At 40.9% G+C, this 72089-nt stretch overlaps 3 protein-coding genes across 3 annotated transcripts; 2 read left to right on the plus strand and 1 right to left on the minus strand.

Moving 5' to 3' along the window:
• Positions 1–12658: 12658 nt before the first annotated feature.
• On the minus strand, positions 12659–14307 carry LOC128715471 (retinal dehydrogenase 2-like). The gene is made up of 3 exons (XM_053810375.1): positions 14272–14307; positions 13387–14167; positions 12659–13311 (listed from the first exon to the last, which is right to left on the minus strand). The coding sequence occupies exons 1-3, from the start codon at positions 14305–14307 to the stop codon at positions 12659–12661; spliced, it is 1470 nt and encodes a 489-aa protein (XP_053666350.1).
• Positions 14308–16575: 2268 nt separating this feature from the next.
• Positions 16576–17750, plus strand: LOC128711876 (trans-1,2-dihydrobenzene-1,2-diol dehydrogenase-like). Its single transcript, XM_053806763.1, has 3 exons — positions 16576–16780; positions 16849–17390; positions 17481–17750. Exons 1-3 carry the CDS (start codon positions 16576–16578, stop codon positions 17748–17750), a joined length of 1017 nt encoding a protein of 338 aa, XP_053662738.1.
• Positions 17751–61275: 43525 nt separating this feature from the next.
• On the plus strand, positions 61276–62089 carry LOC128713659 (microsomal glutathione S-transferase 1-like). The gene is made up of 3 exons (XM_053808521.1): positions 61276–61401; positions 61518–61594; positions 61849–62089. Exons 1-3 carry the CDS (start codon positions 61276–61278, stop codon positions 62087–62089), a joined length of 444 nt encoding a protein of 147 aa, XP_053664496.1.
• The last annotated feature ends 10000 nt before the right edge of the window (positions 62090–72089 follow it).

The following is a 72089-nucleotide window of genomic DNA, read 5'->3' on the forward strand; positions in this document are numbered from 1 at the left end:
CGTAAAAAACAAATTCTTTCTGGAGAAACATCACCGTACTGCACATCCTAACCGACTGCCACGGCTCCTCCAACCGTCGACTAAACTGCCAACTTGACACACACATCACAGACATCTTATCGCCGAATTCCACTAATCAACGCAAACTCATCAAATTTCTCCGCATCAGTAACATGCACAAAGAAATATAACCATCCATAGCCATTTAGACCAGGGGTCTCCAAACTTTTCAGGCCGCGGGCCGCATTGGTTGAAACTATACTAGCGTGAGGGCCACTTATACATTACAGGTTACACATTAGATAGGATATAGCGAATCCAACTTACTGAATCACATAAACAGACTCGTCACAGTTGCACTCGTCAGATTCTATCTATTGCCAAACCCTGTATCTTCCGGATAATTTAGAGAGATGTTGCGCTCGAGATGATTTTTATTTCACAATTTCTACTATTAAATATTGCTAACTATTGCAGTAATTAAATTGAACAGTTAAGAAATATTACAACTTTCTCAAAATAGACATTACAATGGTAATATTAGCAATAGCGTCGCGGGCCGCACTGGAGACTCTCGAGGGCCGTAGTTTGGAGACCCCTGATTTAGACCACCATCACCTACGGTAAGGAGGCGAATGAAGCTGTCCAACTCCAAGTCTCTCGGTCGGCTCGGTGACATGATGGCAGTGGCGAAGGTCTGCACACGATCGGACCTAACCAAAATCCCATCTGGACCAAATCCCCGTAAGCAGGACTGATTATCCCGATTACAAAAATAATGTCAAAAAAATAATGTCAAAGAATAATGTAAATAATGTCAAAGAAAGCCAAAAATGGCAGGCCTAGACCTCTTGAGGTTGTTGTGCCAATGAAAAAGAAGATCCATCTCTTGATGTTTATCAGATATGCTACATTAGGGTTATTATGCGATAAAGTTTCAACGATTCTTTTAATACAATTTATTACATTACAAAATTTACCATTCCGAATAGGCGTTAACAAACATACACAAATAATTGGTTGAATAGAAGAGTGTGATATTCGTGATGCTAAAATTTATAACTCTGACACATTTGAACGTCATATTTAATGATCTACCATCGCATGTGGTATATAGTGTTTGGGTGTGGTAGTGTATGCTTTCGTTTTACTCATGCCATAAGAAATGCCATTTCCTTATTAATTTGCATAAGTTATACCATATGGGTGTACATGCAGCACTCCAACACCTTGGTACGATCTGCTCGTTGCAGTTATTGTGTTTATTGTTTGATACGGGTTCAGTTCGAACAATCCCGTTGCGGTGGGTTGTTACGTTGTAACAAACAGCTGTCGGATGCAGCAAGCAGCGCAGCCATCAAATCTCGCTTTCAATCTCTTAAACCACTCACTTACAACCTTTACATTTACAACTCATCGATGTGGTTTTTGGCATCCTCCCTGATGGTGTTGTACCGAAGCTCCGCATTCCGTTCTACTCCCCGGCTGAGATACAAACGTGTGGACGTGTAAGCGTTTCCACTTGCTTCCAAATCAGACACTCTTAGGCAGCATAATACTGCATACAATTCCCAATCAACACGTAACGATCTATGTAGACGCATCGATTCAGATTGAATAAAAAGCCTACGGTACATTTGCAAATCTCTTCCCATAGTGATGATTCCCCGTTGGAAGACCCCTCTTCATTTCGTATTTGTTCTCGATGCACATGCCATTGGATTGGATAAACGGCATTAGCATAGGTCCTCGCCACCTTCATCTTTACTGTGCGTCCTAGAAAAGTTAAAATCAATTAAGGAGATTTGTTCATCGGTCGAAAACAAACTAGATCAAACGGAAACGAGGTGGGAGACTTAAGAGTAAAGAGAGTATAATTGGGGAAATGTGTTTTGAATGCGTAATCAATTTCATAGATCGATGCTAAATGCGTTGGAAATGCTCTTGATGAATGTGGATTCACAGGAGGATCAATGGGTAGAACGAAATGTAAATACACAATATAGTTCAATATTTGAAGAAGCCCGATAGGCTAAGTATTATTAAATTAGGCTTCAATATGTGTGTAGAAAACGTCACGTTTATCCTATCATGCTAACAAGCGCAATAGCTTAGTATAAAAATGAGAATTCGTGGAATTAATATTACCAGGGATTGAACTAAGCCTCTACACCAACAAGCCCAACGTCTTTCGACTTATTGCAACATAGAAATTGATATTTAATTGAGTTTTGAGGGTAAATAATATTGAAAGCTTTGTTTCACATATGTACACAAAGTAAATGAAAGATCATTCAAGAAGGTAAACTTACAAAATAATTCTCAGATTGAATTTATTCTTTGATTGTTAGACATTTTCCCTTGGATATAATGTGTACCGATCAGCAGAAGCACATTTTACTGTACTTGCAACCTGAGACGCATTTCCATTACGAAAACAAAGCTATCCAACCATACGACATCCGTCCCAGCTATCAACGTCAACGTACCGGGTTAACGCTTTTCCGATTGACATGATGAAGCCAATCATCCGATCTTGTCGGCCTGCTGGCGACACATTTCGAAAAATGGGCGGATTTTCACCCATTGCTCTCAGATCTTTTTTAATACTGCACTACTCACATTCTACCTCTAATGTTAGTGGGATGTAGAACAAAAGGTACATTAAAATAAAATAAGCGTGTAGTATAGAATGACATGTCAAACCACCAGGTTTGTGTCCGTGTACCATCTGCCTTCGGAATAATTAGTTGAAAAAAATCTTTCCCTTCCACGTTCAAATTGAAACAAAACTTTGGGTACTTTGGGCCGCGAGGATTCAATTTCGTAGAACCGATGAGGTGCGTCGAGAGAAGTTTTCAAAAAAACACAACGTTCCATTTTTGGGGTTACCAATGTGTTTTCGCGAAAAGGTTTTTTATGCCGTGATCGTTGTTTTCTAGTCAAATAGTTACTGTGCGCGAAAAAGTGACATTCACACACTTGTTTAGCTCGTTTCGTAATATTGTAGCTATGACAAGTATAACTGTAAAACATTTAAACATGTAAAACATAAACACTACCTCGCGGAATTGAGGGGGGGGGGTCCGATACGGGTGTTTTTTTCGTTAGAACGGCATGGCCGTATCGACTTATTTTACCACGTAGCTGGTTAGTCAGTCCTTGCTACGGGGGATTGGCCCGGATGGGATTTTGGTCCGGTCCTTTCGTGTGAAAACCGCCGCTACCATCAAACCGGCCCGGTGGTTAAGGTAGCCATCAAACCGGCCCCAAGACAGGTTAAGGTAGAAATTGAACAAACAGGAAACGGTATTACCGAACTGCAGATATAAGAGGGTCTCTGCGACCTGGCGAAGTTCGGCTTGTTGGAATTAATAGAGATTACGTAAACACGGGAAGGGATAGAAGGACGCAAACAAGGGAAGGAATATACAAAGGAATGGAGGAGAGTATATTAGGTACATCGGTATGACTTAACAGGAGAGTGGAATAAAGGAGGATTGAATATGGGAGCGGTTGGACTTCTAAAGAGTTCTGATCAAGCTGTCGATACCTAGACTCATACTGAAGCAGAGGAGAGAATAGTGAAACGATGGATTTACTTACAGAACGATTGCTGCACTCGCTCAATACGAGAAATGTGAGTCTTCGCATAAGGCTTCGCACCAGAGCACTGAACAATACTCTAGAATCGATCTGACCAGCGTGCAGTAAAAGGATTGATTATCAAAGAGTGTAAGGTCACCACCATCGATTAGTTGTAGGCGGTGGTTCTCAAAATTCAAGGAATTCGGAAGAAATTCTCATACAGTTCTTGTTTGACGCCAGTTTTTGCACGATAGGACCGGTCGAATATGTGTGTCCATTGTGTGTAGTAAATGACATTAAATTGAATGTAAAATAACGTATTTCGCATTACTTTACGATATTTTAATATCATCTATTTTTGTTTTCCAACGTTGGAGAACTTCGATGTCCTAAGTATCTTAGTCCTTATTTCAGAGCACAAGAATGTATACAATTTTATAGAAAACATTTTTTTCTAACTCTGTGACTTACGCTAGATCCCTGTGTTGACTAATCATGGCATTTTAATGTGCGCTGGTAGACCACATAATTTGGAGAGAAATTCTAATTGCCTTTGCTTACGGGGGGAAAAGTCTAGGAAAAGAATAGCTGCACTGTGCATTCCTCGAGCTGTAAATGGTTACAGAAATTTCTATCTTACCATTGCCCACCTGCTCCAACAGATAATCCAGGGATGGTAGAATGCGACAACTAAAACGAATCGGTAGTTGACAACTCGTACTCGATTGCTAATGTTGTAGCTTTCACGAGCAATGGCTTAATTCGAACAAGTTTAGCCAATTTGCAACTGTGACTGTCTGGAAGCACTAAAGCGTTTTGGAGAATTCACCCAATAAGGCTTTTTGTAACGGTGTATGATCTCACTTATCGTTTGGAATGCGATTTAACTTTGGCTTCAGTTGCCTTCACTGTTGCACCAACATAGTTTACAAAACAGCTTCAATTCTTGGTGTCCAGAACCGCCTGTAGAACGGTTCACTTCAGACAGGAAATTGTGTGCAGAGAAAACAAAAAAAAGTGCACACTTTCCTAAGCTTAAGGCTCTTGGGTGGTTTTGCCGAAAGGGTGTACGTGTAAGGTAAATAGAAAAAAATCTCGACTATCCGCTTCACCATTTGGTGTTGGTTGCGTTCAAGCAGTCGTTTGAATCCTGACATCAGCTTAGTTTGGCTTAAGGCATCAAGGCTTCCTAGTGTGCCGAATGCGGTTACCACAAACCGCTAGAGCAGCTGAACGAATGGCCAAGAACTTTAATTGAACAGTAAAAGTTTCGCAGCAAATGAACGGAATGTTGTGATTTTAATTTCCTTCCTTCTTCGCTCTCATGAAACGAATGCAACAGAACAAAGTGCAAATGTGGATGCCAGAAAGCATCCATAAGCCAAGTTTATAGAGTATGTCGTTGGCTCGTCTGGTACAACAATTTTTCTGGGGTGAGAATGTCAGTTTTAAAAGCATACCCGTAGATGGTTTTACTATCATGTCGGTTGGGGGATTGGATTTAGCTTTTTTTTTGCAGTTCCCAACACTTATCACAAGTGAGGAGATATGTCTCATGGGAATAGTTTCGTCGTGATAAAACTCGTTAGATGTGTGCTTAGAGAGAGGTTTAAGGGAAAGGCTTGTACTTTGAGTTTAAAGACGATTGAACTAAAAAGACATTGACAGGTACGGTAGATTGTTAGGTAGGTCCCCTGTACGGATGTGGGTTCTACCTTGGGGTTAGAGTGTAGAAAGGATTCATTTTTGAACTTTCTGGCATCAGCTTTTGTAGGTAGATAGTAGTTTTCAACGGTTTGGCTCGATTGGTTCAGCATTGTTCCAAACAAAGTGTATGGAACAAAATAAGACCACATGGAGCCGAATCATGGGAAATTTTTTACGCCTGAGACTGTTTGAAAAGATTTTGCAAAACTTTAAGCCTGTCCACGTCTTTAGCTTCTCGTTACGGTGTTTTGGAAAATCGGTACGTTTTGTTCAAGATAATTATTGCACTTTATGTAAATCTGCAGATATCTAAAGAGTGCAAAGACATGATATACTAAAACTGCATTGAGTTTTTTGTACTAGCTATAAGATTCATTTGAAAAACATCAGATATGAGTTCGAGTATGGAAAGTTGATGTATAGCATGTACCGTGGTATAATCTCACATCTTTATGTTTATATATTTGTAATAATTACTCATAGTGATAAGCTGAAAATAAGAGCTCTATTTTCCTGAACTCATACACATAAAATGTCCAAATAATAAACATAAAGTAAAACAAACACATTTTGACATGCAATTATTTCTATTGATGTAAATTAGCAAACTTTGGACATCTTGTCTGAAAAGACAGGTTGATTTTGTTATCAACTTTCTTCTTTTCTAAAGAATGTCTCAGGTACACTAGTTGAGCAAAAGATCACTATGGGCGTGGCAGAAAGGAGTGTTTGGAATGCTTCAATCAAAACCCTTCGATACCTGCCTGTTCGTAGCATTGGAATGTCAATGCTAAAATCAGCTGAATACCCCTCATCCTGCCCTGGAGCATATCGTCCAAGGGTTTCTTGTCGGTAGCATAGCGTACAATTATGGAAGCACGTTTTTCTCGAAACTTTCAAATTCCTACACAAAAACGGATGGTAAAGAGGATGATTGCAGCAAAATCGTTTATGCTTTGGTGCACATTGGAATGTTATCCTCTAACTAGGCCGCCCTCAAATGACTTAGTTCTGAGACCGTCAGCTGCCAAACGGAATGAACGCCAACTCGTACCGAGCTGATGGGGAAAGCTTCAAATTGTCTGGGGTGGCTTCCGAAGAGGTTGAAAGGTGTTTCTATGGAAACGATCGTCACGATAAGCGGTGAACCTTTTTTGTGACGCCAACGGCTAGAACGTATAAAAACAAGTGCTGCACCGTTCCGAGAACTTGCTTACATTCTTCAACGTGGAGTCAACCAGGAATGTGTCGTTATTGACACGTTTTGAGATTGGAAATTCCACCCGCCCGTTTAAGAATGGATGGCAGGGACAGTTTTGCATGCTTGGCCTCGCAGGCCTAACGCGGTGAATTGGGTGCATGGAAAACTGTCAACAGAACCACGCTTTAGTTGGAGATTCGACTATCTTTTAACGGATTTGCTACGTTGCTGTCCAAGTTGTCGTTAGAGACAAACAAAGGCTGATGATAAAACGCTTAAAAACAGTTAAATGACAAGCATTCGGAGAGAATCTTTGAAAATTACAACGGATTTTTCAATGGAATGACAGAATAAAGGAACGCAATTGACAACAGGCTGACAAGTGTGGCTCAATGTAATTCCGGACTTCAGAAAATGTTCTGAAGTATTTCCGCTGAAAAATACTATTACTCAAAGAACAATTGAATTAATGTAAGGTATATTAGTTACAGAAAACTGAAATATATTTTAGCTTGTTTTTGAGGGCCAACCTTCGCTCGAATATAATAGTTCAATAGATCAATAGATGAATATCTATCGTTTTACAAGGAGATACAGAATATTTTTATCTTTAAAAAAATTACAATCACAACCATTTTTAACCCTAATAAATATTTACTCCATGATTGTATTGCGATAAGTAGATTAGTGAAATCATGTGCTAACTGTTACCGAACTATTTTCACAGAACCAGTTTTGCTGCCACTAGACAGGAACTTGAAAACTTCCGCTTAAGGATGACAATAATATTGATGTATCGTGTTTATATATAAGCACTCAACCAACGATCTTCTACTAACCAAACGTGCAACAGAACAGAATTGCTTTCTTTTTACAACATATAATATCTTTCACCTCTTCGCAACACATCGTGCCGCCCCATTAAGATGTCATTACAATATCACCAAAAAAACTCGTTTTAACAGCCTCGAATCAACATCATCCTTACAATCTGTGTGCTGGATTCATTGTTTCCCAACATTCCCAACCCCACGAGAAATAAGAGGACCTCCCACAGTGTTATTTAATTGTCCCGACAGACCTTATCGCTAAAGGCTCAATAAAAATGACATCAGTAACGGCGCGCGTCTAATTAGTGTCGCATTGTCGCGGTTGTTCCGTGTGTTTTGTGAACATTACCGCGGCTTTCGGGCACTCTTCCTCGGTCCACAGATGTTCGCGAAAAGGGGAATTGGAAGCACTTGAACGAACATTATTGCTGCACCCTTTCTCCTGGCTACCTTCACTAGGTACTTGCTTCTTGCCTGCTTGTTTGAGATGTAATAAAATTCCCATGGTTGGTTTCTTCCTCCTTCCACTGGCTTTATATATACATATATATTTCATGGCAGATTTGGTTAAGATGTCCCTTGGGCCCAAAAAATAATTCCAATAATGAAGTAAGCACCGGCGCTTTGAAAGGGCAAACTCTGCCAGAAGTAAAGAATGCTGCTAAAAATATCGGTGGGTTCGGTTTTCATGGATGCTTTATTAAAAATACCTTTCACTCACGTAATATCATATGGTGTTAAATAGATCGTAACGGATCGTAAATCCAGGCGTTGGAGTGTTAAAACAGCGTTAGAAGTAGAACAATTATTTTTAGGAAGGTTGTTTTGATGCCACAGCTTTGCAAGTACAGCATGAAATTAGGTGATTGTACTAAGACATAAGAGTAAATCCTCGTTAAGGCAATTGATTTATATCCCATAGGATATAACCTATAGGAAAACCTTTCCTAAAGGTTTTCTTTAAGCGTTATTACAAAACACATTTACAAAATAAAAGCTTTTGCGACATTGATTACTTCTTTAGAAAAAAATACAGTATTGTAGGCAAACTTTGACTTTTTGATAATTATTGTTTTTTATCGAAAAACTATTAATTTGCAACATGCATGCTCTCTGAAGAACTCCATAAATAAAGCACAGATTAAGTAAATAAATACTCACTTGCACGAACTTCGAAAGCTACAGCGTACGCTTCAATATTTCTAACCCCGGATTACAGTGACTACACCACAGGGAACGGAGGAATGCATCTTTACGCCACGCGAGGGAAAACATGATTTATACTCCCCCGAAGGAGCATCGCACGCAGCAATTCGCACCTTCGACGCTATGAGAAGTGGGAAAAGAGAATCAGTGTAGCGAGTTGCAAGCAGCACATTTGCATTATCGTACCGTTATGGTGCAGCACGTTGTAGTTCCCGAGCCGGTTCCCACGGTGGTTGCAAAGCGTGAATGCAAATGAAAGCGGGGACGATGTGCAAAGCTGTAATCGATGGAAAGGATGCGATGACTAAGTTCTGTTCTTGAATTTGTCCCGGCAGAATCCTTGCACCCTTCTGCTTACGTGGCAAACCGGAAATGCAAATAGGCAAACAACTCGGATCCGGATCAGGCTTTAGTCTTTATTCCTCCATCCGTGGGTAGTTGCGTAGTTACAGAACAGCGTGTGAGGTAGGCTTGGGGGAATAAATCTGCTCTACCCGAACGAACATCGATCGCTGGCTAGATGAGTGGACACTGTCGTAATCAAATAACTGACACCGCAGGCAAATCGGACTTTGTGTAAACGCCGATAACATTATGGAAATGGAAACTCTACTGCCCGATCTTGGCGAATATGATTAATGTCACTAGCGCGTGCAGAGTGTGGCGCACATTTGCATCTTCCGAAAACCTGTCGGGAGTACGCCTTTCACACACAACATGCACAATTTCTCGTCTTTCCTAAGCTACAGTACCTTCTGTTACTACGCAACTTGTCAACCTGTTGATAAAATATTGATTATTAGCTTATCAATCGTGACACCATCACTCATTATACGTCCTGAGCTGGTGTGGAATTGATTTATCGCACTACGATAGGAAAAGAATGTAAGAGAATCCAAAATTTTGGAATATCGCTGTAAATGTATTAATATTAATGAAAATAATCAACATGAAATGTGTTAAATGTTAAGTGTAATGTTATAGTTTCATCCAAGAAATTTTATTCGAATAATATCGAGTGACCAAATGCACCCAAGAGGAAAAATTTTCCATCAGAATATCGTTCCTCATTTCATTCCATCTGCGATGCGAAGACTCGTACTTCCGTCGCAACATATCACCACGTTCCGTACAGTACATCACTTGGACTCAGAATGGCTTATTTCAAAACTAACAAAACAAAATGAATCTGCAGCAAAAAAAAGCATCTTCAGTGAATCTTTGTGTCTGGTGGAGGAATAATTTAAAAATTATCAGATTTGCCCTGGTTGTATTTTGAAAATATGCAAATGCAAGCTTGCGTGCTGAAACCGGCTGAACCGAGAGTAAAAGGTAAGCGTTGAGCAAAGTTGAAAGCAAAATTGTGCATGGAAGATCACGCGGAGTGAATGGAAGACGATGCCGCGCAGATTGAAGAAGTGTCGAGAAACTGAATTAAGGAAAATAACGGATAATTTGATGCGATAGACGAAAAAGTGTGATTAAAGCGAAGCGTTTCTAGTTTTTGTCAATTTATTGTTTGCCCTCTTTCTTTTCAATGCTTTAGTCGTTTTCGCTGCTAGAAGATGCATATTTTACGAGACTAGCATGCAATGTCTCTTTTGCATTTTGTGAAATGCTTTCGCGTGTTCTAAACTAAACCACGAGTTTGAATGAATATAATGAAGCAATTTTAAAACTGACTGTCTTTTTTTCAGTAAAATGCTGAATAAAACATTACCACACACGTAGCCATAGGTTTGTGGAATAAAGTCATGAAAAATATATTTGATTTTGCGATAAACATCTTTTTCCCATTTCCACTCGAAGCCATGCCAAGAGGCGTTAAGCTTTTTGTATTTTCGGAAAGCCAATGCACTGCTTGTCAGCTGGTTATGGAGCATTTTTCGGAAGAACTTGTTCAATTGTATGTTTGTGAACGTGCCGGAACAAGTACCGAGCAGCACTGCGATCGTGTTCCCGTCATTCATACCGCACTCCATTCACAAAACTCGCTTTTTTGTGCCTATGCAAAAAAGGCTCTTTCTTCGAGAAGGAGCTAAAAATGTCTTACAAATGTATGCTCTACCCAAGTGGCTTCTTTACCCGGAATTCTTCGGCCGAGGATTGTTCGGAAGCTCATGACCGCGTTTCCAATGCTATCGCAGTTTGATAGAAATATGCTTTGAAGTAAAGTTCAAACGGTACAAAACTTGTTGTAAACCGTTGCAAAAGCTGCAGCTCTCTGCTCCACCATGGAATGATGCTCTTAGTTGATGTCGACTTTGACTTTGGATGCCTTTGCAACATTGGATTTCGATTTCTTCCTCGTCCAACTCAGACAGCGTTCTTGTAGTAAGATGGACAATGATGTGCTCCAATGGTATGATCATCATCACCATGTTGCCATTTTGGAGCTCAATTGAACACACTTCAGACGATTGATGCAAGTGGTTACCTACATTGCGAATGTCAAAGCGAACGATTACATAGAATTGGCGATTAGGTAAAAGGCAGTTACAATGTTGCAGCTGAATGCATCCGTAAATAGGCAATTGTTTGAAAGAGTTTCTGGCTCATACTAAAGCGAATGTAAGCGTAGCATGTGGGTCGGTTGTTTGAAAGTGCATTGAAGTTCGAAGAAATGTACAGTGAAGTATTCAAATTCTTACCAAACCCAAAATCAATCTTAAACTTGTGATTAAAGTATTTCTCCTCACCATTGTCAATGTCGCAAGGGTTTGTGCTTCACTCTGTAAAAATAGCATTACATTATTTAATCCCAAAGCAACGAATGCCACCAGCATTAAGCATTACATGCCCCATTGCGCTCCGAGCGTCACATGGTCTAATTTTCATGCATCACTGCAGCGTCAAGCTTTCAAGTCTTTGCGTTTTCTTTACACACTTCCTCTGTCTCGTTCTGTTCCGTTCACAGATCAGAGGCTCAACATCTTGCAAGGTGGATACGTTTTTCCAACCGTTTTGACGGTGAATAATTGGTTGGCATTAAGTTTTAATGCAAAGCACGTGGCAGGTGAAATCGCACACCGGAACCAAGGAAGGTAATTCGAGAAGTTGGATCCTTTGCCCCGAGCTCTGTCGGCTGGTAAGATGGTTTTATCCATGAAAAGGGTGCCTTCATTATCCATACCAGCTACGCTGTTCCTATGCATGGCTTTAATGTTTAACAGACGTAGCATATAGAAGCCGTATATACATTGCCAATTTTGATTTTAAACTAATGTTTTAAGTTTTGTTAGAAGTAAATCAATTTCTGATAGTTGGTTGAAATATGCTACTACGCTTACATTGAGTTTTATTTCAAACTTAATTTAAAAAAAATTACATATCACATTATATGATGCTATAATTTCTGATAATTCATCGTAATGTCATGGATAGTTGCATTTTATCTTTAAACCCTTAAAACAGTTTTTAATATGTCTAATATTACCAAACGGCTTAGAAAATAGTGCTAATGGATATTAACATGAAAGCCATAATCATTTCATTTATTCGTAGATCAATTGACTGGCTTTGCGATTAAAAGCTAGTCCCATTCAAACCCTCGATCTCCAAATTCAAACATATCTAAATTTATTCGGGGATTTCGTAAGATCAAACACATTTGAAGTGCTTTTTCAGCATACCTTAAGACAACACACACAACACAAAGTAAGCACGAAGTATAAAAAATGCTAGGAAAAAGAACACATTGCTTTCAAATGGAAATTGTGGATTTACGCGATACAATGTGCCCTGTGTTCTGGATAAGCGGAAAGAAAACATTCTGCTATTTGAAAAGCATCCATGTTATCAGCACCCCTTATCGAACAGCTGACGCTGGTAAATATTTCTCTCAACGACTCCACTGCCAGCTTGGAGATTTATCGCACCCGTCTTGAACCCGGCGAGTTGGTCTGTTGCCCAAAAAACATGACAAGGGCATGTTTTCGGTGGTACTTAACGGTTGTCTACCAATGACCATATCTTGATAAGAATTAAGCGCACACAAATAAAGGGACAAACGCTGGAGAAAATATAATGCAACAAAACGATGAAGATGTATTTGTTGGGAAATAAAACCGAACGGCGAAACAATCGTAAATCACGATAGCGGGAACAGGACAACAGACGGCCCTTTTTAAATTTTGGCCGGTAGACGAATGGAGACGGATTTTGTTTCTAGGTAACCTTCCAGCGAGTCTTTGCCCAGTTCCCGACCGATGCCCGACTGTTTGTAACCGCCAAACGGTGCCTGGTTCACTACGGCTAGGTAAGTGTTCACCCAAACTGAACCAGCTTCCACAGCATGGCTGAAGGTTAGGGCCTTGTTGATGTCATTCGTCACGATACCAGCGGCCAACCCGAACGAGGTGTTATTGGCTCGTTCAATCGCTTCATCCAACGTTTTGTACTTGATGATACTCTGAACCGGGCCGAAGATTTCCTCCTTAGCGATTGTCATATCGTCCGTGACATTGGAAAAAATCGTTGGTTCAATGAAGTAACCCTCGTTGCCAACCGTCTTGCCACCGGTAACCAGCTTAGCACCCTCCTTTTGACCCACCTCGATGTAGCCGAGAATCTTCTTGTACTGTGTGTCGTCGATCTGCGGTCCGTGCACGGTTCCTTCAGTGAAAGGGTTGCCAACCTTGCGAGCCTTAGCCAGTTCGCTCGCTTTCTGTACGAACTGATCATAAATGCTTTCGTGCACAAAAGTACGCGTAGCTGCAATACAACACTGTCCTTGGTTCTCAAATACTGCCATGTAAGCGATCATGGCAGCTTGATCCACTGTAAAGATAAGGATGGTATTGAACGAAGAAGTTTAAGAATTTCTACCACTAGTTACAGATTTAGCAAACCTACCGTTAGCATCTTCGCAGATAACGAGCGGACTCTTACCACCTAGCTCAAGGGACACTTTCTTCAGATTGCTGTTGGCAGCTGCGGCCATAATAATCTTTCCGACCTCAACCGAACCAGTAAAGGCCACCTTACGTATTTCCGGGTGGGAACTGATAGCACCACCGGCCGTTGGTCCGTAGCCTGGAACAACATTGACAACACCATCCGGGAAGCCAGCTTCCTTGGACAAAGCCGCCATGTACAGAGCAGTCAACGGTGTCTGTTCGGCCGGCTTCATTACGATCGTGCAGCCAGCAGCAAGAGCAGGACCCCACTTCCACGACAACATTGCTAATGGATAGTTCCACGGGATAATCTGTCCTACCACGCCCACAGGTTCTTTGCGTGTATAGGTGAAATGGGGTCCATCCGATGGGATCGTATCACCTCCGACTTTGTCGGCTAGGCCAGCGTAATAGCGGAATGTCTTAATCGAACCTTGTACATCGTACATTGCATTCGGGAAGGGTTTGCCATTGTCCAGAGACTCGAGCGAAGCAAGCACACTCGCGTCTCGTTCCATTAGGGTAGACAGTTTATACAGCAGAGCACCCCTAGCAGAAGCATCTAGCTGTCGCCAAGGTGATGTGCGTACGAATGCCGCCTTCGCAGCCTTCACTGCCAGCTCAACATCGGCCTTGTCGCCTTCAGCAATGTCAGCTAGCTTCTTTCCGGTTGATGGATTGACCGTCGGAAAGGTTTTTCCACTAACTGCATTCACGAACTGGTTGTTGATGAAGATCTAAAAACCAAGGAATCCCATTAGATGCCACGCCAATTTATCCAACCGTGCATTTCAATCATATCACTTTCAAAGTAGATAATGATTCGGACGATTGCACACACCTTATTGTATTTAATTTCCTGATTTGGATTCGCCATTATGAACAGCAAATGGTATGGAAAACAGCACCAAACAAAAGAACAAAAACACAATATCTACTCCACAGCAAGCTCAAGGTCAAATCTAGAGTTACAGCGCGGAGCAAACCAGTTCGACAGATGTCTGCGCGAAAATGATGACAAAAACCATCAACCGCGAGGTGTGTCTTTCTATTTTATACGCAACTCGCTCGATCTTAAACCGTGGTGTGCGTGTAATCTATCCGCGGTCAGAGATATGAACGCATGAACAAACATACACTCTCACTATCAACCTAACAGAGTGAATGTTGAATTTTACCGGCCGGCAGAATATGATGCTTGCGGTTCGAGATGACGCCATGAAGATCGCTGTTTGTGTTAGTACGATCAGCATTCGCTAATCAGCATTCGCTACAGTGCATTACTTGCGTTTTTGTACACAGTTTCCAGATGGTTCGTATCGTGCGATAGAGCATTATATTGCTAGAAGATTCAGTTTGGAATAAAAGTCACATATTAAATTGTATCACTTACAGGCAGCTAAATGTAAGGAAATAGTTGCATATTTATCGTGGTGCTTGTGATCTCTAGCGATACCTCTCAATTATCCATATAATGTCGATTGTCCTTCAGCGGTTCTGTGATAACATTACAGACTAACTTATAATTAATTGCGATATGCCATTAATGGCAACAGGTTTTCATTACATTGCATTAGTTTCGTTCGGTGTCACGCTATATATCAGAATGAGGGAGTGAGAGGATATCGACACCAGCTTGTTTTGAAATATTTTTATCCACAACCATTATCACCAAGCAGATGGGATACAAACAAAAAAGATACAAACAAAAATATACGTTATCATTTCACGGTGCACTCAGCAAATCCAAAGTGATAATGTAATAATCTTTCGGTCCCTATATTTGGTTTTGTGTTGGTGATGTTTTGTGTGCACATTGCTCTTGATTGCTTTATGGAAGTCATTGCGTTAAGGGCATTCCTTTATTTAGACGATTACACAGCTCTTCACCATGGTAACCAGAAGCAGAATGTAATCGATATCATGGCACTGTTTATTTGAATGATATCACTATAAACAAGGTCTGCTGCAATTCAAGTCACTGTAATAAATAATGTATTTAAAACATTCAACAGCGTGCAAAGAAATTTACATACATTATCACCCGAGTTCGTGTGGTGCGGCATTGAACATGTTAGGCAAGGCCGATTTTTGGTTAAAATTTACATAATAACAACATATTATAAACTTTAACACATTCTACAACATGTTATTTAAATATGCCAGTTGGTTATGCAGTAAAATATTGTGGATATTTTTATGAAGAATGGCACAGGATTGCCTTCCCGTTTAGACGAAAAGGTTGCTAATACACCTGCTAAGTAATGATTTGTTTGTGACCGACCTAATCTTAACAGTGTGTAATTCGGGTAGTCAATCCTTATTTTGAGATTCTATTCGTGAGTACAGCACTTGATCGGGTTCTTAGCTAGTTACAACGACATCAAATTTGTATTTAATTAATCTGAGTGACTCTAAAATTGTGTTCACTTCTAATACAAAAGCACATTGGACTTTTTATGTTATTAGTACAAACCGTTATCCTGGAACGAGAGTTACCAATTCCTATTCTCCACTATTCAATTAAGTGCAGGTCCGTATTGTATGACATAAGAAAAGGTATACAACTAGTGTAAATATTGCCATTGAAAAACAATTCGCACCCTCTTGCTGTTATTAAACAAATGGACTGGTAGCTGTAACACTTATATGACGTCATTTATCGGCACTTCATTGGCCTGGGGTGACCGTACGGGTCTTGTAATTTGCAAATGATAACGAATCTTCCGGAATACAGCATGGATGTGATGTTGTACAGCTGTATAATAAAGGAATTACATTTGCTGTTAAGTGTGGATTATTATGTAAATTTATTTCTAACACTCGTAACATCGTCTCATACATCATTATCCTCTTAGTGCCATCCTTTCTGTATTTATGTTATAGCTAATATGTATTCTTAGTTAAATTTATCATACATACATTTTTGTTCAACAGTGTACTTCAAGTCATCTGGTGTGTTTATTTTCAGACAAGTGGTGTTCTAACCTTGCACGGTATCAAAACCGTAAATAGTGCGATTCCGCAACGAACAGCAACCTTTATCAACTGAAGCTTGAAACTCTATCTGTGCAGTGACAATCGATACGTGACAGGTATAACACTAGTAGCCGCTCTGAAAACTGCTTTTTGCTAGAGGGACAAGATGGCACCACTCCGTTGGGGAATTGCAGGTGCCGGCAAGATTTCACACGATTTCACAAATGCTGTCGGAACGCTACCGGCAACGGACCATCAGGTAGTGGCAGTAGCTGCTCGAAAACTGCAGGATGCTGAAAAATTTGCGGCCCACCATGGCATCGGCACGGCACACGAAGGATATGAGGCGTTGGCGAAAAACCCAAACGTTGGTAGGTAGTACCGTTGATTTTCATCTCACTGACCATGGCTGTAAACGTTCGTGTGTGTCCATTTACAGATGTCGTTTACATTGGGGCGGTTAATAACGTACACTACGAGTTAGGACTGTTGATGCTCGAGCACGGAAAGCATGTGTTGTGCGAGAAGCCGCTCTGCCTGAATGAAGGCCAATCGAAGCAACTTGTCAAGCGAGCGGCTGAGCGGAATCTCTTCCTAATGGAAGGTATTTGGTCGCGGTTTTTCCCATTTTATCGACAGCTTCGCGAGCGTATTGCCCATGGAGATTTGGGCGATATTCGCGAAGTGGAGGTAGAGTTCGGATTTGTACTGTCCGACATCGATCGCTTGCGGCTGAAAAGTCTCGGAGGTGGTACCGTGCTGGATCTAGGTGTCTACACGATCCAGGTGTGCCTGTGGGCTTTTGATGGCAAAGCTCCCGAAAAAGTGGTGGCATCTGGTGTAACCAACGATGATGGTGTTGATGTGGAGGTAACCGCAGAATTGCACTTTCCTGGCGGCACAATTGGACGTATGACAACGAGTGCTTTGCGTCAGCTGAAGAATATCGCAATAGTGCGTGGCACTAAAGGCAGTGTAACGGCAAGTTAATGCAAGCATTTCAAAAGGCTTGAATGGTTGATATAAAAATACCTTACTCTGGTTTTGCTTTCTTTTTGCAAACTGTTACAGCTGCATGATTTCTGGTGTCCATTAAAGCTGACCGATGTGGATGGTACAACACGAGAAGATACGTTACCTATCGCTCGACATCCTTTCAACTTTATGAACAGTTGTGGGCTACGATACGAAGCAGAGGAAATAAGACAATGCATTGCCGCTGGTCGACTGCAATCGACGTCAGTATCACATGCAGATAGTTTGACGATTGCACATATTCAGGACGACATTCGCAAGCAGATTGGGGTGAGCTTCCCGGAAGATACCCAATTCGCTATATAGTGGTTCAAGCTTTGTAAAAAGTTAATCGGGAGAAAGGAGATAATGTGTAGTCCATGTAGTTGTGTATGTGTAACGTGTAGTTTAATTCTTGGCACATGTTTATGCAAATCATAATGATACATATTCAATGATTAATACAAAGTAGCTGCAAGTAAATTGTAAGTTGTGTAATACGCCTAAGTCTTACACGAATTGCTGATGAACCTACTTCCACCATTAGAAGCCATTCACATACGTTGTTTTTACCTATCAATGTGTAATAGTAAGTGGGCTTCCCCCTACGGATACTGATCACAATATTTAACGATCAAAATATTCACCTCAACACTACGAAGTTAATCTACATGATTGAGTAATTCATCAGTTACGAACTTTACGACTGGTTGTGTCTCATGAAGATAGTTATAATAGCGCAGAGTATTTAGGAAATTACCAAGTTTAATATTTGGTAGAAAATGCGCTTAAAGAATGTATATTTTTGCTGCGAATCGGTGACAACTATCGGTGTTTTATGGTTTCACCAAAAGTATACTTATAATTCTGAATGGACATTTAAATTTTAACGGAAAATCGATTGATTGAAAAAATATCATTTGTTAAAATTATTTCTGCAGTCCGTGTGCAAATAAGAAAAATTTTTCGTGCTGCTGTTTTATGTCGTAGATTGCTAGAATTTTCTAGTTTCTTCATGATTGAAATATCCTGCTGTAAAACAAGTGTGATTAACTAAATCACATTGATTATATTATAATTTTTGGTTATTGCGGTTATAGTTTTCTTTTGTTGGTAAAGCAATTGCTCATTTCTATATGAAAACCCATTTTTCAGGACGATCATATCAGTATATTAAACATAGGTATAATTTAAATAGCTATTTTCGAGCAAATGCGAAGGTTAAGTAAGCTGATTTATTTAATCATGTCATTGTCACGTTAATTGCCCTTTTGCACGGTTCACCTTTACGTGGGTTCGAACATATCTGCTACGAACGCTAGCGGTCGACCGGAGCAGCTCAAGATTGTTCAGTCGCAACCGTGTTCATGCAAATGACGCAAACAGCACTTGCTAGTGTCTGAATTCTCTCCTACCCGAATAACTAGCCGTTCGGCTTGGAGAAATCCGACCCTTCATACTGATCCTTAAAGGTGCAGAAAATGAAGACGTTCCGTTACGGTGTATCTCCGCATCGGTGTCTCTTCAAGCATGGGTTGGTGATTCGCGATGCTACCTTCGTTACCTTCGACACGCGAGGCTGAAAAGCGGGTTCTTGTCCAGAGGGTCGGTCGGTATGCACCTTCAATAGACGAGATTTCTAGGCAAAGGCATTGACCCAGCTCACCGAACCAGCGAACTAAGGATACTACCAAACCTCCCCTCTGCCCATCCATTGCCACCTTCTTGTTTTATCATGCATCTTGCCAATCAAGCACCTTAGTCTTGATGGAGAGCTTTCGGATTCGATGGCAGCCGAAAGGAACCCAAGATAAAGATATCGTTTACCGATCCTTGCGGAGCGAACCTTTATCTGCTAATGCCATAAATTTATCCTTAAGCACCTTTCCGTGCTGCGTACCTTGCCTCGGGGAGGGATTGCCACATTGCCCACCTTTCCGATTCAACTCTGCCGGCGGGAAGGTGCGTGGCACGTGTAACTCTTTCACCTCATACAAAATTAGATTGGAAATGATAGCCTTCCATTTAGCTTTTACTCAACGCCAGTAGTTTCATACAATAACAAGAAAACGGGCGCACTCAACACTGGTTGTTATGTCTGTGTTTTGGTGTAGACAGTGCATAGTGACAGGATAGTGGGAAGTACCAGTTGCGCGGCAAGAGATGGCATTCGGGAACGTTGTCTCGACCATACCAAGCTAATAGCCACCCGTACACTACAGACGGAAAGACCGGAAGTTGTTGGCGTTGGTCATCTTCGTTACAACCGAACGGTAAATTCAAGCAACCTGAACCACAAGCCACCAAACAGCGTTATTTCGTAGAATACGATCTCTGCTTTTTTGGTGAAATTGTGTCGTGCAAGATCTAAGAGAGTTACCAACCAAGATCGACTCATGGATCGACTAGAATGGTGAAGGTAGCCGGTGTGAAGGTAATATGAAATCTTGCTAATGAATGTTGATGATAATGGTAGGTGAAATGGACGACGGTAGTTGATGGGAGGCATAAGATCTGTACATCGCACACTAGGAACAGTAAGTTCTACACTTGATTGAAAAGTAAGACTTGGTAGACAAACAAAGAGGGCCGATAACTAATAGTTATGATGGAGTGTACATAGTTGCTTACCGTAAGGTAGCGTCGCTGGACATAAATCTTATCAGATTCGTTTTGTTGTAGTTAAATATACATTGTTGTGGTATTGTTTTAAGTAAAAAAAAAACAAAGTACTTAAATTTAGCTAAACAAAAATGGTTTATTTTATACAGGTTAAGCTCGAATAAAGTCGGTTTAGAAACCGGTAACCATTGGTCTATCAAGCATTTAGTCTAATATACTGAAGGGTCATCAAGGACTTTAAGGACAACAGAGATATTATTATCAGTTGTTAGGAGTAATTATTATCGAACCCCATAAGCATTTTCAAGCATTTCATCTTAAAACGTGAATTGTATTTCAATCTAAAATGAAAATGACTTAATTAAGTTACGATACAATTCAAACATGCCATTAAAAAATTAAACCAATGTCATTAAAAAATTGATAACAACAAGTTCACATCACAGTTTTAAATATTAAATTCATTCCGACTAACGTTACCGAAAAAAAATACAATAACAATAGTTATAGCTACATATGTTTCATCTGGAATGAAAATTTATTTCACAACAAGCAGCTTAAAGAAAACAGAAATATTTGAGCAAAATTTGAAGGTTGAACCCACAACACCTGTTGGCCAATCGTTCTCAAATGCGGTCACGAAAAAAGAACGCTGAGCGGTTCCTAATGAAACAATTTGGACAATGACATTAACAAACTTCCCACCTCATCATGTAGACGTGCTCGACTTAAACTTTACTGACGACGATTGGGCTGGGTTCTCTTGGCCGATTCCAAGGCATTTGTATGTATGTAGGGTGTGCCAAAATTTCGCATAAAAGTTTTCGCTCACGTGCATTTACTATTATTAGGTGTAGACCCTGGTAAGGGAACTAGCGGGAAGTAGTAGAGCATGTAGAAAAGAGACAAAATCGCTTGAGCGATCAGTCGCAATTGAAGGAAGAAAATCTGTACGCGAAAAAAAACACAAATGGTACACAAAGTAAGAAATGTTCACCTGCCACCATAAGCGCCGAGTTTCTGCTACGATTGGAGGCCAGAGAAAATCACACCATAAACGGGATGCGCAATGATAGCATTGCGGTGGGTCGCAAAAGAAATTTAACAAATTCAATTTCCGGCCTCACCAGTCAGGAGTGTTTGTGTAAAAGCTTTGCCGCTTCTCACTACGCAAGCCCTGATGGAAAACAATCCCACAGTTTACACAGTTCTCGACATAATGTTTTGCTTCCTTCTTACCTTTGCCACGATTCAGAAGGTAGTTAGTTTACTTCCTTCCGAGCAGAAGTGGTGCGAGAGATCATTGTTTGCCTCTGTCTTCGACTGCCACCCGTTGTGATGGTTCCGTAGGAAGATGTTCGGTTGCATTTGCCCTCGGTGTTGGGTTTAACTTTCGAGGAAAAAAACATTGGTTCGCGCAACCTCGTAAGTGGAAACGTAAGGCTCCGGCAAATCAGGTACCCGTTTTCCATCGTCCTACGGTGGAGAAAATAAAAGGTGGCAATGCTTTTAAATAAATTACTTCCACCGCCGTTCAAGGTGCGTATCGTTTCGCTCTCAGCAGAATGTTTGCGTCACTACATCAGAGGCTCAGTGCCAAGTGTTTCGTCGCAAGGATAGAAACTGTTGGGGGTGCATTAAAAAAACAAACAGAAGACATATCCCCGAAAAATGTTCTCCCCGAGAACGCACCTGAAGCGGTCTTGATTAAACGTAATTAATTTTATCGCAATGCAGATTGTTGTGGGGCCGTGGCCCGCCAACCTTGGAGCTTGTTGGCTGTTGCTACAACTAATCCAAGAAAAGTCATTTCCGGACCAGAAACTTAAACTACGCGTTTCTTGTTCTGGGTTCTAGGGACTGTCGGGGCCTTCAATTCGCTAATGGGTTTTTCCAAGCGAACTTCTCGTGCGCCTATCGGACCCAAGATGCACCGAGACATTTTCAATCAAATTAGAACGCATTCGAGTGCAATTATGTAGCATCGTTTTTGGGCTGTATATTCGGAGGGGAGGGGGGGGGGAGGGGTAAATGCCTTTTCCCTTTCCCCTTACTGCAGTGAACAGGCAAAGGAAAGTTTAATTCGAAATGAAACAAATCTGTTCCGGCAGTTGAGTTTTCATTAATTAGACACAAAAGAAATGGCCGTGTTCTGAGCTATCTGCAGGTAAATATTGCATAATAGTCTCATTACGAAGCTCTCACTGCTCAATTGGTAGCTTGAGGTGATCAATTGGTAGCTAATGGGTTAAGTGTTTGACGAAGAAATGCTATTCGTATCATTTAATTAGGCTGAGATTTACAAGCATTGCCCTAAACGAAAATTGGATCATTGTTATTTCCTGAGCTTTTGTGAAACACAACTGAAATACAACTGAGCGCTGAGTCCAAAAAATGTATTTTAATCAATTTACCATTTCCTTACTGTTATGATTTTTTTAAACCATTGCGCCTTTGTTCGATGGTTGGTACTGATGAAATGAATGAAAGAAAAACCCAGGAGACCAAATTGAGACGCCATATCGCCAACTCTTTAATGATCAAAGTTCAGCTGGACCGTGAACAGTGAAGTAATCGAAACTAATTGGCAGGTGGCGGTGCCATGTGCCACAAGACCGGAAGTTGCCATACTTAGTGGCCCTTTGTTTTTTACCAGCAGCGTTTTCGCGAGCTATTGCTTTCGAATGGTCTTATAAATTGTACATCCCCGTCACGTAGGACACGGTAGGAAACGGTGAAACTGTTGCCTAATTTGCCACTCCTAAATTAGTGACACTGTTATCGATGCGCTTGATTAGTGGAAACACACTGAACGTGAACCTTCCGTATCAAAGTTGACCAAAGCCACGGTGCTATTTTCCATCTAATACATACACACGTTTGATTATTTTTTAATGTGTCGCTAGAATTTGGTGGTGGAATTTCGATACACGGTGGCAAAATAATTAATATCAACATCGCTAATTTTGGATGCTCCCAAACCGTGTGACCCATGTTTCTGTAGTCCACCGAACGCCATTCGGCATGAAAGTCTACGTGGCCGCTACGTACAAAATGATCCAAAGCATGATGCTAGCCGTAAGTGCGGAGTGATTAAAATTCAATTGTCAGACAGACTGGCACAGAATCTCAATTTAATGTGGGCCTTTGAATCGATGGCATTTCTCGGTGCTGGTGTGAATTGATTCGGACCGCCGTTTCTACCGCAAGCAATATTTCTACCACTTGCGACTACTGCCGAATTGCGTCAAAGCAGACATTCCGACACAGCTCACGGCTGGAGCGAAACAAACAATAAATTTTCGTTTGCTAAAGCGGCAGAAAATGTTGAATTAATTCGTCTGCCACAAAAGCGTTAAGCATTAAATGAGAAACTCGGCCCGGGACCACACTTCGGTATGCAGATCAGCATAGACTCATTGACACTGCGTGCGCTTTTTGTTTTCGGTCAGCTGAGCCTAGCAGTCACGTGTATGTAGCGAGTATGGAACAGCGTGTTTATAGTGTTTAATGTATGAGCTATTTGCATTAAACTCACAGAAGCTTCAAATGAGTGCTTAAATTCTATTGTTTAGTAATTATTTCATTTCTTATTTGTGATTCACTCAAAGATTGGCATCTATGTGATTTATTTGAATCTATGTTAACACCGGCGTTGAAGTTAGCGGACATGAAACTGAGAAAATATTAATAAAAAAAAACACCTTAAGGTTTTGTATTTATAAATAGATGATACGAAAACCAATTTTTCTTGGTTTTCCCAACCACCGGGCAATGACGACGACCAGATCAAACTGTGAATTGCCGAGTTTCGTTCAATCACACAGCGCTAACTAATAAACCAATATTCTTAAACCTCACTTCGCTGTAGGATAAAACCTCAAACCACCACCCCACTCCCCCCCCCCCCCCCAACCCCTAAAGATAGTGGAATAATCAGAGTAACACTTCCACGAAAACACAAACCCACGGGCACCTTCCGCAAAATAGGCCTCGCATCAACATCATTGTACTATAATGTCAATAATGCGGAATTGTGTCCTGTGTTTGAGTGTTGCTCGTCCTGTATGAGGTCCTAGGACTTTGTTCGAGCAGCGCTGCACATTTTAGAGCTCGATTACATATTCATACGAATCATCCCGTTCGCGGATATATTCTCGAGGGTAATAAATCTAATCGAAATTCCTCGCACATGCTCCTCGGGCATCAAGCTGCTGAATGATGATTTATCGGTGCGAATGTGCGAGAAATGTGTATGTGCGTGAAAGTTAGTAATGTTTTGTGAGCTTCTGTGTTTCTATCAGATTCTGCAGTTGCTTGAAGGCTAGTTGAATTCGCTTCAATTTAATATCGAACGTACGTTGGTGTATTGAAATCTTCCGCTGCCTGCGGTCTGATTGTGTGAATCTGTAGGCGCTTTAAATTCTAATGGGGTTTCATTGTTCGAAGGCACATCTGAGCATTAAGTTGCTTAGATTTGCTTAGCTTAGCTATGTTTTAAATGCTAAAATATGGGTGTGGGTATATGAATGAAACGTTGTAGTTAAGGATTACTCGAGGCACATTTCTTTTCGTAGAATTATAATATGAGGTTTTGAAAGACACTGAACATGCTTAAAAAGAGAAGAGGAAAGTTGATTGTGAGACACAAGTTTTGAATATAAATTTTTCATTTTGATATAAGTTTTGCGTTGCCATGACAATCGTGAATTTATATATGAAATTCATGTATGGTTCAATTATAGAAAGAAAATAAAGTTTGTCTCTTTTTGACTGAACACTGACTGTGCATGATTAAATTTAGGCCATGAAGCATAAGCATGCAGCAGTATCTGATGTTATTTTTCGTCGAATAGCTTAACCCTTGAGCAGAATTTGGGAGACCTCCAGGAGGGCGAAAGGATTATCGGGCTCGTCACGTAAATCAGATTAAACAAACACCACTGACAACGGTCGATTAAATTGAAAGAGTTCCAGCTTGACGAGTAGCTACCACCCGCTTCCATCTGGAAGGATCAGTATCACCTACACAAGGAAAACAAAAGCCGAGTGGGAGAGTACGATTTCGCTTTCATCGGTTGAGTTACGTGCGAATACGGGTGACATGTGGCAGACGTGGATGTGACATCGAGCGGCAAAAGGAAAATCAATAGAAAAGCACTAGAACAGTTCCAGTGACAAAAGATCCGTTTCCGGTTGTCAGCGGTAGTTTCTGCGCTACACCTCCAACATCGCCATCTCTATGACAATGACTATGACGACGATGACGATGATGGTGATTAGAACAAGCCTTGTTACTATCTCGCGGTTACCGTAGTCATGTATTTGGTTGTTCAGCGTACCGGTACCGTATCTGCCGAATTGACAAAAACGAATGCGGCAGGAGCATGACTTCACGGAGCCCTTAATATATCGGACTGTCGAGTTTGATTTCCGGCTAAAAGGATTGGTGCTGGCTGCTGGCTCGACGACATTTGATTGACTTACAATAAGACCCAGTTTCCGGTAGCAGTTGACATCGGATGGTGTAGGCCACCTCACGAAGTTATATCGGTTCACATCTATCAATCAACCCAAGACCCCCCCTATCCGCAGGATCTGTTGTTGGAACGGGAGAATTCAAAAGCCGCCCTTTATGAGGTAGCGATTGTTTTCGGAAGCTGTAACAAAGAGAAGGTCAACAACATGTGCTCCTGACTAGGCCGGTGGCTCATGTTGTGCAATTGGTTTTCTAATTTAGGTGTGATGATAATATTGTTCATAAAACACGAGGAGATTTTCATAAACGTTTTATGCGTATTGTGAAAGTGGCGGAAAGCAAACTCCAAGCATCGTTGGATTTTTTTTTCTTTGGTCATCTATCATAAACCAAATTCTTTATTACAGATTCAGATAGCCGTCATGAAGAAAAAAACTGATGATTAACCACAAAATTTACGTTAATATTGTTTTTTTGGTATGTAGATTCGTATTTTAGTGTACACATATTGCGACAATACGAACGGTTAAAGTACGCTTAAAAGCACTAACATACAATATTTTTGTTCAGTATTTAACTGCTCATCACGGTGTAATCAGTGAAAGCAATTTTTGACTTCCTAAAAAATATTAAAATTACCTTGAATCAATACTGACAGGAGGTCATTGTAGAATTCCGTGCTTGTAAGTAAAACTAAAGCATAAGAGGATTAGTGCATAAACATGTTTTATTCAACTTCATCTCACCTAAAGTCATCGGAACGAGTATACATTCGGGGTTACAGGTTCGGGAAGAGGTAAATACAAATTGTATAAAAACACGCCGCTCTTTTCATCCGACACACATGCAACCTTCTATGTGATTATGTGCAGGATGATTTATGAACCAACTAATGGACGGAAACTACACAAATTAGCACAGTTCTTGCTTCGTTTTGGGGTGATGTTCTTCCTGCCGCAGAATCTATGTTAACACCGGCGTTGAACCGTGGCATACTTATCACTTTCCATTCAGCATTCATCATTTCGCGTAGACATCTTAGGTATGGAATTCACAGTAGCAGTTTCCCTCGCATGCCAGATCTTGTTCCGCAAGGGATACCGGAACAATTCTCTGGGTCTGGTGGTTGTGGACAAGCTTTTCGGATGTCGGCCAACCACAAAACGGGAGGAACGATCCATTTCTAATTTACCAAAAGCCTCCCTTCTCCCATGGCGTCTCGTAAACGGGCCACGCAAAATGAAACGAAAGGATTGAGGAATGAAATTAATTAATGTTTGCTGTCAGTCAGTCTAATGGCTTAAGCTAATTTCCAGGTTGTGACACACATGCACAAATGGTGGTGGAGGTAATGGCATCTAGAAGCGTTTGAACGCATGAGCGAAATTTAATTTTATAAGTATGTTGTAATCTATTCTCTACATCAAGCTTCGGCAGCGTAGTATCTACGCGGTTTGCTAGACGGGAAAAGTTAAACTCGGACCCAGAGCGGTAGTAAAGTGTGTGTGATGTGTATTTGGCGGAAGTGTCGATGTGATCGAAAAGAGTAAAATGGATGTAATATCAGTTCACCATATCCATGTTCGGAATAATAGTTTTCGTTGAGTGGTTTCAGGAATTTGCATAGTAGTTTGTCGTAGCAGCACAGAGAAACGAATTATGTTACGTTTCGTTGTAGTCGTTCCACTTGACCTATCTACTGGTTATAGAATTCATGAATATATTCTAGCATTTTTTTTGTATTCATTCTAGTAATTTTGCATCATAGTGTTACGTCGAAAAACATAACATCCATTCTGAATAAAACAAGATTTTTAGATTTTACTAGCATCATATCGTAGCTTATTTCAAGTAATGGTATAATTCCGTAGTGATGAATCTGATGTAGATATGTTTTATCGTGTTTTTCTTCAGTTTCTTTTTCTCATAATTTCCCCGTTCAAAATTGAGCTCTATTTTGCCGAAAATGGAAATATTTTTCACATTCACAGTTGGTTTTCCTCGCTACTCTTTAGAAAAATGAGATGAATAACATTTCTCATATTTTTCCCCTTTTATTTGTCCTCATCCAGAAGGGGAAGTGTTTGATACTCACTTTCACTAATGTGAGCTTTTTGTTCCACACCTTAAAATGCTAGTGATGCGTGAGTTTTCATTGTGAATCAAAGATGTTTTGTGACGTTACTTGATGAGTTTTGTACTCCCTTTATTTCATCTCACCTTTTCCATGATATGGAGGGGAAATCTCACAGTATGTGTAGGTTGTCTCACTGTCACGGAAAACTCACCAGTTGCACTGAATTCTGGTGGTTCAACGTGTGCTAAAGGACTCACAATGATGGTTCCAAACAAACATATAGACCTTACGCACACTTATGCTCGTGATTAAAAATAAACATAAAAAATCAATTCGCAGCATCCCGCGAGAGAGTTTATTTCTAAACTCACGCTTTGGCAGAGAGAAATGTTAAGATTCGGAAGAGAAAGGTTACTGGGCACTCAAAACATAGTAACTCACGTGCCGAACCTAAACAAAACAAGATACAACTTTCAAAACCGAGTCTGAGCTTTCATACAATACAGAGAACCGCCTATCTACAGGAACCATCGGTGGTTGCAATACAGTCAGTCACTCGCGGATACTACACGCGACAGGATTCGAGTGTTTCGTGTAGTTTTGTGTAATTCGTACACCTTCGTCTACCGAAGGATGTAGCTTTCATTGTGAACGTCAAGAGTAACGGCTAATGTTAACAAGCTGCCATGTTTGCGATGGTGTTTTCGCGTGTTGCGTTAACACACCCAACATAGCACTAGGTATGAAGTTTGGCAACAAATGTAAGTTGCTCCATAAAGATTGATTCTAAACAAGGTAATCGGAGCAAAGTGCAACGCAAATGGTAATGTGACAAATGTGCAATTGAGACGAGTGAATTATTGAAACCGGCACTAAAACAAAACGTATCTTCCAATAAAACCTGCAATGTGATGGCAACAATCCTAATATATTCACAGTTGAATCATGAAGCGTTTTATCATTAATATCGAAGGCATCATGTAAAATATCTAGCAATCATAAAAAAATCATGCAAAATAAACTTCGAATGGATTTGGATCAGACAAACAAGAGCGGACAACGTGTATAAAATTGTCCATTTGGGTTAGATCTCTCCCTCAAACGGTTTTACTTTCGGTCAGTTGTTTCTCATAAGTGTGTGAGTGCATAAGTGTAAGTGTTTGTGTTGTTGATAGTGCTTTAAATATATGTGCTGTAATGTGTGTGCTAGTAAGTAGTGCGTACCGGAGAGAATTTTCCATCGCTGGTTATAGTTTTGGAATGTGGAAGCCGAAACGATGGCACTTAGTGAGTTTGTTGGTGTAAAACCAAAAGAAGTATTAAAGAAGCGACTGCAACGATAGTGTTCGAATGTAAAAACACAGTAAAACATCCGCTTTTGTGAAGAATCTTAAATCATTCATTTCTTTCTATGAGCGGTACGGTGCAATATACTGTATCGGTGCATGTGATTTTCCCGAAGCTGTTGTATGTTTTCCGCATCCATTTTCCTTCTATTCCTTGATGGTTTTTCCTACGATTGAGGCACGATTTTTATGGTGTTCCATTGCCAGGCTAGTTGTCTTTTTTCAAAGGCTAGCTTGCGCAAGTGGTTCTTAAATACGCAGCGAACCATCAGTGTGCTACAGGAATGAGAAGCGGAATGAATAATACATCTGCCGGTTTACCAAACGGCCAAACCGATCGGTTTGTCCTCGATGTGTCCTTGTCACCGTCCTTCCTGCACACTATCCACAACGCAGGTCAGGGCAAGATTAAATGAAGACAAACCAATGTCAGCGAAAAACTGGACTACGGCCCGGCTTCCAAACTGGTGAAATGCAGCTGGCTACAGATGAAGTGGAGCGCAAAAGGACGAAACATCCGCGCTCGGTGCCATCCAACAGTGAATGTGTCCTTTGTGTCGGCGCTGATAGCTTTGCTTTGTCTTTTTCGTTTTTTTCTGTATGGTCTGGCTTTTGCTTCTGACACTGCCGGTAGAATGCAGAAGCAGGAGCTGATGGTTTGAAGTGGATTTCAATTAACCCGGCTTACGGTTGAGTGATAGGTTTTCCTCGCAACTGAAGGTTCTCAAAAATTCCGCTGTCAAATGGCTTTTTTCGTTGCAAATGGTGAGTATTGAAAGTAAAGAAAAGAATTTCAAACCCTAATCTCATTCTTTACCATGGCTGTCATTTTCCTATTTGGTTGAATTGTACGATGACAATTTTGTTAATTTTTAAATTTTTTAATTATCTTCATTTCATTTGTGTTTTGTGTTTCATAGTACTAAATTAAGCAATTTTAATGGGTTTAAAGAAATGAGTTCCCTATAAAGAGAAACTTTTTTTAGAAAACTTTCTGGATTGAAAGTATGCAAACGTAATGACCTATAAGGTCAAGAATGCTAGTTCATGCTTACTTATATTTACTACGTTTACCGTTAAGTAACTCCTAGGTGGTTTCCTTCGTGTTTGTTTGATAATTAAATCGGAACGTAACTCCAAGTGTGAATTGATAATACAACTTATATGTTAGTATTTTAGAATCAATAATTTCGAATATGAATGTTTCCAAGGTGCATGTTCAAATGTGTCGTAAATAGAAAAAAGGCATTTGTACAACAAATAAAGTTGAAAAATAAATTGAAGAAGCAGAAATACCCAGAAAAACATAATAAACAGATTGAACTATTTCCGTTGTGCTCCGCAGACAGATTAAATGCTGAATCACTAAAGTTATTGTAGCTTTGTTTGATGTTTATTTCTTTTTAAATCCGTCGTCGCGTTTTATCCACCATAGCGAAGAGTAGTATTGCTAACGTCGCATCAGCCAATTCTGGAACCATACTGCTAATACTCTGTTTCCTCTATAACTCCGAAATCAAAAGGCAGAACAACATTTGCTTCGGTCAAGATTTACGGTCACTAAAACCAGGCCTACCGGCGGCTTTATGTTCGATCCGCTTGACCCTCAAGGCTGCTCCGGTGCGGTAAGCCGGTATCGTTTACGTTTGGGTCAGATCAATGACAGGGGCTATATTATTCTGTCATTTTATTTTTTTCCCAGTCGACCACCAGCGCAGGATGGCATACGGTTTTTTGCAAATAATTTTCCTCGAAGGAGATCAACGCAAAGCCATCGGTAACTGTATGCGATGGTGCGTGCTTCCATTAATCAACGATCAACTAGCGTCTTTGATCACCTGAACATATTACTTATGGGATTTTAAAGCCAGATGTTTCTCACACATCAGCACATCTGTGTCGCATTCGAGCAATAGCAGATGTAATCTTTCCGGTGAAGAATTGTGGATTTAGGCCGTTATTTAAGCTTTATGTTACGTTTTAATAAATACATTTCAACACCAACATGAAGTATTGCCTTTGTGTACTGTTGTATTGTTTATGGGCACAATTAAGGATAGTATTCGTTTGGATGGTTTGTACTTTAACAGTAATTGATTCTTTTCTTTGGTTTCGTCCGAATTACACACTTATCTCTGTTATGGACCACCCTATGTCGCATCTGTGGATCCGACACGGTAACTCACCGCTGACAGGTAACGGCCAGCGGTCGATGGTGTAAGTGCGATCCACCGGTGCCAGCGAGAGGTCAGCGTACGGGCGCGCGCGGCCAGACACTTCGGTTCGGACAAGCGACCGCGATGAACGTTTGAGAGGCGGGAGTGTGCATGTTGTAAGGTGTCGAATTTCGGTATAGAATATATTACTTTATAATACGTGTGTTGTAAACGGTTCACGTGTAATTCATTTTCGTGCATGTATAGTGTCCTCCTATTTGGCGCGAAAGAAAACATAAAAGTGGCGACGAGGAAAACGAAATTTAAAATAGGAACTATAAGTGTTGAAAAAAAGAAAGTTTTTTTCGCGTGTGAAGTGCTTCCTATTTAAATCCTAGACAATTCCGTCAAAGATACCGCAAAATAAATGTATAGTCCCGGCGAAAATCCAGAGACAGACGAACAGCGTCGGTTGTCGCAAAATGGTGCAAGCATTTTGAACGCGGCTTTCTCACAACGCGTACCTCCACCATCGCAAAATGCATCGACCCAGCAACAGCCGTCGCAGCATCAAGGCGTAGCGTCACTCCAGTCAGGACCGGTAACGCAGAGTCCTGAATTCGGGTTACTGTACCAAATGCTGCAAGTAATGCAGCAGCAAATGCAACAGCAGCAGCAACAAGCAGCTCAACAGCAGCAGATGATGGCTCAGTTGATGCAGCAGCAGCACCACACGACACCCCAGCCCCCCGCCCAGCAACAGTCACTAGCGCCACGGGATCCCGAGCTGATCATGGACGCCCTATCGGGAAGCATAAGCGAGTTTCGGTACGACGCAGAATCCGGTGCCACATTTCAAGCGTGGTACTCGCGCTTCGAGGATCTGTTCGTACAAGACGCTTCCCGGCTCGATGATTCAGCGAAAATCCGCCTGCTCACTCGCAAATTGGGTACAGCGGAACACGCGCGGTACGCAAACTTCATTCTTCCCTGCCTGCCCCGCGACCTCACGTTCGACGAGACGGTAAGCAAACTAAAGAAGCTATTCGGAACCGTAGAATCGCTTAGTAGTAAGCGATACAAGTGCCTCCAAACAGCGAAAGAGCGAAACGAAGATCTGCTTCCGTTCGCTTGTAGAGTAAATCGTGCCTGCAACGATTTTCAGTTCGCTAGTATGACGGAGGACCAGTTCAAATGCTTAATGTTTGTTTGCGGGTTAAGAGAGGAAGTGGATAACGACGTCCGAACAAGGCTCCTAGCACGAATTGAGGATCGGCCGGATCTCACGCTGGAGCAGCTATCCGCCGAAGGCCAACGGTTAACAGGCTTAAAGGTAGTAAGTACAATGTTCGCCACTGGGAAGGAAGAAAAAGTTCTTGCATTGCAGAGCGAGAATAAGCAGCGCAGCGCTCAGAAAAACGAGCGTACTAACCAGCGACATCCCGACCGAAGTTCACCGGCATCGAAGCCACCGAGACCGTGCTGGTTATGCAGCGATTCCCATTGGGTGAGAGAGTGTACGTACGGCTCTCACAAGTGCCAGGATTGTGGGAGATTTGGCCATCGCGAGGGTCATTGCAGCTCGTCAGGCCGAAAAAAGAAGTTCATCCGATCTCACAAGCGCACTTCGACAGCGACACGTGTAGTGGTAGTGAATGTTCGTAACATTCATAAGCGCAAATTTGTAAACATTCAAATAGGTAACAAATCAGCTAGTTTGCAACTCGATACGGGATCGGACATCACAATAGTCGGAAGGAAAACGTGGAAGCAGCTAGGCATGCCGCCTCTAACGACAGCAAAAGTGCATGCGAAGACAGCATCCGGTACACGCCTTCAGCTGGATGGCGAGTTTGAGGCGAAAGTCACGATCAACGGTGTGACAAAATCCGCAACGATTCGAGTTGTTCCCTCTAATCTACAGCTTCTGGGGGCCGATTTTGTCGACATTTTTTCGCTAGGAACTTTGCCAATGGACCAGTTTTGCAATCGAGTCGAGTGTGAATCTGCGAAATGGTAGAGCAGATTTCCGACTGTTTTCAACGGCACCGGATTATGCACCAAGGCGAGTATCAAGCTGCAAGTAAAAGAAAACGTACGTCCGACCTTTTGTCCCAAGCGCCCAGTAGCTTATGCCATGCAAACAACAGTTGAAAAAGAGCTTGATCGGTTAGAGGCACTTAACGTCATCACGCCAGTCGATTATTCCGATTGGGCAGCGCCCATTGTCGTCGTAAGAAAAGGGAACGGTAGTATTAGGATTTGCGGAGACTACTCGACAGGATTGAATTCGGCTCTCCAGTCTTACGAATACCCTTTACCGCTCCCAGATGATATATTCGCAAAGCTGGCTCAATGTAAATTTTTTAGCAAAATCGACCTTTCGGACGCGTTTTTACAGGTCGAAATTGATGCTAAATACCGTCCCCTCTTAACCATCAACACACATCGTGGACTGTACCACTACAATCGCCTACCACCGGGTATCAAAATAGCACCGGCCGCGTTTCAGCAACTAATCGACACAATGCTCGCAGGGTTACGAGGAACATCCGGCTACATGGATGACGTAATCGTTGGTGGTAAAACGGAAAGCGAGCACGACGAAAACCTTCTTAACCTTTTCCACAGAATACGCGATTACGGATTTACAATCCGTGCGGAAAAGTGTGCATTCAAAACGCACCAAATCGAATATTTAGGTTTCATCGTCGATTGTCGTGGACTCAGGCCAAACCCTGCAAAGATCGAAGCGATCCTAAAACTACCAGCGCCAACTAACGTAAGCGAAGTCCGGTCTTTCTTAGGCGCAGTAAATTACTATGGTAGATTCGTTCCGAAAATGCGCGACCTTAGATACCCTCTCGATGTTCTTTTAAAGAACGAAACCAGTTTTATCTGGACTCGCGAATGCGAACGCGCTTTCAAGCATTTCAAGGAGATACTATCATCGGATCTGCTCCTAACACATTACGATCCAAACGCCGAAATCGTAGTATCTGCAGATGCATCAGCGGTGGGACTTGGCGCCACGATCAGCCACAAATTCGCAGATGGCTCGTTAAAGGTTGTTCAGCACGCATCGAGGGCACTCACGAAAGCGGAAAACAACTACAGCCAAATCGATCGCGAAGGCCTTGCCATCATTTTTGCGGTGAAGAAGTTTCACAAAATGCTGTACGGTCGGCATTTTCGTCTGCAGACAGATCATCGTCCGTTGCTACGGATATTCGGATCCAAAAAAGGCATACCGGTCTACACAGCTAACAGACTGCAACGTTTTGCGCTGTCCTTGCAGCTGTACGACTTCAGCATCGAATATGTTCCCTCGACAAAGTTTGGAAACGCGGATCTACTGTCGAGGTTGATAAGCGAGCATGCGAAGCCGGATCCGGAATACATCGTAGCCAGCACTGAACTCGAAAAGGACGTAAGTTACATTGCCATACAGTCAATAAATGCATTCCCTCTTAATTTTAGAGACGTTGCGAACGCTACTAGGGCTGATACGGTACTGCGACGAGTTCACCGCTACATCCTGCAAGGTTGGCCTCAAGACACAACGTACGGCCAAGATTTGGCACGCTTTTTCAATCGAAGCGAAGCGCTATCCACAGTACGTGGATGCATTTTGTTCGGGGAGAGAGTGGTTATTCCCGCAAAATTGCGCCAAAGGTGTCTTAAGCAACTGCACGAGGGGCACCCAGGAATGCAGCGGATGAAAGCACTAGCCCGAAGCTACGTGTACTGGCCAGGGATGGACGAGGACATCGCACAATGCGTCAGAACGTGCAGTGCTTGTGCGGTTGCCGCCAAAACGCCACCGCACACTAAACCAGTATCCTGGCCAACTACGAAACAGCCATGGGAGCGAATACACGTCGACTACGCAGGACCGATTGAGGGCGAATATTTTTTAGTAGTAGTGGACGCCTACACCAAATGGCCAGAAGTCATTAAGACGAGTAGCACATCTTCATCGGCAACAATCGCCATATTACGAAACCTATTCGCGAGGTTCGGGTCTCCGGTAACGCTCGTAAGTGACAACGGACCGCAATTTGTTAGTACCACATTCGCGGAGTATTGTGCTAGCAGCGGTATTCAACACGTCACCAGTCCACCATTTCATCCTCAATCCAACGGGCAAGCCGAACGTTTCGTCGACACTTTCAAGCGTTCAGTAAAGAAGATTGAAGAAGGAGGAGCATCCCGTTCAGAAGCGCTTGAAATATTCCTGCAAACTTACCGAGCAACCCCCAACCCAGCGTTGGAAAAGCATCGGTCGCCAGCGGAGGCTATGTTCGGAAGAAAGATCCGGACAGCAATGGAGCTGTTAAAACCACCTTTGACACCGGAAGCAGAACCAGTAAGACGAGATCGTAGTTTCCAGGGAGGTGATCTTGTCTACGCAAAGTGGTATACGCGGAACTCATGGAAATGGGTTCCTGCAAAAGTCCTACGTGCAATTGGTAACGTGGTATACGAGATCGAGACCGAGGATCGTCGTTTACATCGCCGCCACCTGAACCAATTGAGGGAGCGAAATACTAGCGCCACTCGCCAGTCTTCCACACTAGCGCCTCGCCACCAGCTACCCATAGACTTTCTCATTGAAAGTGCTCCCGACGACGAACAGCTAGTGCCTGCTGGAGGCACTGAAGAAATACCTTTACCGAGTGGACCATCTCCCAGACCGATACCCCTCATTCCGAGAAGGCGACAACAACCAGTAGGATCACCGCGCCGGTCTTCTAGGACTAGAAGACTTCCGCGTAGGCTCGAGGGGTATAACCTGCAAATTAAAAGGGGGAGATGTTATGGACCACCCTATGTCGCATCTGTGGATCCGACACGGTAACTCACCGCTGACAGGTAACGGCCAGCGGTCGATGGTGTAAGTGCGATCCACCGGTGCCAGCGAGAGGTCAGCGTACGGGCGCGCGCGGCCAGACACTTCGGTTCGGACAAGCGACCGCGATGAACGTTTGAGAGGCGGGAGTGTGCATGTTGTAAGGTGTCGAATTTCGGTATAGAATATATTACTTTATAATACGTGTGTTGTAAACGGTTCACGTGTAATTCATTTTCGTGCATGTATAGTGTCCTCCTATTTGGCGCGAAAGAAAACATAAAAATCTCAATTGTGTTTTATAATTTGAAATTACTTTTTTATGAATGATTGCTGAGGATTTGTTTGCATATGATTATTTCGAAATGATTACGATGCTGGTTAAAGTAAGAAGATAAACTGAATTGCCGAGTTTATGCAAACTTTCGCATGCTGTTTTGGTTGAAAACCACGAAAAACGATTAGTTTTTTTATTGCATCTACATTTGTAGAATATTCGTTTTCCATAATCAAGTTCAGCATTTTCTTTCTCTCGGTTACGAAATCCGTTACAAATAATACAAATTGCGGGAAGCTTGTGCTGGACTTTCTCCCCTGCTCTCTAATCGATGCTGATCGGATACATATTTGATGCTATATCCTGCTATGATGTTACCCTCTATACTATGATGTATCTTCCTTGCCAGCACCAACGAACCTAGTTTCGTGAAAATAGAAACGCAAAGAAAAAAAACACGTATATCCTCCATTACAAATCAATCGTAGCTTTGTTTCGTATCCGGTACAGCAAAGGAGATAGTCCACCACCTGGGGTGGATGTACCAGCGGTGGGGTTAAACGATTGATTGAATCGAAATTGGTCGACCGATACATGTGGTAGTTTTGCTTGAAGCAAATGCCCGGGAACATCCAGTACTGGTCAGCGGGAAGATCAGAAACCACAAAGATAGGTTGGCAAATAAAACAAATAAAGAGTGGCAGTTCCGAATTCGGAATTCGCATCGGAGAAGACGAAAATGTAGAAACCGAAGTGATTGTGGCAGATGATTGATTAAGCTAAATCTTTTCGCGATTTACCTTATGATTTTATGGATTTCATGAGCTAGAAAATGTGGGCCATTAAGTAACAGACAAACGGAAAATGATGTTCTCAAACGATTCAGCCCGCACTGGCTACTAGTGCGCAATATCAAGTTCGTAAAATGTTTCCATTTAGAGCGATGGGGTGAATGTTGTCAATTTTTTTTAATCTTCAAGGAAAATTTGTTTAGCAATTCTACTTTACCAAAATGATAGCTATATTTGGAAAGGGATTGAGGAAGAAATAATACAAATGACAATAAAAATTACAAAACACGGTTGACAAATCAGGACGAGCAGTGAGTTGTACTATATGGAATGCAGAAAAGTCGAAATAAATCATCATTCCCTTCAGCGACAACATACACAGAAACGTATATTCTTTTGCCATGTTGTTGTCCACCCTGGATTTAGTTTGTTTTGTCCTTGGTTCAATCGTTTTCACAGTTTGAGACAAGATAGAGTTTTCACATGGTTTTTTTCCCCTTTTCTACGACGAATGATTCCTTCTGACAAGGACGCAACGCAAATGATGCGATTGAGTTGGAACAGCCCGGGCGGATGCTGGGTGGGATGGATGTGCTGAAGGCATTGGGCACGGTTCGAGATTCATACGGCAAATAATTGATTCTTGGCACGTAGCTACGGCTACGGATTATTGTCATTCGTTATCCTGTTCTGCATGGTCCTCGTGAACAAAGCTATATAGAGTATGGTGGATGAGTGTGAGGTGGATCGGAGAGTCCGTGCGGGTGCGCTTTTTCGCAGCACTACTAACCATTGCTGAACCGGAGGTGGAAACTTTCCAAAACCTCCCGTAGTGAACGTGTGCTCCTGGTGGAGCGCCGAGTGCAAGAGATCCTGTTGCTAGTTCCGTGGCGATATACTTGTACTTTTTGTTGTTGTTTTCCTTATCTTATTTTGTCTTTGTATTGGAAACGATCCCGCTAGTTTCATCTAGAGAAAGAAGAATCGTTAGTTTGTCCGCGGATTTTTGCTTCCCTCGTTCGCTCTTCATATTGAAGCTGTTATTTTGTAGGTGATTCGCGCGGACTCAATGCGGAGACGCGAAAGGAACGCGGCTAGCCTAACGAATCCCGCTTGGCAAGGGTGTTGCTTTGGGCGCTGTAGTCAGACTGCAGCATCATTTATTCGCGTCAGGATAATGAGAAGGAACAGCGATTCGACATTCATTACATGCGGCGTTCAGCTCGTTTCATTTCTTTTTTTATGCTATATTCATTCTTTTTTGGTTTGAGTTCTTTGTGCTGATGGTCAAAGCAAAAGGGGTAGCAAGACAAACGGGGTGTGATGGACAGTGGAGCACGAGGAAATGTGATATTAATGGTACATAACGGTAGTTTGTGCTTTCTGGTCCAACCACAAGCCCGCAGAAAAGGCTATCGAGCTGGAAGTAGTTAGATTTTTTTATTCTTTCACATCTTCCACCATCAGCTGGTTCAGCTTGGATAGCTATAGTACGTGTTATCATTTGTCATACGGGTTCATGGCAGCAGCTGAGATTTATTAGTGAACGAAATTGTCTTGCCGTGCAGACAGTGATTCGGTGGTTGATCTTTTCGAAAACAAACATATATCTTTACGACGAGGAAAACAATGTTAATCTAGATAGTCGTGAAACTAGAGTACATAAAGCAGAGAGAAGAACTAGAGTTTTGAAATCGGATATGATACGAATATTACGTTGCTCACAATTTGTTGATTATAATTTTCTACGATCGGTGCGAAACTAACTACATATTTTTAATTTTATAAATCCGTAATAGCTGAAGATTGAGATAACAGTAATTTCATGTCTAATAAACGACATTTGCGATAAACCATGATCAAAGGGAGCAATCACATACGAAATCGGTTTCTAATGCTGTTGGTAAATGTGTGTAGAGATGCTTCCATAAATAAAACAAAATGTTGGGAGCGTTTCTGATTCAAAACTTAGGACGAACTGGACCAAATTGGCATAAATTAGTATGAGTTGTTGAAATCGGTGAAAACCACCACTGCTAAATTCCGTTTAAATGACATTAATGTTAATGAGTTTAATGAGATTAAATCAAACTAGGGCGTGATGAAGTAATTTGCATTAAGACGATACATATCCTTTTAATGACAAATCGGTAAAAACGTGTATAAAACCGGAAAGATTTAAGATTCAGATTTTGATATTCACTCAGATTCACAATAAAAAATCATTTTTTTCTATTCGTTATGACATGATCTAACTGACCAGTTGTTCCAGTAATATGAGAAGATCGAAAATTTGATTAATTGCGGATAGAAGATTTCACAAAATCCTCCCATCGTGATTTTGCGAAAAAATTATAGTAGCTAAGAGCCTTTAAAAGCGATGCGACATTCGAAGTGACCTAAGATTTTAAATAAATTTACTATAAATCTATTACTTATTTAATAATTATACTTGAACACGTTTAAATTTTGCTTTACAAAAAGTTTATTTGAGTGAATTTATACAAACTCTAATGATAGAAAAATTACCCGCATGTTACATTCCCACGATAAAACTTCCACGGTATTAATCGACATCGGTACCCGTCCTTATAAGAGAGCTCACTCAATCGTGCTATCGTTGCACGAATAAAAAGAAATCCCGGGTACAGAGTTTTATCTTGAAATTCTCACCAGTGCTTGCGGATACACCACATAGCAATGGGCCGCCTATTAAGAGGCTAATAATTGGTCACAAACCTGTGGCCCCACTCAACCTTTCCTTTGGCCGTGCTCGTTGCCAGCGTTCAGTAAATTGGGCACGTAGGACGTTAGGGATCGTCGTGCTCATATCGGGTCGCGTTTATGCGACCGCAAACGACAGCTGGGATCCAGATACTCTGCAACCAGCTGCAACTGAGCTGAGATAAATGACGGGAAGAAGAAAAAAAAGGGATAGAGCAAACACAAACAGCCACAGTCGCACATACACACACGCACATATAGCTCTGTGTATATACAATTCCATAAAGTGCAGGGGTTCTGCAATATGAGTCACACGTGACACAATTCACAAGGCCATGCTGTTTTACAGTAGGATAATGTTGCAATCGCATAAGAAACGCTTCTGTACCGTTTGTTCCCGACACGTCCCGCTACACGTAACGCATAATGTCGGTTGGATCGTTTTCTCATTACCCGGACCAAAGCCCCGGGAACCCGGGAACCGTGAACTTCCGGTGAATTGGACCCGTACCGAGCAACCCTGGCCCGTCTGCTGCTTCGACCGACCGGAAGGAACAGTTTCTTGTTTGCTGAAACAGCAAACGGAAGCTGCTAACAGAAGATCTTCATACAAGTCATGGCGAGTGTCGGGCTTTGTTGCCGGTTCGATGTTGGGCGATGTTCACAGTCGACGGCGTCTTCGTCAACGGGAGCTAACAACGTAATCCCTTCACAAAGAGCGTTCACTTGCTTGTCAGACAAGACTGGGTAGCGTTCGCCGGTGGCATCATCATCATCATCATCACCAACAACAAGCTGCAGCCAGTTTGATAGTGACTAAGGGTACCTCGCTTTCTGATCCTGTTATTGCAGGAAGCACAACCAAGTACGGGAACTGTACGCCAACACAACGCTCACTTCTGCGATCCGTCAAAAGCGAAGCTACGACTGAAACGTTTCAATGGCGAGAGAAAATCCCGATATAAAACAAGCCCAGCCAGCCGGTTGCTAAACTATACGAGCGACATCCAGACCCCAGTACAGGACGGAGCCGTGGGTCGGAAGCAAATATTTTAACCTCATGAGCAAACTTTGATATGATTTATGCATCCGTTTGCATACTGTGGGACTTGTGCCCGGGCCGTGTTTAAATGAAACGATGGGTACACTTTCAATCAAACCGACCTGTACCAGCAGGTTCGTCTACTGATTGCAAACGTGGGAAACTGTTGCCAAAAAATCAGGGGCACGGGACGTACGTGAGAGATTGGCAAAAGAGCTACTTGATTGGGTAAAAGAATGTGGCAGAGTTCGGCAAGGTGCCGCACGTGAGTAGGTTCCCATTCGTCTCGGAATCGAGACCGGAAGGCAATGCTTCGTTTGGATAATTTATGGAATGCCAACTATTTCCCCTGCACCATTCCGATTCCGGAGAGATCTGTTTGAATAGCGCCTAATCTATTCCAATTTAACCCCACGCTGCAGGTGAGGAGACCGTAAAAAGGGGCAAAAAAGCCAACGGTAGCATAGCTTCTTTGCGGTGTGCAAGCGTTCAAAGGGTGGAGAAAGTTTTCGACTCAATCATAGAAACATTGGGCGTGTCGTGAGCGGCAGGATGTTATTTTTGAGGTGCCGGGGCTGATTAAACCTGTCTCTTGTGGATTTGCTCGTTTGGTAGGATGCAATTGCTTGGCACGATGGTTTGCAGTTTAGGAAACGGAAAGCCTCAAAAAGCATCACTGCCTGGCAATCATTTGGAAGAACAAATTGGTTTTATCGATCAGTGGAGGTTCGAATGGGATCGGATAATTGTTTATTTGTATACTCAGGAGGAATAACTAGACACACGGTTTAAACAACGATATTTGCAGGCTGCTGCGTAAGATATAGTTTAAAGTGTAGCATCAACTTCTAACCATTTCTTCTGTATTGTCGTTACGTAAAATTTTTAAATTTTTAAGCGTTAAAGAAAAGTATCGTAGAATTGTGTACTTTTTTTAACAACTCTGTACTTTTACTTCCATGAAAGCAACCATGAAAACTTGAAGGAACTTTTGCTTAGGCCTGCATTGGAATTGTTAAAACCTGATTTGATGTTTGAAATAGCGTTTAAAATAGTGTTAAAAGTCAAACTAAACTGTGATACTTTTTATAAAAAAACCTTATCTCGATAAAGCATCAAGTTTTTATACGGTAACAAAAACTGTGGTGTATTTGCAGACAGCTTTTGGTAAGTTTACCTTGTTGTTTAAGTTGGAAATTTTGTACCCTAACGTCATCATTCCAACATGATGCGAAACTGATGGTATAATCAGCATTTAAGTTCATGTCAGTCCGTCATGTGCAGATTCGTCTTACTTGTATACATCATAAGAGTAAATTAAGCAGGAGCATTGGATCATAGAAGCGTAACAGGAACTGTGTCTTGATAAGATTGCATGCTTGAGGACACTCTCCTACACACAGGATTCCTGGCACAAGTGTTAGCTAGCTTTTCTTTGCCAATGCTTTCTCAACAAATCACCGTTAGTGAAAAGATTTTTGCGATAGGCACTTTGCTACAGGTTATTACAATATTTTCGTTTCCACGTGTTGATGAAGGCGAGAAGTAACTTTTTTCACACCATGCCAATGCAAGCTTTTTTTTCAAAGCTTTCGTAAGCATCAATCGACACCAGGCATCTCCATTATCCACCAGGCGGCTCCATCGGGTTTCGCTATCGAAGTTTGGTCCAATATTCAATTCGCCGAAATTGACAATAGGTTTGACGTTTTTTGTCCCAAATATATACTTTCATAAAGCTTCCCATAACGTGTGTTCTTTGGCAACGCTCTGATGCCCCTGTTGCAATGGAAATGTTTTGCTACTCGAGGTGTGCTTTATGCTAACTCACATATCACCCAGTAAGGTAGCGTAATCGTAGCTTGGAACCATATGCATCGTTCGAGAAATGATTTCTTTTTCTGAGCTCAACAAGGAAAGCATCTTGATTTCGTTTTTACACTTTTTTTGGAGCAAACAGTATCACAAAAATATCAACATCCATGTCGGTTTGCGTGATTCACTCGATTTCGCATGCTTGAATATTTGTGCTTGATGCGCCTAACGTGGAGTGTGTGTACAAAACGATATTTCGCAAAAGGAGGCGAATGGTGCAGAACACGAAAAGGATTCCCAGTGCATCAAGGATTCAGTGTCGTGGCAGGCACATCGGATATTGCTAGGAGTTTGTGCGAAAAGATAACAGACCCGGTGCCTTTCCGGTGCGGCAATTTTTCGTTCATTTTTCTTCGCAATCAAGCTCGGGGTTTATTCTAAGCTGCCTAGATAAAGATGGCCGGATCGTTTTCTTTGTGAAGTTTCCGTTCGCCATGAAGTTTCGGGGCATAAAGTTCGTTGGTTGGTTTCTTCGCACCGATACAATGCCATCGCTGGTCCGGGGTGTTGGTACTTTTCTTTCTTTTCCTTCGTTGGACCGTGACCAGAAGTTTTCGTTTTTCGTAAAGAAGAACATTTCAACCTCAAACCAGCAGGAACGCTTGGAACGCTTTCTTTGTTAGTTCGTTTCTTTTTGCTGCCACACAGCTTCGACAATGTTGGATGGATTTTCTGCACCATATTTTTCACTGTCAGCGGGGGACTACGATTGAGGTCGACTGGGAAGCGTGGTACGCCTGTGCACTTATGATGGGGTGTATTTTGTGCAACGTAATGCCATTCGAAAATCATTGAAGAGTGGTTACCAGCGTCTACCCCCACGCCCTGCAGTATCTATAGCGCGATGGAGAGTACTGTACCACTGTTTTCAAGGCAATGTGGTGTTCTTTAAAGCTCTAGCTCTTGCTTTTACACGTAGTCTTGCTCACTTTTTGCATAGCTACAGCATCCAAAGGCTGTTAGTCATTTTAGGCCAAGAAGATGAAAAACGAATGGTTACTATCGAGTCAAGTTGCTCTCTAGCTCGGTCAGGCATCAGCGTCGATGAAAAGATAATCAGCAAATGTTTTACAATCATGGCATGCTTCCATGCTTACAGAGCATGATTCGCTGATTGCCTGCACCGTGCTGACTCGTATTGTTCAGCGCTGATCGATACTGATGGACGATTTTTGTTGCCTTGAATCAAGGATATCAATTGATGGAATATGTACGGAAGGATAGAAAATAAAACGTTACCGATTGAATATGTTTGCCACTGGTAAGGAGTTGATTGATTATATGTTAAAGAATAGTAAACAATAACCCAAAATATACATGTAATATTATGATTATTAGTCCTAGAAGATCGGTGAACTGGGGAAAATATTACATCATTCACGCTTTTCTTACTAATTTTACAGTCAATGTAATTACCGAACGCAGGACTGTCTATCCGGCTTCGGGTAAATAAAGTCAAAGAACGCCAGAAATGACAAACCTCTTGACCTTGTTGTTGTGCCGATAAAGGAAGAAAATGCTAGCAATTCACACAACCTAATTTGTGGTTTTTGTTTTGAAACTTTGAAGCTTTTATTTCTGTTTTCGATTCAATTACACTTATAAATTTAAGTGTTTTGTGTTCGCCTGTAGCATTTCTATATTATATTCATTTATTGTAATAGGTCTTTGCTGGAAAAATTAAATAACAGATATCAATTATTGGATACATTGTAAAAATTAAATTAATTTAAATTTAAATTTGTATCAGATACGACATACGATTGTTGCATCGGTACCTCGAGATACGAGTTTAATTATTTCCATAACCATGCTCATATGGTAGTTCCTCGTACCACAAAGCAGGTTTTCCATTAAAATAGATTAAAAAATATATAATAGATTGCCATAAATCCGTTCTAACTCCCAAAACACGTGAAAAATCGACGACGTTGTACGACGAGTTACAATTTTTTCTGGATAATTTTTGTTTACGAACTCTACATCTCTCTTCTATTCTACTCTTCTCCTACATTTCCAAGATCTACTTCTTATTTCTTGTAGAGAACTCGCGTCCATCTCCGGACCCTCTTCAAAACTGGTTTGATGCAGCTGTGAACGTAGATTTTGTTATTCTTCGGAAGTCAGTTTCTACGACGATTAGTCGAGTAGTTCGATCACATTTCTCTCATACACTTCCCGACCAGAAGAATTTCCTGGAGAAACCTTTTTTATAACTGAAATTTCGGATTTCAATGCTTATAGGCATTTTCAATTACAATCTCGAGTCATAATTTCTTCCATAAGGTGGTTAAGATCCTTGTTGTTAAGATCAAGGTTTAATTAAAATCCTCTAACAATTAGCCAGTTCTGAACAAACATTCTTACGCTTATAACGGCGTTAAAAAGGTCCTTCGAGAACTTTCGAAGGAAGCGATTCATGTTTTCCGTCACCTCAAGACATACAAACAATCATCCTTGCCGAGCTATAGTCTGAGGCAGAAAAACGGTAAGCACATAAAAAATACCATTTCAATGTAGCACTCTATCTGTGTATCGTATCTCAAATCGTACTCGCGGTGCTTAAATATACAGCGCGGCGGTTCATGTTACTATACACTCTTATATCGAGGAATAACTGTATATTGTTATATGTTAATAACGTTTCAAAGGACTGTTCGATTTTATTTCGATATTTATACGGATGTATGATTTTAATCTTTGCCCAATTACATCAGTTTGTAGAATACAAATTCATTTATTTTTGATGCACAATTTTAACTCACATATTGGTTAAATAGTTGCTCACTTTGTTTATTGCTTGAAAGGTTTACAACTAAATACATTCAGTCCATTGAAATAACCTATATTTGCTATTCATAGTGGGACAATAGAATTCAAAACAATACTTAACACTTAAGTCTTATTGAACAACTTTTAACTAGCGAGCTTCAACGCTACTAAATAGACATAGTTATGTTTAAATTCTTTTTTCGTATCGCGGGTGTGTCAAAGCAGACAACATGGCCAAAGCACAACAACTTTCCAGACTTCGAATCATGTTTCACTTGAAATACTTTCTAGAATACATTCTTTGCCATATTTCGCAAAGCGTACACCGTTTAATGTGACACTTGAGCAAACATTCAATTAAAATCTTCCTTTCAAAACACACGCACACGCATACACGAAGTGAACAGTATGGTCACATGCCACCCACAGACTTGTCGCACTTAATTCTTCAGCCTTACGTTGTTCAGTACGGCACGCTGTCAAACATGATTTCGTTTTACGCGGGCGCAGCAAATTATTCTACCATGTTTTGATTGAGTTTGTTAAAGTGAAGTTTGTGACAGATTTTCCACCTCGAAGCAAAGCGTAGAACGACTCAGCTGCTTGGTGGAGTGGACCAGTAGAGGGATAAAACTTTTCACACATCCCAACCATGATGTGCGTTAGATTTCAGTTTGTTTGGGTAAGAAAAAACTTTTCAGCGGAGCTCAAATCTTTCTTATCCTCCGTACCGTCGTTCGCTCCGCAACCTGTTGGCGTTTATTTTTAAACTTCGCTGCTAAAGAAAAGCCATGCGGAAGATAAATGGCGGAACGTGAAACAAAATCACGCGGTCTGTTGCTTCAATTCGATTCGCTTGAACGTTTCATTGCCACGGTGAAGAAGACGCTAGGCAATCCTTTTAAGAAGAGGCTATACCAAGGCAAAGCCAAGAATCGGTTGCATACTAAGTACAATCTTTCTTCATCATACCATCTTCACGAGCTGACATCCTATCCGGTTCAGGGTTCCGGGCGGTTCGTTTGCATATGGGTACATTTTCTTGACTTTTATTTCCCGCCAGCAGTACTTCTCCGTATCGCCTCCCTATCATCATGCAAAACACGTCGGGCCTGTGGCAGGCTCGATGTCAGGCATTCATTAAATTGTTGCTGAATTGTGCCGCACAAGAGATTAGAATATATTTCCCATGCCAAGGGCTTGGGGACGGTTCGTGGTTCGTTTCGTGGAAAACGTTTTGACAAGCGATCACGCACACGCGTACAGGGCTTGGATGTCTATTAGCAGCACAGTGAAGGGTATGTTATTTTGAGCTCAAAAAAAAAAAAAGGTTTTTATGTTTAATAATCCCAATCGACTTTGGCTTACAGTCCCGTCACAAGTGAAAGCACTGTTATGTGCAAAAAGACGGACGAAGCAGGGATACATTTTAAAATGTCAATAATTTTTTGAATAATACGGGATGGGCTTATTATTTCCGCTCATCACTGTGCATCACTTCACCAGAGAATGATATCCCTGGTAGTATGGTGAAATCTGGTTCACTGTCACCAAAGGATCATACCAGCGTTTCATCTTCCCGCACCATGACCGTGGCAGGAGGTGATGTAGACCGGGAATGAATAATCAAAACGGGCAATTTTCTCGTGTAAGAAATCGTGTACAGCAAGTGATTTTTATATGTAAGGGAATCCGTCGCACCTCATCGCGGGAACTCGATGCTGTGTGGGTCTGGTGAAATATTTCGTCTAAGCCACGGTTAGTACTGATGTTGTAGGTATGTGAAGAAGTTTTTATGGGACTCGGGCCTCAGCGGACGAAAATTTCTCAATTTCAAACATGAATTATTCTCGGCCACTTATCATGAGGTGGTATGGTGTAATGTAGGATTCATCAAAGGCGCATGCATTCCGGCGAGTGGAATAAGCGGAGAATGAATGAAGCTTCTGTTAGATTGCGTAATATTAAAGGGCTCGACGGGAACAAGCACACAAGAAGTTAATTTCATAACTTTAATTTAAAGGCTCTTTCGGCGCAGCATTCGTTGACGTACTTGAAACAAATGCTTGCTATCGAACCATTGAATGTGTTTGCAAAACTGTTATAAAGCCGATTATTTGCAATGCGAATGAACGGATGCCAATCTTTCAATATTTTCTCAAGGAAAAACGGTATGTTGTTTATATTTTATAGTTATTTTGAAATTTCAAATTCTAATTTATTTTAACGAAAAATAAAATCCTTCCTTACATCATTATACATTCCAATCCAATTTCATTAAGATAGATAAATTTTATATTTCTTGAATAATATTAATTATTTATTTTATCTTGCGATATTTCCAGGAAGCTGAAGGTTGGATGTCGGAGGCACCAGCTTTTAAATGAGCGCAGAGCCCTGCAGAAACGGGTTTAAGTTTGGACAACAACAACAAAAAAAACAAATTCTGCCTACAGAATAATTTTTCACTCCACCACATGGGCCCAAAAGTGCACAAAGAATAATCAAAATATCTTTTTTAGTAGTATACATGAGATGAACGTTAGTGTGAGTCAAACAATGTGGCTTCTTGGTGGGTGGTTTTACATACATATACACTCATGCAAAAACCGCAACCATTTCACGGGTTTATTTTTTTTGTTCCTTTTATTTAAGATAAACGCAACTGACAAATAAGATAAACTAAACTGAAAAAAAATCATCTTGAATGGAATAGTCAGAGTGTCCAATAAAAACAACCTTATTCCAGATTTTATTCTTCCAAGAAGGTACAGGGGTTTAGATTTTCTTCACCTTGACTCAGCACAGGGTCGGTGATATACCAACAAGAAAAGGTAGCACTGGATTGTTAAAAATTTGTTCTAACATAAAGTGTTGCGGCAAGTGACGCAAAACGACGACTTTGCATAAAATGTTAAACAATGAATTTGCCTTTTTGATCAGCGCGTAGGCAATGATCTAAGAAGAGCATATAACATTGAATGAAAGTATTCGATCGATTCGATTGGAGGTAGTATAAGATTTTTTTACTATTCGTTTATGTAGCTTATGGTGAGTCTGAGGTGCTGTTGAAGTGTGGTTCGTTAATTATTTGCAAGAGGAAGAAAACACTTTTTTAACTCTCAGAACACTTTTTTTAACGTATGTCAGGATGGTTGACACGCCTGTCAGCAACTTATGTGTTTCTGTACCATCAGAATGCTTGACTTGCTATAGAGACTTGCTTGCTTGACCGACAGAAAAACGTAACGATTAAGATTGATTTATAAAAAAGACACCTTTTCCAATAGCACACTAGCTTCGAACGAAAATCCAGCAAAACCAACAACACCATAACACATCGCTGTACCAACGTTAGGCAGCATCGATGGTGCCCCGGTTCTTGCATTGGTTATACAATCAAGCCAACAGGCTAACAGGATATTTCCCTGGTTTTCCATTTGCCGGTGTTAAACCGGATCCGGTTAAGGTGGTTCTGGTTGCGTTCTCTCACCTTGCATATAATGGTTAGTGTCTGGCTTACCCTGCCTTCTGCTTCTAGGTTTCTGCTATTTGTGGTTAAATTTGTGAATTTCCAACTACCCAGGATGGGTTTTGCCTTGCTAGACCTGTGGATGTTATTTGTGTGTATATTTGCGCATGTTTTTTCGGCATCTAAAGTGAAACACTTCAAGCGTAAGCCATCGTCCCATCAACTCTCAAGGCACTTCAGATTGGGATGCAAAAGGTTATCCTTTAAAATCCCCTTCGCCAATACAATCCATATGCAACAGGACGGTAGTATACCTTTGGACGTCAGGGCTGCTTCTTTTTAACATTATTTTTTCTTTTAATCTCTCGGTTCTCGCCATCAAAACGATTTAACAACCTACCGCTTGGTGGTTGGTGGGATCATAAAAAAATGGTGCAAAAAAGTGTAGTGAAACAGATTTGCAGCCACTGAAGATCGTGTGTGCATCGGTACTTAGGGTCAGCCTGCTGGAACCTCCATACCTAGAAGCGTGTGCGTGTATGTGAGTGTGCAAATGTGAAACGAAGGCTACCCTCTGTACAAGCAAGCGGACGAAACACTAACCCGGAAACCGGCCAAAAAATCATTCTCGACCTCGTGTACGGAGAGGATCTACAAGAGAGAAGGGTCTCCCTTACTGCCGACCATGGGTACACTTCCGAGCGTAATGGATTTACGGCTTCCCATCCTGTGGTTGCTGCTGGCAGCAGGTACGTGACTTGATGGTTCACTTAAAATTCTTATGCGCTTCTTTTCATTCATTTCAACGTTTGTTTGTGTGCCGATCTGTACTTTCATATTGAGTGCAAGAGATTGTTTTCAGTACCGTAAAGCAGAACAGTTTTACTGAGTTGGAAACCATGAACCATTGGGAAATATTAGTAGTACCACATAGATACGCTTGTCTGCACAACGTCTGGAAAAATTTCATAATATTTGTTTAAAACATACTTGCTTAAGGTTTTATTTCATATAACATACAACATTTAATTTAATTCAATGTATTAGCTTTTCTGTTTGACATCATGGCATGTAAGGAGAGTTGAAAGTGATGCAAAGTAGAAATAAATAATGCAAAGTTAGTACAAAAGTATAATATAGTATTCTTTTCAAACGGAAAAAATCATCTTAGCTTTGCAGTATGAATTGCAAAATTAATTTCACACACAATAATTACCATAGATATTCCCACAGCTAGGGAAAGAAAATGTTAAACGTAAACTGTAAACTTAATACGTCCTTTGGTTGGTATATCCTTGGTTAGATCCCTATCAGCAAGTAATATGACTTTCACACGGAAAGCAATTATTAGCACATCACATTGACTGTACACAATGCGGTAGTTGAGCTCACAAAATAATTTCCATTGTTTTCTGAATCCTCATTCTACGTGCTTCAGGTATCTCAATTGCACCGAAAGATGAAAAATAAGATATGAGGAAAACGAATTAATGCAACACTGTTCCGCCTAACTAACGAGTCATCTGATGCACAGAACAATTGGAAAAGAAAGCGTATGACCACACAAAAGGGAACAAAGAATATCCCACGCTTTTCCGACACTTTCTACATTCACGTCCTACATTCGGACACTTGAAGTTGCAACATAGTGCAGAATGCTACCAACCTACCATTTTGCTGAGGAACGTTAAAAGCAAGAAGGTTTCAAGGTAGCACAGTTGTACGTGAGGTGTGAAAACATCGTTTCTTAATTTCTTCAAGATTATATCATCCCGCTGACCCTGTGTAAACGTTACACTTATCAGTCCAATCGCTTACTTTGTTTAAAGCTACAAGAAAGAACGCAATGCTTCGGTTTTGTGTTCTAAAATGAACGATTAATAGTTAGTAAAAAAAACTGTTTTCCCCATTTTTGACTGTAGTCCATCTTAGCCTTACTGTTGTATGATATATGATATATTTGATTGATTTTTATATGTATGATATTTTTACCTCGTGAGGTTACTTGTTTAATTAATTAAAATTAAATTATAAAAATTTAAAATAAGATATGTATCGCGTGTTATTACATTTCGAAGTATATTTTATACATTTCCTACTGTTATGAATAAATTATACATACCTCAATGCTACCCCTACGCACTGCTGTGCAAATAGTTTTCTGCTAGAAACATTAAATTAATGAATTTAATAACCGGAGACAACAGCACCGGGCAGCTTTTGTAAGAGTGTCGTTGTCATTTGCCCTTCGAATGTGGTTTTATTTTTCTGTTAAGAGAACTGACGTATACATGCCCTACTTCGCTTATCGCTGCACGGTGTATATAACGATCGTTAGTTTTAATTTGCTTGATATGATATGTAATTAACAATGTGTGCATTGCGGGTAGCTCATCTAGGGTCGGATGAAGATGCTTTCTTCGATGCGGTTTCGATGCAACCAAACGTGCCAAACGAGCTTTAATGTCTAAACAAGTCTCCCCGGTAGCATTCTGCCCCAGCAGACGCTTCCTTCAAGAACCTCACTTTATAAATGTGTAGGTGAGTGTACATATGTGTGTGTATTTATACCATTACGGATCATCTAATGCTGCAGGACAAACAAATAACAAAAACGTTAGCTTCACTGCTACCCATCAGCATCTAGGGCATGGCACTTTGAATGCATGGACACAAGGGAAACCAACACAACACTCCCCCGGGTTCTTTCTACGGTAAACCTTTGCAACAGAGCTCTTTTGTTCAGTGACGTGTAAACCACAGCCATCGTCACAAGAAGATGAAACTTGAATGAAGCACGAAAAAACCACCAAAAGGTACCAAATGCAGTAGCAAAATTAACGTGAGAGCAACCAACCACCTTCCGAGGTTTTCTGCATAAGGCAGTTCCAAACCGGTGTTTCGGTAGATGGTACCGTAAAACACATACACAAGAGACCGAACCATAATATCTCGAGTGATCGACTTAGGACGAGTGTGTATAATGAGTGTGTATCTAGCAAAACTGTGCAGCAAAATTGTCAGTAGCGGAAAAAGTGACCGAAGAAAAACGAGGAAAGGAAATAATTTTCAATAGAAAACGTTCTGCATCAAAGTGTCAGTTTACAAATGGTCAATGGTAATAAATGGTTATGTTTGCATATGTAGTTTCCTTTTGTTTGTGAAGGTTTTCAGATCTTTTTTTTTCTTATTGCAGAACTACATAACACTTTTTGTGTCTTAGCATAACGCATGGTACTATAGATTTATGTTTTTTTTGCCTCGACCTTTACCAAAGCAACGTGCAACAAAACTAAGTGAGTTTTTGGGAATAAGAAATGTACTAATTGTGACATTGAACTGCTGCGTCTGAACATTGACTGCTGACTGACATTGAACTGATGAATTTGAAAATAAAGTAATTTGTTGCAGTTGTACAGTTGGATAATTGAGAAAAGAATGTATAAGGTAGATTTTCCTGCTAAAATTGTCACACTTAATAAAAATGAGAAATAAAGATTGATGCTAGAATTGATGTGGAGATTGTCCAATTCGTTTCGAATGCCAGGAACAAGCTGGGTGTGATGGGTTTGGCTTCTGCTATCAAATTCACCAACAACTCAAAAACAAGAGAAAATGTTGATGTTATTGTGCCACCGTCAGGGATCTCTTTGATTGTGCTTCTAGGTACAATGTCCGATGCAAACGAACGAATCGTGATGCCTTTGGTCGTATGATCACTTAAATGGTGTGAGAACACGGGTACCGAAACACATTCTATAATTCGTGGCAGCCTTGTTTTAGGAAGTGGCCACCTGAAGAGCTATGTACAAGTTCTATCTTTATTTCTCTCTAACGCTACCATTCTTAGCAATCTGTTCGAGAATTTGTGCACCTGACAGTTGCTGATAGTATGCCAACGAAACCAAGAAAGGGCAATCGGGCGATTGGCGGAAAGACGTATTTTAGATTAAGCGACGAAGTAGAAAGTCTTGTGCAGCTGGCTTACTTTGTTGGAGTGTGGACTGTTTTAACTATCTTCTCGGAAGCACACGAAGCAATGGAGTTGTTTTAAGATGATTATAGGGTTTGTGGTTTTGCCAGTAACTGTAGCACCAAAGCCAAAACTAATCTATTTCACAGGGTGTGTTTACTAACATGCTTTGTTCGTTTGAACAGTTGCATATATATTGAAGTTGAAAATAGCTACCTTTTTTATTCTGGCGACATATTTAAACTATAACTATAACTATATTATATTTTAACTGTAACTATAAGCATCATAACATGTGTCGTTAATTATAATACATTATGAAGATGTCTAGATATAAATGTCTAGCAGACAATAAACCAAAGCAAATTAATATTACACATGATTTGAAGAGTAATTTATTTTTGACTTATTTTTAATAAGACTCCGATATTAGTTAAACACATTTTGAACAAATTACATTTGCGAAAGGACTGACTGTGTTGAAATAAAATTTCAACATGCGATTTCCTATAAGGATATTCATCTTAAATATGCTTAACTTTTCCTTGAGTTTCTAATATACGTATCATCGCAATGCTTAATAAAATAAAAATCATACACCATAAAGTTAAAAACATGCCAGAAATGACTTGCCTAGACTTTTTGAGGTGATGTGCCGCAGAGAAAATAGTTCGCTAGAATCGGGTTTTGGTGAAAAAAAAGAAGAAAGCATTGTTTGAATCAATATTAGCTTACAACACCAATTACCGATGCAAATGAAGATAAACGAGGATAGCAGCATTAATTAAACCACAAAGTGCCACTGCCGAATTGCATGATCACAAGCGCAATAAAAATACGTTCGATCTAAATGTTCAAGCTAACCCCTCTTTTGTTTCAACATTGTGGTTTGAAAGTCATTGTTATATAATAATTTGCATTTCCATGCGATACATGAGAGGGAAATGGCAGAAAGATAGTAGATACCTCTTAAGTGCGATACCATACTCGCCAAAGAAAGTCATTTTGCTCGCAGGTGTAGAAATCTAGGAACAACGCAATGAGGCCAAGATTGTCACACGATAATCGCCTCATCAGCACGTTCTTACTGATCATCTTTGGTCACTGATGCGCCCGATTTAACCATCGGGCACAATTGATGAGCTTCTTCCTTTGCACTTCTGATTTTCACTTTTTTTCAATGATGTTTACCGTTTACCGTTTACGTTGTTAGGTGAGTTTGCTTGTATCTTATTTCTGGTGTATGAGTCAAACACCTTCAGCCTGTTTCATTTTAATATAGTTTATACTGATGATAAAACCAATTCTTTTCATTACCATCGTAATTCCGTTTTCAATTATATGTTTTCAATTGGATACTTCCTGTTTCAAATTGGTTATGTACTATGTGCATGTTAAATTAAGTATACTAACCCGCATTCTTAACAGCCATCGGTGCTGGGAAATATAAAAGAATTTTTTTACGTTACAAACAAATAATGTTTTGCAGTATAAATCTAGATTATGCACTACTTTTTGCTAGAACAAATGCTATAAAAAAATATCTTAATAAAACATTCCTTTTACAGTTTAGATATAAAATGCCAATGCAATTGGTATTATACTTTTTGAGACATTTGATTTAATCTAATCTTTTTGACAGTTTACCGTTTATGATCAATTGTTTAGAAACAAACCATACAAATTGACCGTAAATATTTATATTTCGAGCGAATTTCATACTTCAAACCTAATTAGCTCATTATCGTTGGTATGGCGGCGGTATCTAATTTTAATCTGTAATTCCACAAGATAAGAACTGCTTCGTTAACAGACATTTCTGTTCAGCATCCACGATTCCTCTGACGCTTTGTAAAGCTCCAAAACACATCTTCGGCATTCGAACTAGATAATGACGACGGTTAGCAAATGTGAAAATCGATACTTGCTCTTAAAGCAACACAAAGTCATTTAGCAGCAGCATTCACTTTTGGAATGGCACTGATGGAAAGTATTCGAAACCGAGCTAATTTTCTCATGTTCTTGCACGACCGAATAGAGACGGAGACGGAGAGATTTCCACAACAGCAACCAGCGGCAGCATCAATGCTCGGATCATAAAAGAACCGTGCATCGAACAAATCAGCATACCGGAATAATAGCAGTCTAAAAGCAACAGCAGTCCAAGAAGAATAACTAAAACCATCACAGAAACGCTCCGAAATGCAGACAGAATCCCCGGTAGCATAACAAAGATTGCCAATAAAAGCGAAATGGCTTCCAGCTTGCCATTTCTTCGATTGCTACTCGAACGCACCAGAAGGATAAACTTAACCTTCGTCCTGTTTCTCCCTGTGCTTGCTTTTGCGTTTTGCGGGAACGAAGGCACCAGCGGGAAAAACGCAGTAGGATAAAAATTGCCAGGATTCCTTCGAGTTCAGTAAATTGGAATTTTCCTCCCTAATTATCTCACGACCAGCAGCGGAGGGTTCCCCAAAGAGGGTCACGCGAAAGCGTTTCACAAATTTGCCGGGAACCCGGGATCTGTTCGTGAGTAAGAAGGATCCGTTCCTTTTCCGGCATTGTTTGTGTGTGAGATTTCTGTTGAAACGAACCACCACCGATAGTTCACTACTCCAGTCTGCTGAACGACTGTTCTAGTGTGTTTTTGTGAAGCGAAGCCGAGATTGCTAAAATTATGCGGCTTCGCACGAGCAAGCATCAATTCACTTCTAGTGCTACAGGAGAGCCTTGGGTCTCAAAATGACTCAACAATGTTCTTCCGTTGCCAGCGGGCAACCTAGATATACCAACGACATTAACCAAACCTCCCGGTTAGCACATCACCGCCGTTTGAACTATCTTTCCTGCACCTCCAGAGAGTAATGGAGTTTAGATGAAACGGAAGACGTCCGAGTCCGAGAGCACAGGGAAAATGGTACCGATCGACTCTTGATTGCTGTTCAATGTTTACTCATTCATTATCCTCATCATCATCATCATCATCAACATGAGCGGCATGGTCGGCATAAGTGGGAACTTCTTTCGGCGAATGCTTAACATTTTCATGCTGCAATCCTTTCCCATCCCGGCGTCCTCAGGAAAGCACTCGAAACACAGACTGAAAGCGATGAGCGTGACTTGGCACGATCGTTGAATCATTTGAAAGGCCTGCCCCACTTCCCGTGCTTCCCGGGCCGAAGAAAGTACAAACCGAGAATGAAACGACACAAAACTTGAGCACCAGCTACAGCGCACATCATCGCTAATTCCTTTTAAACGGGGCTCGATTAGAATCTCGATTAGAAGATGTACCACCATCACCCAGTTCGGCACGATGATGGTCGGAACGACCATTCTTGACGAGCGCACGGTGGCAAACCGGTGCAGTTCGATGACTTTTAATGGCCGGTTTTGTGATCTGTCGTGCGTTAAGACATAATCAAGTCGTTCGATCGCCCTCGGATTGGACACGAACCCTCCGGGCGTATATCCGCTGATAGCAATTCCGGAAACAGGAAATATGTTTTGCGGACAGCTCGAGTATTCCCCAACACGGAGAGTGCGGTATCTTGAACGATCCAAGGTTTCGATTCCGATTGCAGTGTTGTTAGCATAGCGAGACGCTTCCGGCATATACCGCTGGCTGACGGACACAAATCGGAAATGTCACCATGGGATTTGTACAGAAAATGTCTCTATAACAGACGGAGCATCCCAAGGCAGGGGAAAGCAATTAAATGATTGATTGATTGCTTTTCTTCGGAATGGGCACAGGAGGAGGTCCTCGCAGAAAGCGAGAAATTATTATCTCACATCGTGTGAACCTGAGAGGGATTCATAATCTGTGCTGTGCATGCTAATGAAATAAGCATTTGGTAATTGTGTAAAAGGGCATTATGGCACTGCGGGCGTTCGTGTACAATATGGAACAAGTTATTGCATTGCCTGTCATGGTTTAGACAATGAAAATAAATTGTTCAATTTCTTTGCTATGTTTTGAACGCTGTGTTTCACGCTGTTCAACAATCTTTTCATAAGGCACGTATTTTAACTATATTAGGTTGAGGAAAAAGAAATATACATCATTGTTTTACTTAACATATATCGGATTGTCCAATTAAAGTCCAATAAACATAGTTTTTTTTTGTTTATTTAGTTGCAGTTTGCTAAGTATCTTCATGATGCTTCTATTAAATAAATTCGTGGTAAAAAACTAATATACTTTATGGTCAAAATCGTTTATTGATGTCATCAAAATATGGTAGGTGATCACAAGCTAGCTCCAGACTGTACACACCACATCTTTCCTGTTGATCAAAGCTGGGAATTTATGGTCATTTGTTAACTTTACAAGAAAGGCATGTATAACGGTAACGGTAACGGTAGCTATATTTATTTATTTATTTATTTATTTATTTATTGATCACATAAGTCTGCCTTAAAGGCCTAACAAAGTGGCTTAATAACTAATATTAAGGAAAGGATAAGGAAGAGAGATCACGGAGTACGGAGTACGGGTACGAAAAATTGAAAACGGGACATGATAGTCAAGCAGATGCTGAGGGTTGTAAAATGCAATTTGCGCTCTTGGAAAGGGTCTTTCTGGCCATAACGCGTGAGCCTGGTTGGAATATAGAAAGGAGGTCTAACATTTTGAGTTTGGTTCGCAGGTATAAAATCGATCAATCCCGTTTGATAGGTGTACATCCGATATATGAAGCATCATTAAGAATCCAGCTTCGAGTTTAAAGCAGTAAAATTGTAGTGAACATAAAAAGTAAAATGTGAAAATGTTAAAAAATCTTTACATCATTAGTTACGGCTACTAACAAGCCGGTTAGAACAACTTTTTACTGCATTGTTTTTATGATTTTATTGACATTCACGGCGAAAAAAAAAGATTTCCTTTTTTCTTAACCTGATATTTGTTGAACCATTTAAAAAAAATGAAGAATTTATTAACTGAATATATGTACAATTTTTCTACAGACAGTTAAGCATTGTTTTTTGTGCCTGATTCATTTATACATGATAATGACGAAACCACAAATCGATATTGAATGTCAAATCGAAGTCAAACGATGAAACTAAACAAGAACGAGTAATATAAAATGCAAATTTATAATTCCATTTATTTCCCACCCATACCCAGCTTCTTCCTTCCTTATAACAAATCGTGAAAGCCAAACTTGGCATCGGGTAAACATAATCAGTCGCTCGGATCTCACGTGAAAACTGGTAGCTTTTCGCTAGCATTCTTATTATTTCCCATATTAAAAACCAACAAACGTTTCGGAGAATTATATTGGAATAAAAAATAACCTCCATTAAAAGCAAAATAAACGTACGGTTCCCATTTCGGATGCGACACTTTCCCCAACTTTCCTGTCAGTAGTTGCGAGCTCGGAAAGCATTCGCGATCATTGGCCTAGGGTTTCATTGGGGTTGCCGTGAGGCGGTGTGCATACATCGAACCGCAGCCACTGCAAAGCAAGGTGACAAGCGAGAAACGTACTGAAATTCAACGCCGCATAGCAAGCCTGTCCGGCAGACCGGAGGAAGTTGTGCGCCGGTGTAAGGAGTGTGAGAAAAGGTAATGAAATAAAAACACCCACTCAAGGCGAAGCGACCTTTTAAAACGAGATTATGCTAGTCCGAGCCATCGTCCAACATTTTCCTTCCTTTCCCAAAGGATTCGCGTTGGGTTTGGTTTTCGGTTTTTGCCGCTAACTTCCACCGGACCCGGTTGAACGGGAACCGCTGGTGTCCTTTTTCCAAGGCAAATCATCTGAACGCCACAAACTCGAACAAGGCCAATGCAAACCCCGTCGTCTGCAATCTGGCCCAAGCTGGTGATAATAACTTTTCACACCGTCCCAATCCACTATCCACGCTGCCTCTTGACCGTTGCGTATTTTTGTCCGCTACAGTACACATTATTCGTTTCATACCCTTCTCGTTTTCGCGCACACTTTGTGTCCACTATTCGGCTTACCGCGCTTTTTTTCATTTTCATTCATTTTTTTTCTTCCATTTTGCCATCCTTTCTTCTGAACCTGTTGTCCACCGGGTTTTCCCTTTCTCTCATCTGGTACTTACCTTCGTTCGAAGCCTTTAGTGTTGAATTTCAAATTGCAGAATTTTAATATGCTGTGGTATCTTATTTTTTCATGCACTCCTCGTGACGTCGTCATCGTGGTTTGTTTGAGTTTTGGATTAACTTTTACGAACCCACTCACGACCATCCTGACGCTATGGGTTTGGCACAGTGCAAAACCAACAGTGAAGGATCTTCCCAACCATCGGAAACGAAATGTGTTGCAGTCGTTTTCTGTTCCATCTTTGATAAAAAAAAACAGACGAGAAGTTTGTACATATTTTTAAGCTCAACTTCTCCGTCCGTGCTTACCGCTGTGTTTTTATTTTGATATCGTATTTTTACACCACCAAAGGTGCACCGCTCACGGTTAGTGCCTAGCAGATCGTCACAGATCACAAAAGTGAACAAATGGCATAAATTATGATGGTACCGTCCGTGACCCCGAGAGTTCGCCGGGGTTAAAGAGTAGGAGCATGATAAAACTTAAACCACCGGTGTTACAACCGGGTCATCCTACTGATGGTCATCGTTTCACAGTGTCTTTGGTGGTGACCGAAGCAAGCGGGTTACCTCCCACAGCTCGAAATGGCGCTGGCGCCGGGACCGAAGACACTTGTCCAAATTTTACATCCTTCAGATGGAACAAAATTTGAATATTGTTGGGTTCGAATTTATTACCACTGGAGCCTCCTCTTAACGCGGCCCCGCAAATGATAATAGTGATGAGGTTTTATGTCGTTGATAGTGAGCGAAGCTTTGCACATTGTGCTGAAACTGTGAGGGTGGGTAAAGATGAGTATTCATCACTTGGGCTTGAAAAGGCTACACGGTGGGGTGGAGTGTTTTATCCACTTTAGAGAACTGCAGTCTCATCGTAAATTTGCAGGAACCGCTATGATGTCATCCTACGGTGATGGTTGCGAAAGTGTGTTCATTGCCTAAACTCACAAAAAAACACACACACAAACAAATTCTATTGCGTTCCATGAGATGGCAAAAAGAAAAGGAGCGATGAGAAAGATATGTAGATAGATACTTAGAAAATAAGTGTTTGCGGTTCTCGTAAACATACCAATTGGTTATGATGTATGTTTACATAGCCAATGCTCTTTTATGGTTGTGGTTGTGTTACGGTCAAGAATTAAGACTAGAGATGTTTAAAACAGCATTATTGCAGCATACACCTTGACAATTATTAGCATGCAGTAATAATAGTTTAATTACATGTAGTAACTTGTAAGTTAATCCAATATACCTAATTTATTTTGTTGTTATTCAAGAAATATTAAAAGAAAGCGTTATTTATTATTTATTTATTACAATTATAACGGCTATTGGACGTATTATCTGCCATATATTGACTGCGTAGAATACAAACTCCTCAAAGCAATTCCTCCTTGTCTTTTGCCTTATTCTGGGCATGCTCAGTTGTGAATGTATGTTGTGATATTGTTGGTCAAGGTGTAGATGTGGAAGATGTTCTATTGTTTGCTGTGGATCGTCCGAGTCGTTTCACCATTTTGTCTTCTTAGGTTTTGTGCTTTTTTTTTGTTTATTGTGATGTGTTTTCGTCGATCGTCCTTTTGTTTTCCGGCGGAATGGTATGGTTCCGAGGGCGTTCTTAAAACAAAAGTTTACTGTATTATTGTTCACGCAAAATAACACCGAAGCCAAGAAGTTGACAGTTAGCGATCGGTTTCGTTAAGTTTCGTCAACTGTAGGAAGGTTAGTGCCAGGAGCACTCAAAAATAATTATTATAAATACAGGTGCAATGAAATTAAACACTCTCTTTTTTCTACGCTCCATCAACTGAGAGTCCGGTAAATATTACTACGAAAGAAAATAATCCGAAATCCGCAAATCCGTGCAATAATATTTTATGCATTTTCATCAGTACATACATATTATAATGAAAGTATGATAATATGTTTTACTTCAAAGAAATGTAGTTTGCACAACTACCTAACTCGCTCCTAAGCATACTATCACAAATTTCTCAAATCACACACGGTTGCATTAATTGCGATTATTTTTCTAACGGTAACGTATGCGCATAAATTCATTACCTTGCCTGTACAACACACACTTGCGTGCCGGCCATTATCTGCCAGTCACCGATTTAGCACACAACTCTTCTGATAAGCCTCACACTATACTCTGATAAGGGAAACTAAATTCCGAGTGGCCGCCTTCTTGAAACCGGACCCCTAGTATTATTTCACCTTTCGTGCGATAAGCATTACCTAACAGCCCGGCCAGTTCTTTTGTACCATACTGCTCCAGTGTTGCCTCTATTGAAACCGGTATCATCATGTCGCTAGTGTTCGGACAAGTTGAACCGGCCGTTTTCCAAGCCTATGCGTTCTGGGCAGCCGTACTCGGACTAAAGATGTTGCTCATGTCGGTGCTGACCGGGCTGCAGCGTGGCTCCAAAAAGGTAACTGGAATGGCCGAAGAAAAAAGGACAACTAGCCCACCGGTTCCCCGCGCTAGGACGGAGCGTTAATCCCCGATTTGTGAATCTTACCGTCTCAAACTGGCTGCTCGTTTCAGGTCTTTTCGAATCCGGAAGATGTTAAGCCGGGAGGCAAAGTTGCGTATGACGATCCGGATGTGGAACGTGTTCGACGGTATGTAACTACGTCTGGTGAAGTTATGCCATGTGCACATGGGTTGGCTTACTGCCCAGTGTTGACCGTCCGGAATGGAATACGGGTTCGGAATTCATGCTTTCTCACGAGCTGCAATCCAAATGCAACACATTTCCAATGCCATTTTTCTGCGAGATTTCGTTGCTGTTTTGTGACCGCACCGTTCGGAATGCTTATCGAGCACATGTTCGCAACCTCTCATTTTTCTTCTTCTTTTTTCTTGATTCCTAAAGTGCCCATCTGAATGATATGGAAAATATTTTGCCGTACTTCATCATCAGCTTCCTGTACATGTTCACTAACCCCAGCGTAACCGTCGCCGTCAACTTGTTTCGACTCGTAGCGGCTGTTCGCATATGCCACACGGTATTCCATGTGTTCGTACCGGTGCATAAGTTCCGGGGAATGGCCTGGGCAACCGGGTTCTTCACGACAGCTTTCATGGGCATCATGATAGTGCTGCACTTTCTCTAGAATTCCGGAAACACCCTAACTGAAGCAAGAAAATGGAGCGAAAATAAAACTGGCCCTCGTGCTTCCGGGGACGAACGAGTTGCCCGGGTGTCAGAAAGCTCTTCAGCCTTAAGTGTACTTAAAATCCATTCTTTCTGCAAGCGAAGGAATCCAGGAACGGAGTGTGTGCCATCGTGAGGGTGCATATTGAAAGAAAAATCATTACTATTCAGTGCGCATTTTCTTAAATCGACTCATAATGGCTGGAAAACGATCAGTTTCCAGTTGTGCAGGGCTCCTCAGACGGTGAACACTCTTTGACACGTTCTGCGTTGGTTCAAAAGCTCGTTTTGCTTGTCTACGAAATGTTGTTTGCTATCGGTATACGTGAAGTGTATATGTGTTTGAGGTGCTCCAGGGACCTCCAGGCTGTTCTCCTCGAATGCAGATGTTACAAAGACAACGTTGTTGCATGTGCCTTCGTTGGGGTGGAGATGTTGCTAAAATCTATTCGAAACCATGCTTCCTGCGAGGTCTTTTTTCTATTGCAATTTTGTACCATCTTGCATTTTTTTTTGCTGTCATCTTGCGTGAGAATAGAACGGAAAACAACGAAAACTGATGGAAGTGAATTTGTTTGAGTGCAAAAGGGGTGTGAAAGGAAATCAAGAAAAGCTTATGATATAAAGGGTGCTAACGTGCTGTCAACCGTAACGTTATGAAAACAATTGTTTTCTAATCTGTAACGTGATGTCTAAAGAAAACTGACACCAGCCAAGGGAGTAGTTCTCATCGAACTTGTATCTATTGATGAAGGATCGTTGTTTGGGTGCTTTTTAAACTTGGATGTTGGGTTGAATATTACGACATCTTATTTTTTTTGCTTCTTTATGAACGAAAATGTCGTATCTTTTATTTATTCATTTCATGCAACGAAGGAACCAAATAAAATAACATAATTTGAAATCAAATTAAAATTCAATCTCTTCATGGCAAATTTAAAAAGTAGATTTTTAAAATGAATACTAAGTAACTGAATTTGACTCAAGCTGATTAAAAAAAAATGTATAAAGTAAAAGCAACTTATCTGTAGTTGCTGCCCAAATCGTATTGTATTGAGCGCTCCTCAATTTTTAACAATCATTTGGTTGCTTTTAGGAGTTTTTAGAAAAAAATAATTGTACTTGATAAAACAATTAAGTAACGAAACACAAATAGCCATGCCATCCCAACCATCGTCCAGATTGGGTAACTTAAAATGCTGTGCGCAGGGAGTATTTCATCATAATATTATACACTATACTTAATAAAATACAGTACGCATTGATTTATTTAATTTAATTTTATTTAATTATTTTTTTTTTTTAATCAAGCAACTTGTCTCATATCACTTCAGTTGACCCTTATCAGATTCTCCCTTAACTTTTCCTGTTATTTGAACAAACTTGTATGCGCACATGACAAAAAGAATAAACAAAATATAACTGATAAACTGCAAAAATATCCATTTTCGATCCTTATCTTCGGAATGTCAAACCTGAACAAACAAAACACTGCATCAAAGTTTAAAGCATAAATGTTCATTTCGAATGATCAGTTCGCCATGTTCGTAAACGAAATACCGTAGCAAAGCATGTTTCGGCTGATTTCACCTCACGAACGCTAGTTTGGGCTGTTGATGACGTTCAGCATTTTATTGATTTAGCTTCTAGCCATTTGATTGACCTTCCACCAAACCAGTTTGCTTGACTAGTACCGATAGTGTAGAGGAAATCGATGATCCCCACAGGCAATTGACTGTTACGTGCATTGGGCGATCTTCCCGAGCTGATGAATCGGTCCGAAGAGCATGGCAGCTTTATAAACTAACCGTAGCCAAAGATGACGCTGATATTTGCGCACCGACTCTTTACGCAGTGCCTCGGGATGTCGGAGAACGTGCCGAAAGGACTGTTTCCTTCCTGCAATTGGTTTTCGGGTCATGTGGTCAAGTTAGCTAAACATCCTTTGCCTGTGAGCGCTTGGCAAGCTACAACATTGCTTCTTCATTCGCTCGAACGAAAGATGCACGGCATATTTCACACTGGCATGGCATGCCCGACGGGCAGTTACCGTATCAATTCAGATACAGAAGAAGGTCACGCATTCTGGTGACACACTGTTCCATGTGCCGTATAGGTCGATGAAATATTAAAGAAATTCCAGCTGTGCAAGACATTATATAATGCCCGCATTGATTTTTTTTCCAATGAATTGTGTAATGATATAATGTAATGTAATTTACAAATAAATTAAATGAGATATTAGAATAACATCTGGTTGCTTTATATTTTCACAGTAAATGGTATTTCTCTAAATTTATGAATTTTACATACAACAAAGAATGCACTGTTTCGATAGTGCTGTATCGATGAGTGCTTGGTTAGTTAGGAAGGGTTTGAAATAGACATAAGATTAAATGAACATAATACTTTATCGAAAGTAACTTAAATTGAAATCAAGTTGTTATGTTATTCGACATAAGACAATCAATTCACCAACCGTTATACCAAAAACAAAACATATTTCAATTAATTTAAGAAGTAGTACGAAGATCAAAATATTTTAAAATCAATTATATCTGAAATCTCTTGAATGTCTACATAATGCATGTAAATGCATTTCATTTACTTCGGAACAGATGCCATTTTCGACTATATTACATTATATTAAAAACTAAAAAAATATTAAAAAATATAGCTTCTTACACTTCTCGTATCGGTTATACAATAATTAAATCAAAGTGAAGCAATTACTTGTGTTATAGTTTTTTACAAAAGCACAGCCTGTGACAGGAACGTTGGGGGGAACAACCCAGGAACAACCCAGTGAGGCAAATGTTGTTAAATTATACTTAAAACACCCTTAATTTATCGTGTAAGTTAAGAGAAAATCAAGGGAAAATTAGCAGTACTAAATTTACTCTTTCAAGCAGTTTTGACAAGTTTGCATTGTATCTTTGATACATGTCGATATTCTAATGTTTTATCGTTAAATAAATTTCCAGATCTTGCTCCACGAGTAGAGTAAACGTTGTTAAATGTTTTAAAACCATTTAAAAAACATGAATACATGAAACACTGTTTTATTTGATGCAATCGGGAACGCCATCACACAGCCTCCACAACACCCGAGCGAATGATACCGCTTGACGAAGAAAACTGCTCGAATGGGTAAATTAACAGCGCGCAGTCTGACTGGGAAAACCCAAACCCGTTTTTCATTCATGCAGTCTGAATTGCTGTTCTTCGCGTTGTTCTGTTTGAAGCAGCGAATATCAACCCATCATCATAAAGTCGACCTGGGTAGCCCGCGTTGTCTAATCGTTAATCGTTAAACTTTCGGTCCGAAGTAATTAACAACCGGACTGGTTGGTGAGAAACACTCGGTATGCCGTACAATTTATTTAATGCAAATTAGTCACCGACAAAGATGCCCGCAGAGAGTATACCGAGTGAGAACTGTTGGGATATTTCGATAGGCAAACCAAAGCAACTTCAATTTGAGGCGCGTTGCCGTTGATGCTCTTCGTCGAATGGTACCTCTACCTCACAGCGCACGAACATTCCGATGTCGATTTTGCAGAATTGTCCGACCGGCTGTGGGCATGTATGCACCAATTAGGTAAATTTATGCGATTTATGCTGGCACTGGCCTTGGCGAAAAACTCCAAACCTCCGGGGTGTACTAAATATTTGACTGCAAACGCTTTGAATCACTACCAACCAGCAGGACCGGCTGCTACAACATGGCCAAATTGGCTGTTGATTGGCTGTGTGTGTGAAACACGGAGAACGGGGCGAAAAGCGGACGGGCAGGCGGAACGAAATTAGGTTGCTTATTTTCATAACATTTTAAATCATAGTAGCAACTAATTAAACGAAATGATTTATGCAATTGCTCTAGCCACCGCAAATCGGACAGCCGTGATAATGGGTTCGATTATTGTGTTTTCCGTTTTTGTACGACGCATCTCTAGCAGCGGATGTCGCAAATTAGTGGCTCGTACCTCTTTGGGAACCATTGGTGGATTGGTGTGATTTGAGCTAATTTTATGTATTTGCACTTGAATCGATGACAAATGGTGATGGTGAATATAGTGCAAATCCCGTTTAAAGAACTGATTAGGGTTTTATTTTCTTTTTCACTGTGTTTGAAAGCGTGTTTGCTTGTCATGCAACCGGCAAACCGAGGTATCATGCTGGTGGAACATTTTATCTGATGCCATAATGGAAGCTGGTCGGTGATTATGTTATTTATGGAGCGATAAAAAAGCTAAATTTAATGAAATTCCATGTTACGATAACATCGCAGCCACATAAACATAAAACCTTATTGATAACTGTGTTTCATAGGAATTGAATGAATTAGCTCTGGTCCAAATCAAATTACCTATCCATTCTGTTCCATGTGTTAGGTTTTCGTGAAGGCAGTGAGTAATAGTTCAATTTCAATTCAGATTCAGTTCTTCAAAGTGTGGAACTTTAGACCAACATTTTTACAACGCAAATAACACAAAATCGAATTAATGGTGTTAGAAATAACCTTTTAAGAATTCAATGTAGCTGATAACAAAATGTTGATATCTTGGATATTAGTTTTAATTAAGCTTCTAAATAATCTATTTATTCTTGCATACGCATTTTGTTGACAGTATTCAACATCATGGATTAATTTAACAACGTCACTGTCAATCATTATATTTAAATCAGCTTTAGTTATATTGACAATATAGCCTCTCCTCAATCAACAATCAATTGATATTTAATGGCAACTAACAACACGTATTTAACACCTGAAACACGGCATTTAGTTTGCCATTTTTACACTTCACATCTCAAACATCGTGTTCCATCCAATTTTCCATATAACCATACATTCTGCTTCGTCACAGTTGAACATGAGGCCGAAACAAAATTAAGCTTTAAATATTGTTTATTTAACGATCGTTTTTCGATCAAATGGACCCCAGTCGGAGGACAATGGTTTTCCCTAAATAAACAATCAATTTATATTCAATGTCAGCCCAACGAAAAGCGCCGAGCAAACTCGACGCAAATGAATACGAAGGCAACAACAAAAAACTGTCATACGAAAAAATCATTCATTAATAATAATTACTTCCGTACGAGTTGCGTTGGGATTTGGCAAACCATCAGCGAACCATACAGGAGGTAAACAAGGACGGGAAAAGCCGCCACAACTCTCGCCGAGCGGTACCGTGCAGAATGGGATGGAAAAGTTTTGATTGAATTTCCATCGTCAAATCCACCGCATTGCGCCAGCCGTTCGACCGACCGAAAATGGAAGCGTTGGCGAACAGCAAAGAAAAAGCACTCTCGGCCACCCGGCAATTGCCATTGCCTCGACGCAGCATAATGCAAAACTTCACCCAGATCCAAAGTTCGCTAAATCTCCGGGACCATGACCAAGCAATCCTTCATTTTCGGGGACCCAATTTTACAAACATCATCATCCCGAGGTCACTTGCACCATTGCTGAGCATTAGCGCATGCTAGAGCATGGGCATGGTTCATGATTCTTGTTGTTGTTTTAGCTGGTTTTTGTGATCCAGTTTTTCCAATGCCGAAGTCACAAAAAAGCACATGAACGGGGAAAAGCAAAATAAGCTTAGGAAAGACAGATCCGATCTTGATGGTCCAGTTCTATGGTCCAAAGTTTGCCAAAGCTCCAGAAACAAGAGAACACGCTTTTAGAGTTCCCAGTAGCTTCCACCATTTCCCAACGGCCAACTGCTGGCTTAAATTCGAATGGTACAACATTGGCCCAGCAGAGAAGTTTTTTTTTCGTTCCAACACGTCGTGGTTTTTTGATTGATGATGCCAAAGTACTGTGCTTTAGTGGGATGGACGAATGAGAGAAAGAAATCCAAAATACAAATTTCTCGACTGGGTCTCACTCGTGTTGAAACGGTTGCGCCATTTTTTCGTCAATCATTCGTGCAGGAACAAATGGAAACACATTTTCGCTCTGTGCTGATCGTTTTATGGATGCTATGAATAGAATTGCATTTCAAAACTTTAACGCCACAATCACTCGAGAACAGGGAAAAGGAGCAGAAAACGACGACGTGGCGATGACACGGCAATGGCTACAATAAAACCATAGGTATCCGAATTGTTACACATTAAAGACGAATGCTCGGCTTTGCGAGAATGCTGGAAAACATTGTTTTGGTTCCGGTTGGTTTTAGTTTATTTCATTATCTTTTATTAAACATGCTTTAAAGTTGAAGTTATGCCAGCAGGGAAGGTAAGACATAAAACATCTTGCCGTAAGTCAGTGATGGTATGGATGGTAAAAATGGTTGAAACCGTATGTGTCATGAACCTCAGCGCTGCATGATTGTTTATGCTCGTTTTATAGACACGATTGCAAGTTAATTTCCATCCATCTTTCGTTGCTAGTGGATTAAACCTTTGCCAGAAGTGTGATAAGTCGTTTGTCGGCAGGGTAGGGTTTATCTTACCAGAACGCTGCATAATACAGCAGTTCTGGTACAAGGAACGTGCTCAAGAATATTTGACAAGTATTTAGAGCACGGTATAAAGTTCGTCAATACCGTTCGGGAGTTCGGTGGCTCAGTTCATCGTTTGGTACAACGCTCTGCCAAGACGTAATGGAATACGTGCCGCATATTATCGATACGAGATTTACGCACCTTCATTAAACATTTTTCAGCTTGCAATATTTAAATGAAGCATCCCTTTTTCCACGCTAGGCCAACCACAGACATATCCTTGCAATCCTTTCGTGTTCTCCTTTTCAATGAACCAGTAATTCTTTAAAAGTATCCGTAAGGGTCTTCCTTTAACCGTAACTTCCGAAAATTGGCTGTCAAATCTAATACCATCGATAAACCTTTCAATGACCTACGCCCTGGAAGGTGAGTTCTGGAAAATTAAATGCCTCTCAAGCACCTAATTTCCACCTCAAAACTATCAATTGGAATTCAATTTTACTCGGCCATAAAATTACGGGTGTGGTTGCTAAGAATCCCATTGCCCGCCATTTTTTCCTCCCGCAAGGGTCTTTCGTTTGGTTTAAGCGACTTGGTTTCTAAAAACGTTGCGATCAAATCGATTCCAATCACAATAATCTGTTTACCCAATTATTTTTGCGGCAATCGGCCAGCCACAAGGATTGCCGGTTTCTTTTTTTCTGCAGCACCGTTCTCCTTACCTCAACGAGGAAGACAGTGGTTGGTGAAATTTAGTGTTGGTTGTTGAAATTTTGATTAGACTCTCGTCCGTGTTCAGACCTATCGCCCGCACCCAAATTGAACAAATGACTCGAGGCACCACGGTGGCGCCAGCTGCGTAATCTGTAAAATCGAGAGTCTTCACGCGGCACTCATACTATCTCCCATTTTTGTAACACCTTTTTTGTGAATTCAGTTGGTATTTCTATTACAGCCCTTGGGTCGGTCGAAGTAGATTGAATTTTAACGAACTGGTGCGTTGCTCGCTTTCAATTGAACTGTTTTCTCGTCAACGCCGCTGGGAATGCGCTTTCCTGTGAATCAACCAGTTTGTGAAGGGAAACGATTGGGAAAATCGTTGTACAGAGACCATTAATCGAGTCGGAACCTTCGCTCGGTACACTTTTCCGGGCGGGAGGAAAAACACGTGAACCCACAGGGCTACCCGAACGATCCGGTCCGGTCCCAAAGCCATGGGCAGGTTCACACTGTCTGTAATCCTCCAATAAAGAAGTGTAATTTATTTGTTTATTTTGCGGTTTTCCGCAAATGCAACCGAGAGCGTAGAATGGGTGAATGGACGAAAATAAAAGCGAAAGTTCGAACGGAATAACCTTCTCAACAAACAGGGACTCAACCGGAAAGGGCACCACAACTGGACGAAGGTTCCAGAAATCAATATCGTAATACTGAGTGGAGAGGGAAAAAAATCAGCTTCCAGGTTACCAACACCTTCACGGTACCAACGGATGCGGAACTAAATTGGACTCAAATAAAACCGGAAAAAGAGCATTGGCGTTAAAAATAACCGGTGAGCAGTTTCTGATGAAAGGTACAAGAAAATCCCTTGGCAATCTCCGGCATTGGGATGGTAGCAACTGAATGCTAGAATTGTGTGCCGGATTTACGACTGTCACCGATCAGTTGCTAAGGATTTTCGGTGTAAAAAAGGCACCAAGATCCTTTTTGCTGTTCCCGTTTCTTGCAGGTTACTAGTGATTTTCCGGACTATACACCAAGGGCCAGTTTGGTCAGTAAATTTCATCAGGAAGATGCGGTGTTTGGGATTTGATACTCGTTTCGGATGGTTCATTTTACGGATGTGGTTTGATAGATTATTATTTGAGTTTTTTCTTCTAAAAATTATGTAAATGGACTTTCATATTGTGAAAGGTGGCCTTGTGTATCTGCCTTTTTATTAATGCATTTCATCGAACCCATTAACGAGAATAGACTATCTTACTATAAATGTTGAAACATTTCTAGTAAACCATTACTTGGCAAGCATGGGAATCCCAACAGGTTCTGTATCTTCATATCAAATGAGATGCGAATATTTTCCAGGAGAGGTATTAGAACAACATCCTCATCAAGTGCATCTGTGGTCGTTTTTTTGACCTTCGTCACTGTCTGGTCCAAGTCTGGTTCTCCATCTAGCCTTGTTTCGAATAAAATAATGCTTTAATCTACACTTGCTATGCCAAAAGGCGAGAACAATATAGCAAAAAGTAAAAATGATGTTGCTAGGGCGCTATTAGTGCTAAAAGTAAATAAATAGTTGAATAAATACTGCTACTTATAACAATCCACTACTAATAGTTTTATTGATAATTGGTATCAAATTCTATTTCAATAAATTAATCGGAAATAAGAGTTACTAAGTGTTACTACAGTATATGGCTATAGTCGGTCAAGTTACTGAAGTATTCAGATGTTTCCATCACATCGTCGCTTAAACGCCTTTTTTTCCTCTTCAATCTGGTGTAAAGTTGTTCACCATCTAAATTATGCATGCAGTAACCAAGGCCATCGCGATTCCAAATATTCTGAACTTTACCACCAACCTGCCAACACGGTAAAAACTACAGTTTGTTAGTTCCCTCAACACCTTCACCCAAGGAATAATGTTCTGGCAATGGGAACAACGTCTATGCTTTTTTCTTTACCAAAATACACGTCAAACGCGTCATATCCTTGATTCTTGCTGCGAAAAGCGTTTTGCATGTGTGAAAAACAAATTTACGCAAGCGAAAAAACTTTTACCATCCGCGCTTTTTTTAGTGACGCAAGGTGGAATGCCGACAGCGGTGAGTTGATGGGTTGCCGATTGGACACCGGCTGACGAGGAGCACATCGATGTCAAAACTTTCAAATTAAATTGCTCCCGGTGTTCTCGGTTGGGAAGTGGAAAACTCTGCGCCGTAAAACACGTTTATCCCTCCCTTCTTCCACGCCTTGCCATTATTCTGGCTCTCCCAGCATCGCCGGTGTAAGTTTTGAAGGAGACAAACAACTTTTCAGAACTACCGACGGGGGATAAATCGACGGAAGTGTCTTGGACTGAATTGCGACTCTTCGGCTGCGAGGAAGAAAAATTGAAGAAGATCTTTCAGCTGGTCAGCATCATCAGCTACGGAAGGAAATACACCCGTGTCCGCCGAGTGCCGGGCGTTGCGAGGTGGAGTTTATGACATCGTAAACGCGGTGATGGTTGTTTGAAGTTGTATTCATTTTGCTGCGACACTGAGTTATGGGTATGTGCGAAACGCGACTGCCCGAATGATTCCCGAACGACACGTCGCGGAAATTATGCTCGAGCGTCTTGTTAGAACAAAGAAGAAAATAGACGCCCGGAAAGCACCAGCACAGCAATCATTAGTATTGCTTGCTCCATCGTAAAAACAGTTATAATTTTACGATCTGAAGGGTTCCGCTGGGGGGTGGGTTTAAAGTTTTCTTACTCTCCCAAGAACACCCTTA

Source organism: Anopheles marshallii, chromosome 3 (genome assembly GCF_943734725.1).
Source record: "Anopheles marshallii chromosome 3, idAnoMarsDA_429_01, whole genome shotgun sequence".
Lineage (NCBI taxonomy): Eukaryota > Metazoa > Arthropoda > Insecta > Diptera > Culicidae > Anopheles > Anopheles marshallii.

Excerpts from the sequence above, each read along its gene's own strand:
- LOC128715471 (XM_053810375.1), bottom strand. The coding sequence starts at position 14,307 with ATGGCGAATCCAAATCAGGAAATTAAATACAATAAG. Across the intron at positions 14,168-14,271 it reads AGGAAATTAAATACAATAAG|ATCTTCATCAACAACCAGTT; the intron begins GTGTGTGCAATC and ends CTTGGTTTTTAG. Across the intron at positions 13,312-13,386 it reads TATCTGCGAAGATGCTAACG|TGGATCAAGCTGCCATGATC; the intron begins GTAGGTTTGCTA and ends TTATCTTTACAG.
- LOC128711876 (XM_053806763.1), top strand. The coding sequence starts at position 16,576 with ATGGCACCACTCCGTTGGGGAATTGCAGGTGCCGGCAAGATTTCACAC. Across the intron at positions 16,781-16,848 it reads GGCGAAAAACCCAAACGTTG|ATGTCGTTTACATTGGGGCG; the intron begins GTAGGTAGTACC and ends GTCCATTTACAG. Across the intron at positions 17,391-17,480 it reads GCACTAAAGGCAGTGTAACG|CTGCATGATTTCTGGTGTCC; the intron begins GCAAGTTAATGC and ends AAACTGTTACAG.
- LOC128713659 (XM_053808521.1), top strand. The coding sequence starts at position 61,276 with ATGTCGCTAGTGTTCGGACAAGTTGAACCGGCCGTTTTCCAAGCCTAT. Across the intron at positions 61,402-61,517 it reads TGCAGCGTGGCTCCAAAAAG|GTCTTTTCGAATCCGGAAGA; the intron begins GTAACTGGAATG and ends TGCTCGTTTCAG. Across the intron at positions 61,595-61,848 it reads GATGTGGAACGTGTTCGACG|TGCCCATCTGAATGATATGG; the intron begins GTATGTAACTAC and ends TGATTCCTAAAG.